The sequence below is a fragment of the Haemaphysalis longicornis genome, unplaced genomic scaffold (assembly GCF_048455015.1).
Source record: "Haemaphysalis longicornis isolate Haplotype H1 unplaced genomic scaffold, Haemaphysalis longicornis Haplotype H1 scaffold_3, whole genome shotgun sequence".
Classification (NCBI taxonomy): domain Eukaryota; kingdom Metazoa; phylum Arthropoda; class Arachnida; order Ixodida; family Ixodidae; genus Haemaphysalis; species Haemaphysalis longicornis.
The window spans coordinates 221,103,224-221,175,312 of record NW_027526335.1 but is presented as its reverse complement, the minus strand read 5'-3'; the positions used below and the strand labels follow the sequence as shown (position 1 = coordinate 221,175,312).

The following is a 72,089-nucleotide window of genomic DNA, read 5'->3' as shown; positions in this document are numbered from 1 at the left end:
TGCGAGGTCAGCATTCCGCGCTGGTACTCGTCGAACGTGGGAAAAATAATCGGCGTGCCGACCCGTTACAGCGAACGCCAGCTCCTGGAGCACTTCTACGGCATCGGGGTCATCTACGTGCGACGGCAGCTGGCGCACCTGTGGGACGCCCAGGACGGCAAGTTCAAGGCGCGGCCGCAAAACACCGTCGTCCTGTACTTCCGGCCCAACGTGACCGTTCCCGAGAAGGTGCGGCTGGGCCTCGTTTCCTTCAAGGTAAACACGTTCACGGCCCCTCCGGTGCAGTGCATCAACTGCCAGCGCTACTTCCACATTGCACGCGACTGCGACTCTCCGACGCGGTGCAAGCTCTGCGCGGGCTTCCACAATTTTCGCGTGTGCACGAGCAGGAACCGACCTCGCTGCTGCAACTGCCTGGGACGCCACGTGGCCACGTTTGCGGGGTGCCCCTCCAGGATCAAGGCGCAGCACCGCAAGATCGGCAACCTGATGAAGTTGGCCAACGACGAGGTGAAGAAACTCACCAGGTCCGACCCGGGCGGAAGCTTCTAGCTGAGGACCGTTTTAGCTGAGTACTGTGCTGTAAGGGGGGATCAAAAACGTTACTTTGGGCTCCAAGTTCAGGGTCCCCTATCGTGTCCGACACAATAAAGCAATCACGCTTCAAGGCACTGGGTGTCAAAAATTCTAAATTGAGTTATGAGGCTTAAGAAGAATGATACAATTGCTGCCTTTGAGGAGGCAAAATAAATGCACGTTCCAGCTTGAACTGCCTTTATGTTTTGTTTATACGTACGGAACCTTCGGGGCTGTTGTTTCCCAGGCTGAAATGATGTAAAATGAGTTATTGTCCTTGTTCGAAAATCACTTGCTTTGCTTGTTTTTGTACCGACCGCGGACTGCTTCAGTGTTATTGTATGTCATTTTATGCACTCGTGATAAAGATAAAGATGTAGCCACCCTTCTAAGATCTTGTATCAAGATCTCAATATCTATAAATGGAAATAATCAATAAATCTTTTTTTTAATGGACCTGCCCTGGATACGCCATAACTCAAGTCGCGAAGCACATGATTCAGATGTAAAATTTAAAGTTTGGCTTAAAATGTTTAATTGCTCAGTGAATAAAGCCTCTTTTGGTTCCATGGGGGGGGGGGGTATAAATTACCAAATCTTTTGACTAAACAAACTTGTAATTTGTTTTCATGGCCGCTTTCAATAGGTTCCGCCGCAACGACCCTGCCGAGGTCACGTGGGCTCCGCTATTGTTCACTGCCATCAAGTGCGTTCGCAGACGTGATAAAATAGGGTGGGACAGAGTGCCATTATTGGTCATGCGTCAGCGGTAAATGTAGTACCTTCTCAGCCGCTTTTATCCCTGCAACCAGCGAGCGTGTCCGAGCGTCGTTGGTGGGCGCGCCGTGACGGCGGTGCGCTGGTTCGTCTGGGTACGGTCGCTGCTGCCTGGGAACGTTGGCCAGGACAGCCAAGTTTGCTGGGCGAGCGCAGCGCCAGCCGCGGCAGACCTGCACAACTCTGGGTCAGTCCCGCCGCGCACACTGCCTTTAGCGCCCGTGAACGCAACTTTGCAAAAATGTGTGTCACGGCGTTATTTGCGTGTATATCTACTACATACTGCAACAAAGTCATGCAGAAATTTTATAGTAGGGGGAAGCCTCCAAATGAAACGGGGCGCCGATAAAATGCTGCCCCCTTGCTGCCGAGCCGTAGGTTGGTAGAACTTGGAAGCGTGTGTTCAAGGCTTGGCATTCTCCCGCGGATTCTTCTTCTCTCTTTTTTTTCGCAGATCCGAAGCGTGGTTACTGAATCTTGAAAAGCCCACACTAAGCGAGCGCATTGCATGCTGCCGTGCTGTAGGAGCAGCTGCAGTAGGCTGCAGCAGGCGGTAAATACACATAAGTGTGCATTAAACCTGGTAATAAAAAGGAGCCCCAAACACAGTTATAGCAGCGTAGTTTATCACCCAGCGGTTCTGCTCTGCGTCATCTAATATTTCACGTGCTTATATCGCCGTATTAAATACATATAAACACATATAAACACTTATAGGTGTTAACGTTCCCAAATGTTTCGCGAGCTATTGGATATCATAAAATCACCGCCTCTTCCTGCAAAAGAAACAATGAAATTGTTGTCTAAGCCACTGAAAAGCAAAGAAAAATAGAGATAGGGCGTGCCGAAATAAAAGTTGGAAATATATGAACCCAAGACGAAATTTTCGTGCTCGGGGAAGAGGAGGAGGAGGACAAACATTATGTATCCCATCCGTTGTGATTGCGGTCCCTCCGGATCATTGAGGGGTGTCCTAAGGGAACTAAAGTTTTCTACCGTGACTTGCTGCAAAGGTGTTGACGGGAAAAAAAGCTCTACTATTTCTTTCTTAAGAGAGGTCTCTCACCGGACCCGTTGGCGTGGAGAGAAAAAAATACCCGAATATGAATATTCTGTAATTTAAAACGATACGCCTATTAGATGTTCTGCTCACCACTCCCCTTCGCTCCCGCCCTTTCTGCCCAATGGAATTTCTTCTGATAGCCTTCTCAGGAAGAGTTTCTTTTTTGGGACGTGTTTTTGTACAGCTGGCGTACTGGGCTACACCGGAAAACACAAAAGTTTCTTGGCGGAGCAGGCACTTATTAGCGGCAGCACTTTCTCTATACGCAAACAAAAGTGAATTAAATACTGTCACATGTATGGAGCACCACATTCGGATCAAAGACCCATAGGTAACACCTATCTGGTCCAGTTAGTAGTTCTGCAGTCGCTGTGCACTCACATGGATGGAATACCTCGCGCGGAAACATCGCGCAACGTCTGATGTATTTGCAGACAAAGCCTCCTATTTTGTGGATTGAACAATATAAATTGCCTTTTCTCTTGAAGGGAAACATGCTGATCTTGACAAAGCTTTGCCCGCAGGCAGGCTGTACAAGCGTTTCTCTTCTGGACATCACGCCTATTCGGCCTTTATATGCCTTCCAATACGCGAATTCGACAGAATAAATCTTCTCCATTCTCCTGCACTATATGGCAGGACTACTGTACAATCTCTTACTTCGTTTTAAACACAAAAGGGGCGGCTAATAAGCTTCATTCGCGCTGCAAAAAGAGGAGCGCCCCCCAGCCAGGAACGTAACGGCTTGCGGGGACCGACCCAGTGTTGCGCATACCTGCCGAAAGGGGCAACGGGTGTCGCAGGCTCCGTGTCGCCCTCTGGCCGCTGTCCGGCGCCTATTCCAGAAGGCACGAGTTCCGCCTACTCCCGAGTTTCCAGCTGCTTGGGTTATGAAAGTAGAGATAGTGGAGCATTCGATACACCTGGAGCGAAACCGCCGGAATCGCGAGCAGCATGCATGGCATATTCGGTGCGCTGAATTGGGGCCGCATACGTTGATAAAGGCGAAGTTGTGACTCCGGATTCCAACCATGAAGCAGATATATTTAGAAGAATAAGAATGGAGCGGAATGCATTCAGCAGACATTCCAAGATAATGGATGGCAGCCTAACATTGTCCCTCAAGAAAAAAAAATGTATGACAGCTGCATCTTACCGGTACTCGCCTACGGGGCAGAAACTTGGAGGCTCACAAAGAGCGTTCAACTTAATTTAAGGACGACTCTTCGAGCAATCGAACGGAAGACGACAGGTGTAACATTAAGGGATAAGAAGACAGCGGAGTGGGTCAGAGAAAGAGAGAGAGACAGAGAGAGAGAGAGAAAGCTGTAATGGACACTGAAGTGTTTAGCCCCACAAACGGCGGGGCTTGCTACTTCAGATGAAGGTGAACATAGTGAGGCGAAAACCGAAAAAAAAAAACAGAAGGGGAAGAAGTACGCAGCAACAATTAATAATAGGGAGAAGAAAATAACATCAGTTCGGAACGTAGAAAAATTTACAGCACTAGGAGAAAAAGTCTGCGGATCCCAGGTTTAAGTACCTCGACTAATTCCGAGTCAGACAAGAAAGTTGGTCCGTGGCAAAATCACGCCGCGTCAGCGTGATTTTGCCACGCACCAAGAAAGTGATGCAGCGCTAAAGAGTTTCTGCGTAGCAGCCGCCCAAGAGTTCTTTTCACTGTTTCGCGATGAGTTGTATGCTGCGGGCAGTAACACAAGACGTGTAGTATGTCTTCCCTCGTAGAGCACAGAGAGCACAATGGCGAGTCCGCCCAGCCTATTTTAAAAAGAAAGCTACCAGTGAAGGCAACGTTCAGTCGTAGTCGGTGAAGAACACACTCTGTTTGCTTTTGTAGGTCTCGCGGAAACTGGAAATTGCACTGAGGGTCAATCGCGTGCAGAGGCAAGGATATCCTAAAAGGGTCCAGCCAAGCTGGCAACTGAAGTTTCCGTCCCAGTGCGTTCCCGGCCGTACTTCTTGTGTGGAATACGGGATTCCAATAGACACAAGCAGACTGTGCGCCTCTTTCGCTACTGTGTCAGAAACGACATTCTCCTGGATGCCGGCAGCCATTGAAGCGAGATGCAGTGCCCGTCTCGTAGTCCAAGTGTGTGCAATGCGTGTAGGTCACGCACAAGTTGGCTTCAGCGGTGGGATGGCTTCATGAGTGCTTGCAGTGCAGGCCGCGAGTCGGTAAATATCACCCGTTGCCGAGCGGGACTACTGGTGACGTTAACGAGTGCTGCCTTAATAGCAGTCAACTCAGTGAAGGTGGACGACGTCTTGTGACTGAGTTTCTGGTCCCACCGACTGAATCCACACTGCAAGAGCTGACGAGTCAGACTTCACGGACCCGTCTGTAGACACCTGAACGTGACCAAGATAACGTGAACTGATATGCTCTAGCGTGAAGTATCTCAAGGCCGGCTCAGGCAGAGATGATTTCTTGGTTATACATGGTATGTTGAGGCATATATCCCATGCTGCAACTTTCCATGGCGGAAAGGCAGGCTTGGGCGTTCGAAGTTGGACGATAGGAGGCTCATTACATGAGGGGAAGACGCCTGTGCTAGAGGATGGTCAGCACACCGGGTTACGTGACGGAGGCTGGTGCGAAAAAAACTCTTGAGCTTGGAGTGTCTGGGCTGACATACACCTTGCTTCACAGAGAGTTCCATTCGTGGAAGGCCCACGCAGATGGGAACAAACGCGTGTAAAGGGCATATTAGTAGAAATTAAGGAGAAGAAATGTACGTGGGCAGGGCATGTTGTGCGAAGGCAATATAACCGTTGGCCATTAGGGTTAACAGAGTGGATCTCTAGAGAAGGCAAACGTGGAAGGGGGCGGCAGAAAGTTAGATGGGCAGATGAGATCAAGACGTCATGCGGGGATAAATTGGTCGCAGTTTGCACAGGACCGGGGTAATTGGAGAATAATGAGAGAGGCCTTTGCCCTGCAGTGGGCGTAAATAGGCTGGCGATGATGATGATGATGATGATGATGATGACGTTGATAAAGTATGGCTTGTGCTATCTTCCGCATGCAGCACCATCTGAAATGGATCTGCAATACTCATTCCCTAGCATAAAATAGATAACACCACTGCTACTTTGAAATTCCCAGACCGGCTGTGTGCCATGCCCGGCGCGGGGCGGTCCGTTTTTCTTGGTGTTCTGTTCTCCCACTGAATTATGTTTGCTACTTGGCTTGAGGGTAGTCCCAGTGCAGCTCTGCGCAAGTACAAACCAAGTAATCAAAGTTGTCCATTGCAGCGAACGGAACGCGCGCAGTCGATGCAGTCCACGAGTAGATAATAAATACACTCAGTCGACGAGTCATGATGACAGATAGTTGTGTCAGATCCTTGGGAAAGCGAGCTTATTCGTTCGCTGCACGTTGCGATAGGTACGCCCATTGGCACACTGGAATCAATGCAAGATACACACAACATTATGCAATGCAAAAACGCAGTACATTTTGCACTAAAACATGAGCGGTAAAGCTTTGAGGTGTGCCAAACAAGCAGCAGCAAATCAACGCTTCAAGTAAAGCACCGCAATTACCGTAGAGGGATGGATGACGCCAGGTCCGCGTAAAAGTGAAGTATCATAAAAAACCGCCGCTGTAACGAGTAATGACAAATACTGATACCTTTGAGACGCCAATGACTCGCGAACGGGCCACGTCTTCCACAACACGCCTTTCGCCCATCCGTTCCATGCGCCATTTTGATACGTGAAACCGTGAAAATCTCTGACGCCTTTTCCAACGAGTACGGACGCTCACAATTTGCGCTGTAGAACATCCTATATACCAATAGCTGTAGCAAGCAAGCCAGTGATGTAACACCAGCAACCAAGACACCATACTGCGGTGCTTCCTGGTGCTTCTATTTCAGCGCGCAGCGATAGCTAAATGCAAAATGCCTACTCTTTGTTGAAACAACGTTACCAACACCAATTCGACACAAAATGCTCCGAGCCCTAAACAGCACTCGTCGCGCGAGTGTGCACAGCATGGCCTCCATGAGCCATGAGACGGAAACGTATCAGTGCATTACAGCATCAGAAGTCCATCCAAACCCTATTCCCAAATCCACATGTCACCGAAACGTCAATTCTATGGTTCCCCATAGCAGGAGTGCAGTGACGGCATTGCTAAATGCAGTCGCCCTATAGCAAGAGGCTGAGCATACGAGTGGATAGTTCCAGCGGCCACCACCACAGCGAGCGGCTCCTGCAAAGAATAGCCAACACGAGTAGAAGCTAAAAGGTAGGCTCTCACAGCGGTAAGCACCAGACAATGCGCGAGTGCACCCGCCACTCGCGAGTGGCGAGCGGGGCTCACTACTTGCGAGTAGTGAGTGCACTCGCGCTCGTGAGTGGTGAATGCACTTGCACTCGTGAGTGGTGAGTGCACTCGCACTCGTGAGTGGTGAGTGGGGCTCACTGCGAGTGGTGAGCGGGGCTCGCCGCGACTCGCACTCGCGAGTGGTGAGTGGGGCTCGCCGCGAGTGGAACTCGCACTCGCGAGTGGCGAGTGAGGCTCACCGCGAGTGGCACTCGCACTTGTGAGTGGTGAGCGGGCATGGAGGAAAGAATATTCCATGTGAGCGGGGCTCGCCGCGAGTGGAACTCGCACTCGCGAGTGCCGAGTGGGGCTCGCCGCAAGTGGCACTCGCACTCGCGAGTGGCGAGTGGGGCTCACCGCGAGTGGCACTCGCACTCGTGAGTGGTGAGCGGGGCTCGCCGCGATTGGCACTCGCACTCACTCGCACTCGCAACGATGGCAAGGCTCACAACGATGGCGAGGCTCACTCACCACTCACTCATGAGTTGTGAGTGGGGGGTGTGTGAGTGCACTCGTGTGCGAGTTTGCCGACCTATGGTTTAGGCCCATTGCATGAATACACCATAAAGGAGCAAACATTATACTGGCGAGTCGAAAGATATTGATTACATACAGTGCACGAGAACCAAAGCATTCCATAAAACTGAACAGAACAAAAAGAAAGGCAGTTGATAATGTTGTATAGGTAATATTTTTTTAGCGTAAATACAAAGTTATTAGCAATCTTACTTCTTTAGATACATTGTTCCAGACGTTTGCTCCGTAATATTACAGTAGCCATTGACCATTGGTATTTTTGTCATACAAGCAAGTTAAAATTCCCATTACTAGCTTTCCTAGTGTTCCTAGTAGGTAACACAAACAAATATATTGAAGAAGGATGGCACTTGAATAATTTTGTTGACAACTTTGCAGACCTTCATTTCACGGACAAACAGGAATGGGAGTGTTCTTAAGGAATGGGCAGGACACACGCATTATAATCAGTCACCATCCAAATGGGCGGGTACGGGCCGAGAGGAAAGTCTATTTACATTACTAACGCACAACTAAAGAGAAACGAGCCTACTTCATTCGGCTGTGGCTGACACGGTGCGGAAGTCAAGCGAAGACGGGCTGGTGGCTTCATTAAGTCGATGACCGGTGACTATCTGCAGGGCTGGTGAGTTCCGCACGCTTGCGAGCTCACTCCGAGGTGACCGTTCCTTGGCAAGGAACGTAGCGGCGTTCGATGGCTGGTGGCGGGAGAAGAAAGCTAAGGCCCCCCTCAAGACAAGGTAGCGCGGCCCCCGCTCTCTGCCACCGACACACCACGCACTCGTCAGCAGACATGGACTTCTCCCGGCAGCGTCGGAGACGATCGTCGGGCCCTCACCGCGACAGATGGCTGTGTTCGTCTTGCCATCCGGGTGGTGGCTCAGACGGCAACGCCCGCGACGGTCCTCGGGACTAGACCGCGAGGGGTACCATTCTCGCAACCGCTTTCGCCAATTTGTTTTCTCTTCCTTTTCTTCTTACTTGGTGCAGGTCTTCGGGCTGGCGATTCCTCATTGCCAGCCACATTCAAACCAATGCGTGTGTGACCTCTATGTAACGAAGGCGTTGCGACGATGAACCTTGATATAACGAATTCGCTACGCTGATGAGCCGTTGTTTTTCGCATTTTTTCTGAAAAAGCGACCGGAGAAATGCACCAACTTAGCGAAACTCGCCCGCATCGCAAGATATATACCGTGGGTTTCCAGTGTGAGTGCGGTGTCGGGTTAGGTCCTACACTTTAAGCTAGGTAACCCTTAATAGAGGTATACATTTTCGAATTTTTGTAACCTTAATTTGTAAGGTACAAAAGTATCCTATATCTCAGTAACCTTTATATAAGTATACACGTAAGGGTTGCTGAGTTATAGGTTACTTTCTAGCTTTCAGCATGCATACCTCTATATAGGTGACATCTACCGCCGTACAAGGCCACACACCTGGAAGGTGTTATGCTGCATATCAGCGCGTTTCCGCCGACGTCGCTGTAGAGAGCCTCCGATGGCGCCTTTCGGGCGCGGTGAACGCATGAACGCGTCAGTGGAAGATGATATGTGCGACAATGCTCTCCATTTCACAGTCTGAACTGGGAAAGGATCGAGTGTTTTTTGTACGTCCCTTCAATGAACTGCCGGCCAGTATTGCGGCTGTGTAAACATTACAATAAGGCATACTAAAATAAAAGTTACTTTTATAATTACTAAAATTGCCGCACCATAAAGCTCGAAAATATTCTCTTCATATACCTATATGCATCCATATGTATATGCATAACGTGACCTGTTCGACAGTCATTACTCAAGTTGTCACTCAAAAATCTTTGAAAATATTGGCGACGCTTGAGGCATATGAACAGGCATGACTAAATTTGATGTCGGCATCAGCTTTGTGCCGTTTAAGAAACGAGCATCACACATGCATGAAAGCTCTTATAGTAAATTGCGGGAATGAAGTTAAGCTTTATTGAAACCATATTTCGTTAAATAAGCCAGATGAGATGCACTTGATAGCTTACTTCAAAAGGACGAAAAAGCTGATACCTTAGCCTTAAGCCAAATATTCTTGTGTTACAACTTGGCTCATGATGATCAAAAAGATCGTGCAATATGTGCAATTATGTTTGCACATATTACAGGAGCACATTTTCAGAAGTTTGGTATGAGAATTTGATAACATACGTAGTACCCATTTTAAGGAATAACACATGAGGACTAGTCCTTAAAAAGCACCAAAGCTGCGAACCACAATAATCTTATTATTGTCCCTTAACGAGTATTAGGCTTTTCCTATATTTGTATACATTTCAAGGTAGAATTCGCTTTAGTCACACATCCTTATTGTACCTGTTTAATAAACGCTGCGTGATCAACTTCACAAACACGGCCAAATATACAGATTTTTTACCCTAATAGTTGCGCGGATGTATGCAAAGTATTCCAAAATGTCGGGTTGTTTGGTTGTTTGCCACTGAAGAAATTGTGGACGCGACGAAATAGTAGAAAGAACATTTATTATAAAATCACTGTTTCATACAAAGCAGTATTTAGGGCTATATTCGCTGCATTCTCCGTATCACCCAGAGTCTAACTTCACACTCGGAGTTCATTCTTTGCGGATCCATCCTACACTTCGTTCTTAGGTTTGTCATTGCAATCACATCTGATTTGTAGGTTCCCACACTAAGTTATCGTTTTTCTGAAGCACTAACAAGCTTTTTGGTGAATTGCAATCTGTCTTTTCGACGAAAGTTCTCGTGGCATGTAAGTTTCCTTCATGAAAACAACCACTTCGGAAAATGGAAACCCATACGTTTGGCATTTTATGTAGTACACTAGCAGGCACGAAATCAGGGCACACTGAAGATTTCCAGAGGTCATCTGAATAACTTGTTCCCTGCTGCCGCAGATGGAGGTATATATTTGAGGGACCGTCACTTGGATTTCCACACCTTGCAATGCCATCTACAGAAAATAGAAGAAAAAGAACAAAATCCAGTGCCACCATGAACCCCAATACCAAACTACAGGCATGTGAAGCACTATAATTACACTGCATGAAAATAGAGATGCAGCATAGAGAATGGAATGAAAGGCCAGGCCACACCAGAGGTACAGTAATTTACGTAATTTCGAGTAATTTCAGAGCAGTTTGTTTGTTCATCATTACAGAATAATTTTGCAGCATAGTTAACAACAAGCGAAGCTACTGTAGTCATACCAGCCAACCCTCCCGAATTTTCATCGTGCCGTGTTCAGTTTATCTCGCCCGATGTTCCTGCATACTCACCCAGAGCAGGCAGAAATTTTGGGCTACGAGATAAAACTTGGGTGCTGCACATACATTTGCAAAACAGAAAAAATAACCACTTCCGCTATTTCATGTGGAATCATTCTTAGTGCAGCAGGCAACACCGCGAACGTCGTACACCCCCCCCCCGGTACTAAATTTTATTTTGAACAAGGCCCCCCTGTAGAAGCCGAAAAGTCTTTCATTTCAGTAAAGTGTTTTTGTCAGTGTTTTGATTCTCTGCTATAAGTAACAAGGAACCGCTGATTTCCAATTTTTTTCCTTCGAGATGTGTTGTGGGAGTGGATACACTTAGAGTTTGCACTGATCTTCGCGTATCATTTCCAGTCCAAAACAAACTCTCTGTATACCTTTAATGGCCGGAAAGGTTATTGAGGTTAAAATGCAGAAAGGTTGACTGCTGGGCCAGTTGGTATAGATTTACAATGGCAGAACACCATTAACGTGATAAGACGAAGAGGAGAACACCATACGAGCACTCACTAACGAGTAGAGATTTATTAAAGAGCTCTTTTTTGTAATATTCTGTGGTAGCCAGAAAAACAACCCACCTAATAGACTAGCTGCAGTTGACGAAAAAGTGCACAGCTCTATGCTTAAGACATCGTTACGTTAATTTATAATCTACATGCAGTAACAAACTGATAGAAAGAGTCGCTAAGCCAGTGGCAAAATAAGGTAGGAAGTATAAAACACAATAACACTAATCAAACAAAGACGTGGCATTTTTAAAGGTGAATCAAATGAAGCTACTTTTGTCTGTGCAGGCCTGGTTGCCATCTTTACATAGAATATTTGAATAGATATGGTCCAGTTTTTGCCTCTTCATACCATTGTTTCCCATGAAATCAGACTTCATTTCCACTTGTGTCATACTAGGTTGTCAGCTCAAGGAACACTGCCTGCAACAAAAAGAGTAATGCTGATAAGTCATAGCATAGCTGTTCACATGAAAGCACACTTTTCGATCAGCCAGGCACCGACGAGGGTACAGCACCCATCTTTGCCCCTGTCTAAGAGTAACTTGGCCAGCCCAGCCTGTAAACAAATTCGTCATAATTTCTATGTCATCTGAAAACAACAATCTAGAAGCCTGCATGCTGTCTCATACATACCACCATCCCCTAAAGGAGCTTCCTTTACACTTTGATCACGGTCACAGCCATTGGCCCTGCGCTCCACGCGAATAACTCAACGAGAGAATAAATCAGAATAATCAACCCCTTACATGGTGAAAATGACCCGCTGTCTCAAAATGACCAGCACCAAATTTACCTGCTCAGGAGAAAAAAAGTTGGCAGAAATAAAGAGGCATATGCCAGAGAAGAATTAGTTTAGAAATTTTGAGCAGAATTTAGTGGACGACTTTTCGGAAATGCACTACTTGTGTTTACTCGAATATGTTCCTACAAGATGAATAAACTAGACACAATTCCGAAGATATCAAGCGAGAAAAATGAGCGTCCCGCGAGGGCTGAAACAAAACGATAATGCACCGAGAATATTGCGATAATATAAGTGCTTAACGGGAAGAAAATTCAATTTGTCAACCAGAGATATCGGACAATTACACGGGCCAATCACTTGTTGAGTGCGCCTGATGGCCCAGCCAAGAGGGTAAACGAAACGCTCAACAAATGGCGAAGGCGCACAAGCTGACACTCTACTAATAGCACCGCTAAAAGCACGACATGAGCTCCCTTATCCGTTGCAATGAACCGGCTTGCCCGATCGTCCGGTCTAACCTCACGCAACGAAGCAAGCCCGTGATTTCATTCAACAAAAAGCAGAAAAAAACATACAGCCAAACAGCAACTCAGGTCACGATGATTCCTCTCGTATGCTCTTTGTTCAAATATTACATTTGAAATGTCCCCAGCGAAATCATACATACAATGAAAACGCGCGAACCGTTGCGGAATACACTCACCGAGTTCGCTCCCAGTGGCGCCGGGGCATTGTCCAAAGATGCGGACTTAATGGTCGTAGAATAACGGGCCGTGTAGCGCTGCCAGACACAAACGGGCTCGCCGCGGCATCCGCGGCCCACTCCGACCAACAATTCTTGTAACAGCAATCCTCGCTTCGTCATAGGTGAACCACAGCGGGGAAAAGGCTCGGGTGGCGCGAAACGCGGCCATCGGGCCGGTGGATGCCGCCATTTCTCTGTATCCCGTCATGCAACGGAGAAATCACAGGGCGTAGGGAGAGATGGCCCGATAAGCATCTCTTATAGGTTACGATGAAATTTATAGGTTACGACGTAAAGGTATCTCTGGTGTCGGTTCATCGGTCATGAGTTCTGCTCTCAAAAAACGAAAAGTTTTGTCGTTTCAAGAGGATCTCGCAAGTTTAAATGCCGTTTCCTCGGGCAAAAAAAAAAGAATGTCGCCGCCCGGTAGAATGTTCCAGCTCGCACCCTCTCAACTATGGTGAGTGCGGCAAAGAGCCTCAAGGGGGCGAAAATGCGCCCTTTCAACATAAGTTTCGTCACTGAAGAGGGTTGAGGCGTTGAAAAGTGTCAAAAGGCAAAAGTGGTGGTTACGCTACTTCGGTGAATACATGTGGGTAAGTGACACTGCGTCTTTGCTGTGCCGTGTAGTGACTGAGCTTGTTGTAAAGCATCAGGTGCAACTCAAGCAGTTCTTGAACGGTGAGTATATCACTGGTGCATACCCTTGGTTTCGTTTCTGATTCATTCACGCGAGCCTTAACTCGAAGCCTGCCTGTAACACATACCTGATGTAACAAAAAATTGCGAATTTTTGTCAACTTCGTTATATCCAGGTTTGACTGTACCAAACAAGCGCAGCAAATGAACATCGGCGATATATCACCTCGGGGTAGCGAAAAGAAGTGACGCGGCCGTGTGCCTACAGAGCACGTGAGAAACTCGTGACCTCACTTCGCATGCGCGGCCCGGCGAGCGGCGACTGGGCGCTCTGGCGTTCACGAACCGATGCACATAGCCAGAGCTACAGGCATGATCGCTGCCTAGAGGGGCACTGCTGGCAAAAATGAAATTTAAAACGCGGGATGGAAATGAATAATACAGCCCACAATCGCCAAAGACGCCGCCATCAGGACTTAATATTGAAGGCGGTCATCACATTTCCGCCGCAATGGTAGGCCTAACGCCTTTGGGCAGCTCAGCCGCTCAGCGTCAGCGCTGGCGCGATCGAAAGAAGCCTCCACCGGCCTCCGCAGTGTTTTGACGTTTCGTACAAAACGGTGAGGTCATATCGCCGCTCTGTCATATGTGCCTTCCGGTATGAAATGGGCGATTTTCAGGCCGTTCAATCTACATAGTTATCGTGCGCTCAAGTATTTAAAATGATGTTTCGGGGTCACCAGTCGATTACGCATCAATGAAATCAATATAAATGGAACAAAGTTTTCTCAACTCCATTATCGACGTGGAATTCACAATCGAGCTGCTGTTTCCTTCCCGTCAGTAGTGTTTCTTGATTTGTCTTTCCTGTACTGATAAGACACGACTTTAAGTGTGACCCAGAAAGATAGAAGTTAAACAGCCCTTTCTTTGTCTTAGTCCACTGCGTTGCTGTTAAGGTTTTTTGTACTCCTCGCTGCAGTCGTCGCTCACAGTGTCGGGTCAAGGAGAAGTAATAATGTGTCGCAGTTCAGACGTCTTGGTATCGTGCGTTCTTGCGTTCTTTCAACCGTAGGCGTGCGCTCGTCAGAATGGCACGTGCAGCGCCAAGCGTTTTCACAATGCGCACTGTGCGGGGTATTCGCTCGATTGTATTCGCCAATTCAAACAGATCACACCTGTCCCGGAAAAGGCAAGCGTGGAACGAAACCTTCCCAAAGCTTCCCTGCAATCGTGGCTGTTCTCGTGCACCTTGCCAAAAAAGGGCAACAATAGCTCCTGATTTTTGTTTTTCTCTCGAAGGTGCCCCTTTGGGCCATGGGCGGTTGTCATAGAAACCACACAAGCTCAAAATCTTGCAATTACAAAACACCGGACCGAGAAAGTCGGTGTATACCGCTGCGGGTTTCCTACCATTGAAAGAGTTGCCGAACAAAAAATTTCGCTTCTAACACAACAAGCGAGCAACTGTATACCATACTTGAAACGCGCCGATTCAGAAATTGTTTATAAAGTAGAACTTGGGCAGCGATCTTCCATCCAGCAGAGTACCTCTCTCATCGACCCCAAAATCCCCACCCCATACGTTGATCCTCACATTACTCACCTATGGGAAGCTTATTGCAGCATCGAAAAACGATGGCGTAAGCACAAACACAAAGAGCACTCAAACTCAAACTAGCACACCTCCGAACACAAATAGAACAGCATGCCCAAATTCTCGCGCGATCGAATTGGAACTCCCTCTGCGACGACCTCAAAGGACAGCTCTCAACCAGAAAGGCATGGCAGATACTTCGTAGCCTCATAGACCCCAATAACACCAAACAACAATCACAACACCGCACAACCCAATTAATCCATTCGCTCCAAACACCCCCGGAAGAAACCATAAAAACACTGAAGGACTTGTACATCCCCCAACCGCTACCCGCAAATCCCACTTCAACTTGCTACATGGGAGCACCAAATGCAGCCCTCGATTCCACTATAACTATAAAGGAAGTGAAATCGGCCATATCAACCCTACGCCGGCACACAGCCCCGGGCCACGATAAAGTAACAAATACGATACTTAGACATCTCAATGACGATCTCATCACGCAGCTTACCGATTACTATAACCTACACTGGACGTCAGGCACCCTTCCAGCAGCCTGGAAACACTCGGACATCACGCTAATACCTAAACCGGGTAAACCATCCTCTACACACAACCTCCGCCCCATATCTTTGACCTCCTGCATTGGAAAATTGCTAGAGCACGTCATCTACAACCGTATTTCCCACTATCTAGAATCTAACAACCTATATCCTCTCAATATGTTAGGCTTCCGCCCCGCCCTCTCCACACAGGATGCCCTTTTACAACTCCACCACGACTTAATAAAACACCCACCTGCCAAAGATAACTCTGCGGTACTCTCACTTGACCTGCAAAAGGCTTTTGACCACTTATCACATGAGGCAATCCTCGCAGCCATCAGCAACCTCGGACTGGGAACCCGATTTTATATCTATATCAACAACTTCCTTTGCCAACGCACAGCCACTATCAAACTCGGCCCCATACAATCCATGCCTTTCCAAATGCCTAATCGCGGGTCTCCCCAAGGGGCAGTTCTCTCACCCCTACTTTTTAATATTACTCTCATTCCACTCGCTCACCAACTCCTCAATATCCCCGCACTTCGCAGCACCATTTACGCAGATGATATCACCCTATGGGTGACACGTGGCAGTGATAACCAGATAGAAGACACCTTACAAGCTGGGCTTGACCACGTCCTCACACACATCACCCCTCTTGGCCTAACATGCTCGCCCACCAAATCTGCCCTACTTATCATGACACCTCCCAAAACCCGCCCTTCCCCCAACCGTCAATACGACTATTAGCGAATGAAAACCCCATCCCCCACACTCACGAGATAAGAATCTTGGGGCTTACTATCACACACAACAGATCTACACTCCCCACACTCAAGTACATTAAGAAATACACAGCCCAAACTATCCACCTCATTAAACGGGTCGCCAACCGCCATCATGGCTTAACAGAACTGGACCGACTACGTTTATTACACAGCTTTATGATCAGCCGCATACTCTACCACCTCCCCTACATGCATATCACAAACACTCAAACAAACGCCCTGGATGCCATGATCCGCAAAGCATATCGCGCGGCGTTGCTCCTTCCTCCCGGGGCTCCTACCAATCGCCTTATGTCACTAGGCATCCATAACACCATCCCTGAAATCCTTGAGGCCCACCGGACAGCCCAACTCGCCAGACTCTCCACCACACCCACGGGCCATTACATACTCCAAATCACAGGTCATACACCCCTCACAACATCCGCTACCCCCAACCTATTCCACGCAACATCCGAGCTCTCATCCGCATCAAACCGCTTCCCCGTCACATGCACCCCATATTCCATTCCAACCGCCGAGCAGCTCGTGCAAGTCATCATGCAAAACTCCACCCCCCTGACAAACACACCCTATACGTAGATGCAGCCAAATACCCACATAAACCGGCCTATGCCCTCGCGGTTACCGGACCTGACATCAATGTCCCGACACACACTGCCACCATCTCCACCTCATGTGCAACTACGGCGGAGGAAGCGGCCATTGCCCTTGCGCTCTCCCAGAGCCCCACCCCAATCACCGTCCTATCAGACTCGCAGCAGGCCATCCGGCACTTCTCCAAAGGCTTTATATCCCCCGTAGCCCTCAAAATTCTTCTCCAAAGCCCCCCGACCGACCCCGTGCAACTGGTGTGGACCCCGGCCCACACCGGCATAGGTGCTAACGAGGCAGCGAATGCACACGCTCGAGCTCTTACTTCCCGGGCCGCTGTTTCTCGTACACCTATACACGGGCCTCCCGAGAACGAGACCTCCGAGTCTCTCCTCAGTTTCAGGGAAACTACCCTTCATTACCGCCTCCTCCGCTGTACTTTCCCACCCCCCCATCCACACCTATCCCCCGAGGCTGCCCACATGTGGCGGATACTCCAAACGCACACGTTCCCTCATCGTACTCAACTAATACATACACATCCACATCAATTCCACACACCCCACTGCCCCAAGTGCGGTCAGCTGGATACTCTGTATCACTCTCTTTGCGAATGTCCTGCTGACCCATATTCCCCACTCCCCTCCTCATTCCACTGGGAGCAGGCCCTGGGCAGCTCCGAGGAGTCCAGCCAAGTGCTGGTCACCTGCCGAGCTCTGGCGGTCGCGGCGGACCTCTGGTCCTCCGCCACGCCCCCTCGCTAACCCGGTTTTCTTTTCTTTTAATAAAGTTTTGTTCTCTCTCTCTCCATCCAGCACGCGCCATCTTGCGTCGATTGCCGGTGCTTCAGAATTTTACAGGGGAAAAAGAAGGAATAAATGGAGAGACAGTGATAGGCCTAGACCGGAAGGGAGCGATAAAATTGTGGGCAGATAAATATCGCTGACATTTCAGGACGGTATAACCATTCATGTGTTTAAACTCGCAGAAAATACACAAACTTCAGTGCCTCCCACAGTTCAATGACACTAGTGCCCATATGCAGGGTGATCAAAGTTAAACCGACATGTTTTTTTTAAATTAGGCATTTAGATTTACGGGAATACCACCTCGACAGTGAGGTTATGTGCCAAGGGGGATGCAGAATACCTTGGTAATTATTCATGTCGGTGGCTAATAATTGAAATTTATTAATTACTTTTCAGTGGCTGCAGTAAGAAGGCATGTTTGTATTGAAAAGGTGGACACAATGGTGTTTCCACGCAGTTTCCTTTATCCAAATTCGTCCAGCCTACCCGTACTCCGAGATGTAGAACTGCATGATTACAGATGAAGAGACAGTGAAGACCGGTGCAAAGCTCCTCCCTTTTGTTACGTGCCTTCAATGTACGGTGTTTAATAGGGCAACGGGGTGGAGGCATAGAAAAATTCCGAGCCCTTCCACCCCGTGAAGAGGGAAGCCCAGAGAAGCTGGCGCTCTGGTGGGATTTGCTATGTGGGGATTGGCCATGTTGAATTTGACTATTATAGGTTTATTATTGTACGAATAAAGAGACACCGCCTCAAAGGTCCCGTTGTCATAATTTATTTCGTGACCATTGTAATAATTGCCTTATGATCACTGTGGTAGACGGCAAGTGGTTGCACTTTCACTGCGTCAACGTTCTTCCCGAAGGTTAGGTCACTGCACGACAGGTCACGAGTGGTGGGTACAGTGGCATCGGTGAAACACTTGAGCCCAAAGCACTCCAGCATGAAGGTAACTATCCACGCCCCCTCGGGTCTGCTGACATCGACATAGAAATCTCCCACGAGGACGATGGAGGTATTGTCGGTAGGCTTAATCTCCCCGAAGGCATCCACCATATACCTTTCGATCTCTTTCTTCACCGTAGAGGGGCAAATGTATGCAGTCGCGATTACCGTGCCGTTGCTCAACCTCACGGCACAGGCATCGGCTCACACGGACACGACTGCTCCACCAATGGCAGGTAACGGGTAAACTTCCACGCCACCGACGAACCCGTTATGGTGGCAAACCGGGTCACCGTACCTTTAAAGAGGGAATTGCGACAAGTTCCGCACAGCGGCTCTTGCTCGACGTCTTCGGAGGAGATGCACTGCCGCAACACACCCGCGGCCACTTCACGCTTTTCCTCGTCACGCACGCCGGCGATCACTGACACGTCTCCGGCAAACCACAAACGGTCACAAACAGCACATGCGGCGCCGAAAAAATTCTCGATGAATTCTCTCCGGAACCTCGAGGTCGCACCTGGGAAGCGTTCCGATGGTTTGGTGGCGCGGTGATATGAGTCACGCTTGCGTTTGGCTTCCCGTGCCCGATCATCCTCGGTGGCAATGGCTCGACGGTTCCCTTTGTTTCGGCAATGTCGCTCGCGTCGGTGCTCGACGCGGGCGATGCCTTCGTCGGGGGGAGCGTCGTCGGTATTGATATTCTTGTTGGGCTGGGAGCGGCGGCAACGGCGCTTTCACGTTGGCGGCGTGCCCATTCTCGCTTCTGGACGCGTCGACGCTCTTGATACTCCCGCTGCTCCTGTTCGGAGGACGCGCTCACGTGCGCTGGCGATCGGACGCACCTCACATCGGCTCCGCGAGGAATGAAAGATTTCGGCGGTTCAAATTGCCCCAGCTCGACCCGAAAGGTGTGTACGGATTCAGTTTGACGAGATATACGTCCTGCTGAAAGAATTTTGCAAATCGTTGCACTTTTGGGCATTTTAGGCCCATAGTTCTAAAATCGAGGTGGCGAGCGCGCTAGGCCTAACGGGCCGGCGTGGTCCGCCGTCGGCTTCGGCCGCATCGGAGCTCGCCTCGGGCCTCACCGGAGAAGAAATGACGTCGTCGGGACCTTCGACGGACATGGAAGTGACTCAAACGGAAGTCCAGGATGGATTTCTGGACCGCGGCTCAGGCCGCACGGCGATTGCAGTGCGTGGCTTAGACGTCGACGACTCGCCGTCGGGAAGCCACGCCGGATGGGTGGTTGTGAATCGTCGCAGCCGACCGACTAAGAGGGACTCGACCGAATCTTCGCAGCAGGTTCGTCAGCCCGGTAAGCGTTCTTCGACTTCACAACCATCGAGAGCGCAATTTGCCCAGAGAGTGAACGCGGCTTTTACGAAAGCAGCAAGGATGCCTAACATGCCCATTGGAGAGCATAAGGTGGTTGTTCGGCCACGTGGCGGACTGCTAGTGGGGAAATTGGACCCGCTCGTGCTCGTGCGAGCCATGGCGGCGGCAGCCAAGATCGAGTTGAATGCCTTTATGTCGGACAATGCATGCCCAAACGCGAACCAGAACATCTTTGTGATCGGAACGGCCAGCGAAGAGCGAGCCGGTCTGTACGACCGCGTGAGAGAGATTTCTGTCGGAGGCCGCAGCTACGCGGTGTTTGCCTACAGAGTTGCGCCGGAGAACACGGCTAAGGGAGTTATAGACAACATCTCCCCGGAACACTCGGCTGAAACCATCAACGAGTGCGTTATCCAAGACCGTAACCCCACGGTGCTTGCCGCGCATAGGATTGGAAGTTCCAGTTCTGTGATCGTGCTGTTTCAGGGCACCAACGTCCCGTCGCACGTTAACTTCGCGGGCGTGTGGGTGAGATGCCGCCTGTATAGGCAGCACAAGGAAGTGTGTAGAACGTGCGGGAAAATTGGACACCGCAAAGATGTCTGCCCGCACCCGGAGCTCAGAATATGTTTCGCCTGCGGTCGTAACAACCCGGGCCCAAACCACGCTAACGAATGTAAGCCGAGATGCGAATTGTGCGGGGGACCGCACGCATCGGGCATGGGCAACTGCAAGAACAAGTTCAAAACGCCATTTATAGTCCGACAGCGTGAGCACGAGCGCAAGATGGCGGCCGAAAAGGCGGCAAAATCTGCCAGCCAGGCAAACAAGGTCCGGTTTCCCGGAAAGGAAGAATTCCCGAACCTCCGAGAAGCGGGCTTACATCACGCGAGCCGCAGCAAGAGCCGCGGCAAGAGCGGAGAGCGGAAGAGGAGCCAATCACGCAACCGCGCGACTTGGGCGACCGTTGCTAGGCGACGCGAGGAAGCCGGCAGCGCCCCTAGCGGCGCTGGCACCGCGCCAAGCGGAGAACGCGAGCGCTCCAAGACCCCGGCGAGGAAACCGAACGACCCGATGACGTCAAAGATGACACAATTGGAGAACACGATCAAGCTGTTGCAAGAGACCATCAAGCAGCAGCAGGAAACCATCAACAAGCTCACGGCAGCGCAGAAGCCGGCGTCCCCGTTCACGTGGACGCTCGGATCGGTCCCCAAACCGGCGAGCTTCACGGCCCTCGGGGTGAAACCGATGGCTGCGGAGCCGTCGACGCCACCGGCCATGTCGTTTACACCGGCGCCGGAACAGAAGAAGATCCGGCCTCCCCCAGCAAAGCTGCGCAGGAGGAAGGCACCGGAATCGGACACCGAAACCGACAGCGCCATGGGCGAAAACAGCTCGGGCGATTCTCAGACCTCATCGGACGCCGGCATCAACTACGCCGTCAGAATTCGCAAGATGAACAAAAGGCTCGATTGCCACGAGCGGGAAATCAAGGTTCTGAACTAGAAGGTGACCCATCTCGACGAGCGAGTGAGTCGCCTGGAAGTCAGAGTGGAGAAGGGTTTCGCCGAAACGAAGCAATCAATCGAAGAGCTCAAGCAACTCATCATGGGCATAGCAAGCAAGATAGGCCACGGTAACCAGGAACAACAGCAGGGTCCGACTCCGAAACGTGGATAGAAGACCCCAAGGCGATCAACTCAGGATTTGGCACTGGAACGCGAACGGGTTTCGGTGCCGAAAGGCAGTATTACAGCAGCACCTGCGATCGCTAGATGCATCGGAACTCCCCGACGTAATAGCGGTGCAGGAGACGCACGCGGAAGATTCCACGAAGATGACCCTGCCTGGATACCGCGCACACGCCTGCCCGCCGAGCGCCCGCACCTGCGGGAAGGGGGCGGCACAAGGCGTGTGCACGTTCGTCCGCAAAGGCATAGCGCACATCAAGCACGACAAATTCCTGGGTTCCCGGGATTCTGCGATAGAGCTCTGTGTAACCGAACTGGCCATAACGGGACGGCGAAGCGGAAGCAGAAGAAAGGGGAAGACGTCGACGACGATCTACGTTGCCAACGTCTACAGTAATCCGCAACACGGGAAACAGAAATTTAAGACGCTGTTTCACAAAGTCAAAGAAGCCACCCTTCAGGCGGGGAGGGACGTGGCGGGAAGAGGAGACGCGGCAGCCATCGTCTGCGGCGACTTTAACGCACAGCACACCGAACTCGGCTACACGCACACGACGGCCAAGGGCAGAAGCCTGCTGGACGACGCGAGCGAAGCCGAGTACACGTTACTCACGAACCCGGCGCACCCGTCACGCATCGGAACGTCGACTGCCCGAGACACAAACCCGGACCTCGCCTTTGCGATCCTGCCCGACGGCGGGACCGCGAGGTGGCGGAACACGGGCCACAACTTGGGCAGCGACCACTTCATCATCGAGATCACGATGCCGCTGAGCCATTCCCGCGAGGGAAGCGGCGGCAAGGTCACCAAGCACAAACTGGTCGACTGGCACAAGTTCCGCGAAACGGAGCTTGGAGAAGTCGAAGACATCGAAGCGTGGACCGCCAACATGGTGGCCGCGACAGAGGGCGCCACCGAAGAAATCGAGGCGCCGGGTGACGTGGAGAGGATGGATCCCCGCCTCGCTCACCTATTGGGGGCCAGAAGATCGCTCCAAATGTGATGGAGGAAACAACGCCATAACCGGACGCTGCGCAAGCGGGTGGCCAATCTCGGTCGCGAGATCGAGAAATACAGCCGCCAGCTCTGCGCGCAACAATGGTTCGCGCTATGCAACCAAGCCGACGGACAGCTGCACCGCGGCGGTACATGGAAGTTACTGCGACAGCTCATGGACGAGACCAAGAGCAGCGAATTTCAGCGCAGCCGAATGGCGCAGATATTACATACCACCGCAAGACAGCTGGGCGAGGACGAAATGCACAGGCGTCTCAACGAGAAGTACCTGCCGTCCACCCAGCACGAGGATCATCCAGACTACGCGGGCCCGCCCAACCCCGAACTCGACCGAGACATCGAGGAATGGGAGGTGCGACAAGCCACGCAAGATTTGAACTGCCGGTCGGCCGCTGGCCCCGACAGGGCAACAAACAAAGCGCTGCGAAACATGAGCGACGCGGCCATCTCGTCGCTCACCAGCTTCTTCAACAAATGCTGGCGCAGCGGACAGTTACCGAAGATATGGAAGACGGCCAAGACCATCTTGCTGCCGAAACCCAACAAGCCGCCGGGGATGAGGGCCTGCGACCCATCTCGCTTACGTCCTGCGTGGGCAAGGTGCTGGAGCACGTCCTCAACACCCGGTGGAATCGATACTTGGAATCCCGTGGGATGTACCCGGATTCGATGCTGGGGTTCCGGGCGAAGCTCGGCACCCAGGATGCAATGTTGCTGCTTCAACGAGAGATTCTGGAGCCCCCCGGCGGGGTTCCGAAGAACGACAGCCGCGCGATCCTGGGCCTGGATCTGCAGAGCGCATTCGACAAGGTGCGTCACTCTGCGGTCCTGGCCCAGGTGTCGCGCCTCGGGTTGGGATCAAGATCCTACGAGTATATACGGTCCTTCCTCTCTCGTCGCACGGCTCGGCTGGAGGTGGGAGGAGTCAAGCTAGAAGAGCGAGAACTGGGCAACGTGGGCACCCCGCAAGGCTCGGTGATCTCCCCGCTCCTCTTCAACCTCGTGATGATCGAGGTTGCGAGGGGCCTGGAGAAGCTCGGACCTAACATCAAGCACTGCATATATGCGGACGACGTCACCATCTGGGCGACGGGCGGCAGCGACGGCGACGTCGAAGCCGGCCTGCAGGCAGCGGTGGACGCCGTCGAGACCGCGCTCTCGGGCACGGGCCTCCGGTGTTCGCCGCAGAAATCGCAGCTCCCGATTCTTCCACCACCCGGCCGGCACAGAAAGAAGGCGACCGAAGAAGCGGCCCGCAACATCGTGGTCCGCACCGGAGACGGCGAACGGATCCCGCACGTCCCGGGCCTCCGGGTCCTGGGCATGTTCGTGGACGCCGTCCAAACCAACAGCACGGCGGTGAAACACATCACGACCAAGATGGGCATCGCCACGCGCCTTGTGAAGCGGGTCTCGTCTCGCTCGCGAGGCATGAAGGAAGAGAGCCTCCTGCGTTTGCTGCAGGCCTTCGTGGTCAGTCACGCAGCTTACGCGGGGGCTTTCCACCGCTGGACGCAGGCGGAACGTCAGAAGATCGACGCCGCCATCCGCAGGGCGTACGCGGGGGCCCTCGGGCTCCTGCAGGGAACCAAGACCACGGCCTTGCTGTCTCTGGGAGTACACAATACGCTCTCGGAGATCAGCGAGGCACAACGAGCGTCACAGCTGGCGCGCCTGGGCAGTACTGCCGTGGGCCGACGCTTGCTGGCGAGAGCCGGCCTATTGCCTTCGGGCGAAGAGCCGACGACAACATCGATGACGGACGAGCTCGTTCCCCTGCGGGACGACCTCGTCAGACGACTAGTGGTCTACCCGCTCCCCAAGAACACGGACCCGGAGCGGGACGGCGGAAGAAGGACGGCACGCGCTCTCGCGCTCGCCCGGCAGTACGAGAACGACGACGGCGCAGTCTTCGTGGACGCCGCGAGGTGCCGGGGAAGACGCGACGTGTACGTGACGGTGGCGATTCCGGCGAGCACCGGGGAGCTGATCACGGCGAGCAGCGTGCGAGCTCGAACGGCCGGCCAGGCGGAGGAGATGGCGATCGCCGCGGCCGTGGGCCTACCGGGCACCCGCACGGTGCTGAGCGATTCCAAGACGGCGGTGCGCAACTTCGCGCGCGGCGTAGTATGGAGCGGTACGGCGCGACTGGCGGAGTCCCTGGAGGCTTCGCGGGCTGCGCGACAGGACCGCGCCAAGACTATCGTCATCAAGTGGTTCCCGGCCCACGCGGGTAGGGAGCTGGCACCCAACATCTGCAACCGCAACGAGGAGGCGGACGCTGCGGCTCGTGGTCTCGCCACGTGCCGGGCCGCGGCCGATCGTCCGCCACACCTCGTCGACGACGGTGAGGAAGACAAAGAAGAAGAAGCGAAGCCCCTCGTCGACTACGGCGGGGTGCTCCGCTGGCACCGCGACCAAAGAAGAACTTTCCCACCTCCGCATAGGGAATTATCCCGGGCCGAGGCAACGAAGTTCCGGCAATTGCAAACGGAGACCGTGCTCACGCCGGCGCTTGCGCGTCACGTGTGCCCGGAACTCTATGAGAGTGCTACGTGTAGCGTCTGTGAACTGGAGACAGCGACGCTCGCCCATATAATGTGGGGATGCAACAGTGCTGTGCGCGATGGGGGGGACAATGTGCTGTGCCCGACGGACACATACCCTCCGGAAGTGCGCGTGTGCGTGGGTTCCGTGGAACTCCAAGAACAGCGACGGGCGATCCAGCGGCTCGAAGACGCCCTGGCGAAGCAAAGGCGAAAGGGGATCTCCAATCCGCCTACCCCTCCCGGCAGCGATGCCAGGGACGGTGGGAAGGACGGAGGAACCCAAGTAGCCGGAGCTAAGCCGGGCCCAAGTCTCCGAGGTCTACGTCCAAGACATTAGGACTCTTACCTAAGTCTACGACAGGGGTGAAACCGAGCCCTGTGTGGCCGGTGTAACCCTGCACGCCGGTTTCGTTCAATAAAGTCTTTTCTCTCTCTCTCCTGTTCGGAACGTACTATTCGGGTATGACCCATGTGAAGTCGGGAGTCCAACTTAAAAGGACAGTGGCGTGATCTTCGCGTCACAGACAAAAGACACACAGGAATCGTGGGTAGACACAATTACGTTTTATTATAGCGCGGGTATGGGAATCACGGCGCATGCTCTAGAGCGCCGTCAAGGTGACCGACAAAGATTATGTATTGACAGCAGACGCGAACGCCTGTGTACGCGCCCTTACTCTTTCACCCTATCCCCCTCTCCGCAACCCCCCCCTTCCCCCCTTGGAACACCGTATTACACACTGCAGCGAAATGTTGCGATTCGGGGGGTTTCAGTGGGCTCCAGAAGGTGGCGGTATACGCTCTTTCGCGATTCTTGTCTACATCGCTCTATGACAGGAGATGATAGCCTGGATCCTAGCCATTTACAGCCTCGCTGTAAAAAGTGATAACAGGCACCCTTTTAGTCTAGGCTGCAGTTATCGCAATCGGCAGTACTAGGAACCGCTATCGAAACACAGAACAAAATGGAGGAAGGCGCCGTTCTTGAGTGTCTAGCATACGTAATCATACGAACGGCATTTAGCCTTTGCAGTTCGATATCTCGGAGTAGGGATGCGCTAGAAAAATTCTGCCCAATGAAACTGTGTGGAAACACGATTGCGTCCAACTTTTCAATACAAAGATGACTGCTTACTGCAGGCAATAAAAGGATAATTATTTAATTTTAGTTAATTACGCCACCGACATCAATATTCCCCACCTAATTCAGTGTCCCCTAGGCGAAAAACCTCCCTGTAGCGGTGGTCTTCACGTGAATCTAAGCTCCTGATTTAAAAAAAGAAACCTGTATACTTAAGTTTGATCAGCCTGTATATTAACATCTGTGTACTGAAATGTACTGAACTGAACATCTGTGAGTGCTGAAATTTTTCAAAGCTTGTATTTTTGTTTGGACTGCCAAAACCCTCCGCTGAGGAGCGTTGAACTTACGGAGGCGTGAATTAGAAAAAAGCTTCCAGGGGCGCCCCTTGTGTGCCGAATAAATTCTTTTCTGGCAGTGTATTTCAGTGCGCACGTAAATTAGTTGCTTCTTCATACCGCGTCTTTGGTTTGGGCAGCGATAGGTGCGAAGGTGGCGAAGAAGCAGAGAATCCGCCTCGCGGCTGCTACCACTGCCGGTTTAGCGGCTGATACCGCTGATACCACTACCGCTGCCTGATACCGTGGCTGATACCGCTACCTCACAATTCCCACCGGATAAAATAAATCCGCGTGTAGATGGAATTGCTGATGTACGTCTTGGGTGCGGCCTGATCCCGGCGACCATTGCGGGTAACGCACTCCCACACCAGAGCAGGAGCTGCCACTCTGGTGTAGTAATGGCCACAACCTCTCATGAACACGTCAATTAACCCTCGGCTCTCAGTGCTCAGCCGCTGCTAAGGAAATGAACACGGCGGTGGTCAGACCTGTGACGCAGCAGAGGGTGCTAAGAATCCCTGGACCCTGACAGGCCGCCATAGGAATCTGAATCTGGCAACGTTTAACACAACTTTATCAACCGCGGGGAGTCTAGAGGTGTGGTTCAAGGAATTAAAGGGCACTAAATGGGATGTAGTAGGGCTTAGTGATGCTAGGAGGACAGGTGAAGCCCTCACAGTGCTGAAATATGTACACGTCAATCCTATGTTACTGTGGTTTACTGAAGGGAACAGAACTGGGAGCGGGAGTTTTATTCAGTAAAAGCATACCAGGAAACATTAACGAATACTACAGCATTACCAAAAAAGTAGCCGGTCTAGTAATTAGGTTCAACGAGTGGTACAAATTTAAGGTGGTACAGGGCTACGCGTTTACATCCAGCCATGACGACCACATAGTTGAATGCTTCTATGAAGATGTGTATCCGACAATGGCTGAAGTAAAAACACCGTATATCGTAGTTATAGGAGACTTCAATGCTAAAGCAGGCTGCAGACAAGGCAGTTGAGAACTATGGTCTGGGCTGTAGGAATATAACTGGGGACTTAATAGTAGAGTTCTCAGATCGGAATAATTTACGCATCATGAATACCTTCTTCCGCAAACGGGAGAGACGGAAGTGAACCTGGAGGAGCCCGAATGGGTAGCATAAAAATGAAATAGACCTCACACTATGCGATAACCCTGGCGTCATGCACGATGTGGAAGGGCTCGGAAGGGTGAGGTGTAGTGGCCACCGTACGGCAAGATCTCGAATTAGGCTATATTTGAGGAGGGACAGCAACAATTTAGTACGAAACAATCCGATAAATGAGCTAACAGTAAGACGGAAAGTTGAAGAATTCAGGATAGCGCTGCAGAACCGATATTCAGCTCTAACCGAGCCAGCAGAGTTCACGACGAAGCAAGCGAGTGACAATCTTACCGGCATTATAACGGAGTGTGCAGTAGAAGTCGGAGGCACGATGGCTAGACAGGGTGGTGGTAAACCTTCCCAGGAGACAGAAGATCTAACTAGGAAACGGAAAAGCATGACAGTCTCCATCCCACCTGACAGAATAGAACTAGCAGAGCTTTCGTTGTTAATCAGTAAGGGTAAGACAGCTGACATACGGAAGTATAATATGGTGAGGGTTGAGCGTGCTGTAAAGAACGGAGGCACCCTGAAAGCCGTAAAGAGGCGCCTAGGCACGCGGACAAATCAGATGCATGGACTTAAAGACAAGCAAGGCAATGCCATCACAAATGGGATAAGAAAGTTATAGTAGCCGAGGAGTTATATAGACGTCTGTACAGCAGCGGCGACATCCAGTATAATACAGCACGAGGAAGTAGTTCAGGGGAGGTAGACATTCCACCAGTAACGACCGAAAAAGTAAGAAAGGCTTTGACAGAAATGTGAGGGCGCAAAGCGCATGGTGAGAATTAGATAAATGCAGAATTAGATAAACAGGGTCTTTTCTCCACAACCATGTTTGGTTTTCGTGCACACCTGTCAACCCAGGATGTTCTCCTCCAGCTTAAACGGGAAGTGATCGACCCCGAACATGGGGACAGGGCCATCCTAACACTAGACTTGAAAGGTGCATTCGATAACGTAAAGCACAGCAAAATTCTTAGTAATCTAAATTCCACGAATTGCGGGCACAAAACCTTTCGTTATACTCATGATTTTCTTCAGGGAAGGAAGGCATACATAAAAATAGATGACACAAATTATGGACCCGTACAGATTGGAACTCGTGGCACACCTCAAGGGGCGGTGCTTTCCCCCCTTCTGTTCAACCTGGCCCTGATAAAACGTCTTGAGGGACTCAAAATGGTGGACGGGGTCCGCCACGCTATATACGCGGACGATATTACATTGTGGGCGGCAAGCGGAAGCGTCGGACAAATCGAGGAAACCCTCCAGGCAGCGGCTACTTTAGTGCACACGTACAGCCGGTAAAAGGCTTGTCTATAACACAGCGTTCGTACTCTCAGCCCTATCCTGCCCCGCCGGAGCGGGATTTGAATAAAACTATTGCGGAATTCTGAAGTCTTAGCCTTTCGCTTTTGCCTCCGACATGTTTGGGACGAGTATGTTTCGGCAGTTTTCGGATGTAGCTGGTTGAAGCTGAAATCGCTGTTATAGACAAGCGTTTTACCGGCTGTACGCTGATGAATACGGGCTCAAGTGCGCGCCGGCGAAATCCGAGCTGCTTCACATCACCCGGGACAAGGTAGAAGTACCTAAAATTCACATTAGTTTGGGTGGCACTCCGATATCCGAAGTGGAGATCATCCGCGTGCTGGGCCTGCAAATTAATAAGGGCAATAACGCCATTGCTCTTAACAAACTTAAATTCACGTGTGAACAAATCAGCCCCATGATCGGTCGAGTATCAGGCAAACACGGGGGTCTCCAGGAATGCGAGACGCTCCGCCTAGTGCAGGCCTTCGCCATCAGCCGCATAACATATGCACTGCCCTATCTCAAGCTACGACAAAAAAATCACAAGAAACTTGACATTATGATCAGGTCAGTTGTTAAGAGAGCCCTTGGACTCCCTTCTAAAACACCCACCGAACTTTTACCACAGCTCGGGATGCACAATACGATCACTGAGCTCATAGAGGCTCAGTACACGAGCCAAACCATGCGACTGTCAATGACAACTACTGCCAGGTAGGTCCTTGAGGATCTCCGCATCGCTCTACCCCGCAACCGATCAAGACAGAGCGGACATCCCTTCCGCTTGGCGCCGCAAGCTAATCGTTAAACCCCTGCCCCGTAATATGCATCCTGACCGAAACTCAGGAAGAAGGCAAGCCCGAGTAACAGCCATAACAAAACAATATGGCACCCGTAAAGGCATGTACTATGTAGACGCAGCGGGGCCCACACCGGAGGGCATCTGTACGGTTGCGGTCCTGCACGAGGGAACACAGGTGGATGGACTCTCGGTGAAAACGAGTAAAACTGAGTTTGCTGAAGAGACGGCTATAGCCCTGGCTGCCACTCACTCTGACGCAACGCACATAATGTATGACTCGCAACAAGCTTGCCGAAATTTCATCAGAGGTCGGATAGCACTCCTAGCTAGAAAAATTCTCACACATGCTAATCCAGAAATATCCGACACCATAAAACAACTTGTATGGGTACCTGGCCACCAGGGAGTAGAGGGAAACGAGGCTGCGCACACAGCCGCCCGAGCGTCTCTCCCCCGGAGTTCTTCTAACTTCCCAGGCTCTGACCGTACACTCGTACCTTACCCGCTAACCACATTCTCTGAGGTCACAACATACCTGCGCCCCGGTAGACGGGCGTTCCCTGTGCCCGCCAAAGGCCTGAATAGAACTGAGGAGCGCCATCTTCGCCGGCTACAGACGGGCTCATTCTACAGCCCCGCAATGCTCAAACACATCAACCCGTCCTTCTCGGGTTCGTGTAACTTCTGCGGTCAGTGGGCAGACACGTATCATATGGTATAGGCCTGCCAGTATAATCCAGGGTTAAAAGTCGAAAGTGAACCCAACGAGGGAGGGCTGGGAGGTGGCCCTGCCTGGCTGCTCGGACCTAGAGTCTCAGCGGGCTCTCGTCCAGCGGGCACGGGCGGCGGCCTCGAACAATGGGATACCGGACTGAGGAATACCACCCACGCAAGAGAGGCCTAACCGCCTCTCCCTCTTTTTAACTCTGTCTTGTACATTAATAAAGTTTTTCCTCCTCCTCCTCCAGGAGGGTATTGTTCCTGTATTGCTTGGGCTCATCTCTCGCCATGCAGTGGACGGGTTAAGTTTGCCTTGGGCTTCTTGTCGTCATTTTCAAGGCAGTTGCTGGCCTTTCACCACCATGCTACCACACGCGTGACGGAGGCGACGGAGGACGGAGGCGACGGGGACGCCTTCCCCAATGTAACACCGTCTACTGCTTCGCTGGAAACACTCGTATTTTTTGTAGCGTAAGCTACACTGGCCGAGGTTGAGCAGTTTCGCGTGGGCCGTGAAGGGCCGTACTGCGCAAGCGCGAAGAGTATGAGATTGGATTGAATTTGCATTGACGTGGCTTGCATTGAATTTGGATTGGATAATATTGGATTAAATGGGATTGATGGGAAATCCAATCCAATTGTAGTACGGGTGTTTAGAGTATTAGGTCTTCACATTCTCCTGTCTGTGCATTCCAGAGGACGAACGTCATAGCCAACGCAAACGGACTGGCGCTGGCGCGTGTCCAGCTGTCGGCTCCGTTGCGCAGTAGCCAAGTCTGTCACTGCTCCGGAGCCGCTTGTAAGCCCTTTCGCGTGTCTCCTGGAGAGCCGTGCTGCTCATGCGTGAGGAGCAGTGACTCGACTGGACTGGATTGGATTGGAAATCGTTTTAGAAGCAGTAAGCATGATAATCAGCTAATCCTAGACAACCAGGAAACCTAAGAATGATCTGCTGAACCTTAGCTCACGCTACGTATATCCTGGCATAGCCGAGCTAAGACATTGCTAATTTTTTGTGAAACGGCTGAAATAGTTGCACTGTTCTACTTCACTAGCTCGTTACAAACGTCCCAGTTTAGAACTCCAGCAATGCCAATATTTTTTCCAGGGCCTGTGATGTTTTATGGTAATAGATTCCTTCAGCTCAATTCTGCGCGTTCTTTTCGTAAATAAAAATGGTTTGGTATCTTTTAGGTCGGTATACAGCTAAAACGCAGCATATCAACACATTTACTTAGCGTTCTACAGCGTACTGCAAGGGAACGGCTTGTGCCCTTTTTGGAACAGAATATCGAGGAAGGCGTTTATTCGCCGAGCGGCGGCCCTACAAACAGGAACCAATAACGATGATTATTATGGCGCGCCAGGAAAAGGGCAGAAATAAAGCGATTATAATGGACGCACACAGTGTAGAAAACAGGACTAAACATGAAGGCGATATTGATAGGTCTAAACACTGAGCGTTACCGCAGTCAGGAAACATGTAAGATTCGCGCTCACAATATCCCAAAATATCATCTTGCACTGTGTGCCATACAAATTAAAACTGATCCTTTTCGCCAATCCCAGGTGGTAGGTACGTGTCGTTTTCTTGTAGGCCGTCATCATCGTCAATTGCGCGTTCACCTTGTGTTGTTTTCTTTGCGGGACTGCATCACCGCTGCTAATCATCATCGCCATCGTCATCATCGGGAGGCCCCGGGAGCGAGCGGCTGCCCACAGGACGGGGTCCTGGCAGGGATGATCCGGAGGCCGAGAACCGCGGGCAGCCCCAGGAAAGAGGGCCGGCAATCACCCAGCCGCCAGGTGGACGCCGTTGACGCCAGGTTCGTACGCGTCCACCAGATGTCTTACGCGTAAACTCTGCCAGCTGTGCCGGCGTTTGGCTTTCATCTCTGCAGCATTATACGTCCGTGTTCAAATATGAACGAAATGTCCTGATGCAGAGAGGGAGTTTTAGTGAACCAAAATAGATTCGAGGAGCGGGGCTGCGACAGTGGCGTTCCTGTCCACGAGTGAGGCGTGACTTCCCAGGTCACACCTACCAGCGCTCCCTGCCACTGCTCGTCAGAGGTGATCCAAGGAAAAGGGCTAAGAATGAGGGTACAGGGAGGCGTGAAGTGATAAACTATCGCCTTTCAATGGAGACCGTGGTTTTGCAGGGGCCAATTCTCTAAAGCGATGGGCGTCGTTTGAAGCGACGACCGTCGCTCTAGAGAATTGAGCCCCAAACACGTTCTTGCGAATGGGGGAGCTCAGGGTGTGCGCGGGATATTTACGGCGGGCGAGGCGGTGATAAATGGCGATAATGTGGGACGTTATCATTCTATCCATGGCGGAACAGGCCCCATCATAGCAGGCGAGTCAGCGGCCCTTTCGGATAGCGAGTCCTCGACTGAAGTCTTGGGCTGCCGGGTTTGCCGTGAGGGTGGCCTGGGCCTGGGTTTATATCAGTTACTCCGGGGAAGTTGGAATATTTTGTGATAAACATCTGAGTCCAAGCAGCGGCGATATGTTCCCGTGGGCAAAATTCTGGGAAGGCCGTTTTGGAATCGGAGATTATAATGAAGGGAGCCGACTTGTTGCACCATGGTAACCCTATTGCCGCCGCCTCTGCACCATCGGGGTGGAAGGCGCGAAACCGTAAGGGAATCGCCTTGGCTGTGACTTTACACCAGCTCCATTCCTGACGCACAGAGCCTGCAAACGGAGAGAAATATTTTCATTGTAGGACTGCCTTATGACCATAAGACTCAAACTGAAGAAAATATTTTTACAAGGGTATGAGGTAGGCTCTGTCGTATGAGGACGGCATCCTTATACGACAGACAGCCGTCAGCTGGAACAACTAAAACTGATTTGGCAGTTTTGCATCGTTGCATCGTCTTGAATAGTTTCGTTAAGATGAGTTGAAATATTTAACGATTCTATTATGAAAGATATTGTCATTTACGAATGGCATTACTTCTCAAGCAATGGCTACAATCTCCCTGTAAAGGGAAAAGAGCAAGTGAGCACCAACGCATAGGCTTCGAGTTACTGTCGATTTCCATCGGCTTTGTGCGCCCGTGTCGGCGGGCACACCAGCCTGGATAGAGCAGGGAGACAGAGGGAATTAAGTCGAAGGAACCTTATTTTGTTTGTCGCTTTCTCGGAGCAGGCTTATGTGGCCCTGTTGCTGGTGGTCGCGGGTCACTTAGACCGGAGTGCCGTTTGGTTGTGCGGCCCGCTTGACACGCTGTATCAGAGCACGTTGTTCGTGCTCGTGCTCGCTGGTCAGCACCTGCTCGCGCCGCGCTGCACTGGGATGTTGTATTTTGGGTGTTAGTGAAGATCTGGTGCATTCCCACGTGCCGTGGTATAAAGTGGGTGGGCTTGAGCACTGTGGACATATGTGTTTATTCATTTTACTAAGGAGATACTGTAGCAGCGTCGCAAAAGACGACGAAGCCCCACTCTGAGGCTCACTACGCGAGCCTCGTGACGCGAGCGGTCAGTGCTCCTACGGAATCCGAAAGCTCGACTAAGCACACCCACTGCTGGCCATTCAGCTGCTGCATTCGGTCTCAAATATATGTGTTGTACTGTGGCTCCGCATTTTCAGTGCTTAGTACTACCACAAAAAAAATTCAAATTAGGGTATACGATCTTTTGGATTCGCCTTCATGCTACTGACTTTGTCAAGTTGTTCCTGCTGTTTTGTATATAGTTTCCTAGTTGTTGTGTAACTCCCGTACACACATATCGTACGGACGGCTAAAGAAAATCCTTTCTATGGTTGTCTTTAGCTATTTGACCCAATTAGCTATAGACGTTCCTACGGCTGTCTTTAGCTATTCGTATCCACATTACAATGGATGTCTTTAGCTTCTTCTATAGCTGGCTCTATGACTGTCTTTAGCTATTCGTATCGACATTTCTACGGGTGTCTTTATTATTCTATAGCCGGTTCTATGGCCGTCTTTAGGTATTCGTATTGACATTCTTATGGGTGGCTGTAGCTTCGGCTATTTAGAGTTGTATGGCTGCGTTTAGCTCTTCTTTTCGACATATCTATGGCTTTAGAAGATGCCAAAGACACCCATAGGAATGTCGATACAAATCTATAAAGACAGCTATAGCGTCTATAGATAATTGGGCCAAATAGCTAAAGACAATCATAAAAAGGATTTTCAATAGCCGACCATTCGATGCGTTTGCATGGGCTCCAGTCAGAAAAGAATCCCGCAACCGGTACTTGAAACACAGCGACACAAGCAGCCACTGAGAAATTACCAGCACGCTGCCATGCCGGCATATAGCCTGGCATATCTGTAGAACGTCTCCTGTCGTACTTCTTAAGTTGTGTTCCTAGTTGATTTCTGTAATAAGTGCTCCGTAAACACTTCAGCGATGAAGGGAGAGTTCAAGGTGGCGATTGCAAACACTTCGCCAGTTTTCATTTACAAAAGTCTTAAACACAGGCATTGAAGGAAAGTAAAACAAAGGGGTTTATTCATTCGATTTATTGCATAAAGGGCTACTATCTACGTCACTTCGCCGCCAGTAAGCGGTTGTTCACATAGGCCGATCGAAACACACAGCACACGTATTCCAACACTCTGGCTCGCGCTTACGTTACTCGCTCGACAGCCACATTACGCGGTACATTCTCGGCGGACGCCCGCTACGTAGTCCACAGAAAAACGTGTACTAAGAGGTCGTTCATTACACTCAATACTTAACGCACAAATGTGGAAGTACGGCGTCTAAAATGGAAATGCACTCTTAATAATACAATGGAGACCTTCCGCACACAATGCAATAACAGAAAACGGTTTCCAAGTCTGCTCAGTTAGTTCGTTGTAAGTTTTCTCAGTTCGCAAAAAAATAATTATCTTTGTCACATCACCGCGGCGAAATGTTCCCTTTTGTGTTGCAATGCCTATGTGGTGCAGGGTAGTTTGGAAACACATTCTTTATCCCCAAAAGAAGTCCGGCATTTTTCGCATGCGTACGATGAATTTCCTGTCGTGGTATTGCAGGTATCCATTTTCGCATGTCTTGAAGTTCAATTAATCGTAACACGGTCACCGTAAACACCGAAATTTACGAAAGAGAAAAGTGGCACAATTACATGGCATCACAAAATCTACACCAACACATTGCGGTCGAATTGGAAATTCCCAGCACGAGGCAACACCTGCCATGTACTCACATACGAGCAAGGAGACGAAATGTGGCTGACTGAGTACATGCTGGTACGGGCAGGTACATCGCACTAGGAAATAGTGCGGAGATAAGTGCCCATCGTTCGAGGGTTTCCTAACTTGTTCACTGGTAATTACTTTTATTTGGTAAATACAACATCGCTTAAAGTTTTGTTTTCTTCCTCACTATATATTTTTTCAGTACTCCGGGAAAATTGTCTGTCACTATCATCCCTGCGCGCACGAACACAAACAGCGCGGAACGCCTTACCCTTCCTTTCTGCGAAAGCTTTCTTTCGGTACCAATCGCCAAAACCAATCTGCCCCCCCAAAAAAATTACGCCCACCTCCCCTCGCGGGAACCCTGGTGTGATGCGACGCTGAGGAGGGTTCAAGCGCAAGCGGAGAGCAACCGTCGACCGAAAGGCCGCCGGAGAGCGGCACACCGGTTATATGCGCAGCGCGCCCGAAGGAGAGGAGACCGCGGAGAGAGAGAGTACTGCACATGCAGAGCACCGTGCGCAGCGCCGCCCACCGGCGGAGTGAGAACGCGTTGGGCCGCACACCCGCAGATGTTGAGAGAGAGTGTTCGCTCTCACCTGGGCACGCGCCGGCGCCAGTGCGTCTGCCGCGGCTATGACGCAACACAATCCAACACAATCCACTTTAATGTAATCCAATCGAAATCCAATCCTATCCAATGCAAGCCATACCAAGCCAAGCCAAGTCAATCGAATGCAATCCAATGCCCCTCGCGAGAGAGGGTTCGCTGTCGGAGAGGAGAGGGGGTGAGCGGAGGAGAGTGCGGACGCTGACGACGGTGACGGACGCACGCAGGAAGGACAGGGACGCCGACAAGAGATGCTCTCAGCGTCGCATCTAATAAAACAGCAAGCAGGGGTGTCCCTCGGCCTTTTTATCGCTTCTCGGAATTTTCTTTCTGCGCCTCCTTCGGTCTGGCATAGGTCACTCTTCCCATTGTTCCCAGCCGTTCTCACTGACTAATCTCAAAATGGGCTCCGCGGGAGAAGGTTGTTCTCAGCCACAACCACATTTCCGGCCGTGTCCGCACGTACCTTGGGCCGCCAAATTTATTTCTTATCTGCTATGACAATGAAAGGGCAATTTTCAGAGAAGCCCGCTTTTGTACCTGACGCTGGCACCGAGGGGCCGCAGAGGAATTATCCGAACTTATACTTCCTTCGCTCAACGATCATTTGGAAGCTTTGCCGGTACGCAGTATCCAAAGATCCAACCTAAATTTGAGCGTTAATCAGTAGCTGCCCTTAATTTTACGCTTCCCGTGGTATGACCATTAACGAACGTTATTTAACGGGTTGCAGACAATTCATCGAACGCCGTTACATCGAACGCCACTTCATAGAAGCCGTTTGATCGAACACTATTTCATCGAAAGCCGTTTGGTAGAAGGACGTTTCATCGAGGACATTTCATCGAATTTGGTCGTACACAATAGAGCAGAGCCTTTAGGGCACATGGACAGCAATAAATGAGATTGTTACTTTTTGAGTGCGTCTATCTTCATGCTGATCTTTTCGGTATGACCATTTTAATACGTAAGAAACCACTTATTTCTTTCGTTGCAGCATGGGACCACGCACTTCGACATGTAGCTAAGCTTTCATGAGTTCGCTAGATACTGGCATCTACATCAACGTCTCAGCCTCAGCAAGCAGCGCCAAGTTTTCGGCCTCCGTCCGAAAATTCGGCGGTTGGACCTTCCTACCATACCATTAATTCGACTGAACGTCAATAGACTACAGTTACTTCGCGTATTGACAAAATCGTGCTGGCTGGCAGGCATTTAACGAGCTGAAAGAGTTTCCACCAGCCGTCTGGAGCTGGCATGCTGGTTCGAAAATAATTACGTCGTGGGAAAGCCATGCCAGCTGCCCGAGTTGCCCGGTGAACTGGCGATCCGCGTGCAACCTCGGTTTCTGCCTGCCTTTTGGTCCTATCAACACTTAGGAGAACAAGGGTTACCAAGAAAAAAAAATATGTAGAAAGTTGGCACTGCAGGTCTTCAAATGTTGGTATCTGACACCCCGGCATTGTGCGGTTCCTCAGCCGCCTGCAACAGGAAGAAGAAGGTACGGACAGCCGGGTGACAGCACTTTTGCGTAGCCACCAGGCGCCGAAGCAGAGGATACGGTTGGTGAAAGAGTATAAATATTTAGGAGTATGGCTGAACAACAGCGAAGATTACACGCAGGTGCATGAGGCTCACCTTAAGACAAAAGGAAGACGGAACCCGGCTATAATGAAGCATAGAGCCCTCTGGGGATACAGCAAATACGAGGTGGTAAGGGGAGTCTGGAAAGGGGTCGTGGTACCAGGATTAACTTTCGCTAAATCGGTTCTGTGCATGAAGCCAGAGACCCAAGCGGGCCTGGAAGTAAATCAGAGGACGGTAGGCAGATTGGCCCTTGGGGCCCACATCAAAACTACAAATGAAGCGCTACAAGGGGATATGGGCCGGTTATATTTCGAGGCGAGGGAGACGCAGAGCAAGATAAAGTTTGAGGAGTGACTTCGTGACATGGAGGACGGAAAATGGGCCGCGAGGATGTTTAAGTACCTGTATATGAGGAGTGTGGACACGCGGTGGAGACGGAGGACCAGACAGCTGACCAAGCGGTACGGAAAGTCGGTAGGGGAAAGGGGGGTTTACACAACAGTTAAAACGACGAAGTGGGCACAGAGAATGGAAGCGAAAAAAACCCTGGAGACTTATAGGGCAGAGAAACGGGAAATTAAGAAGGCGGGATTCTACGGCAATACGAGAGGCAGTGCGTTGCTCTGCGAGGCACAGGCAGGGTGCCTGAGAACCCGGGCATACACGGGTAGCTACATGCAGCAGGATGAAACGTGTGCATGCTGCGGCAGTGATCGGGAAACTAGAGACCATATTGTCAGGAGCTGCACAGAGATACGGCCACCACGGGGTGAGGGGGAAACGACGCTGGCGGAGGCTTTGGCATTTAGGGCGTAGAGGTGACGAAGGCCATAGACGCCATAGAGGCCAACTTCAAGGCCAACTTCAAGGCCAGAGAGGTCAACTTCAACTAGAGGCCAACTAGAGGCCAACCTCAAGGCCATAGAGGTGACGAAGAAACGACTTGAGTGGTGGTGGAGGAAAAGTAGGGAAGGGAGGGGTACGCAGGCGGAGTAATCATACGGATCAGAATTTAGAACAGCGAGAGGAGAAAAAAGCGGGGTGGGGGCGATGAGTTTAAAACAGAAAAGAGGGAGAGGTGGGAGGGAGGAAGCAAATCTATAGGTTAGCTGGGAGTAGGGCAAGTAAACGCAATAAAACAGGCAAGTCGGTTGCTGACAACCGACGCCCCGATTCAAAGGGAAAGCCATTAATCATCATCATCATCATGTGCTACCCAAGAAGAGGCCCTCGAGCGCATCTCGAACCACCGGAAAAACATGCCAGTAGAGGTCTTTTCGAGGGCAAATGCTCATTAATAAAAGCAGTTACTGCGTTTTCGTACATTTTTATGTCATTGCGAGGGCTCACGATCCGGGAAGGGCTTAACCTCTATCCCTATCACGGGGCGGGGTCTGCGAGGGATCGCCTGGTCACATTTCATGACATCACAACACACTACCGCCTCTCTCGCCGGATCTACCCACCGGCGGACCAGCAATTGGATAACCACAAAGAGCACATTTGGCGTTTACTACAAATACCTTCCCCAACCCAGCTCGTCTGACACAGATTCACCAAATTCTCTATCCAACCGTGGCCTGTTGCCTGTGCGGAGATCACGCCACCCTTTCTCACATCATATGGGCATTCCCACAAAATACATTCCCACTTATCACCTCTGAGGAGCACTGGCAGGCCGCGCTCAGCAGCTCCGATTTGGACCTTCAGGTCCAGTTAATCGATAGGGCTGTGGCAGTCGCCGGTGAGTGGTGGGTGCCACCGGCTACGAGCGCCACCTGAATGGCATGGATCCAATGAAGTTTTATCTCTCTTTCTGTCTCTCTCCGTACATTACAGTCACATTTACAGCTCATCTCGTACTCTGAAAATAGACCTGTTTCATTTCTGCCAGTCGGCCAATAAATTTTAGTGCATCCTGAAAATGTCTCTTCTGGTGATTTGTGCGATCAAATACTTTGTATAAACACAGTTACAGAAAACTGAAAGAAAGGAAATAACCAACTTCAGTAATCACAACACAAAAGGCACCATCACCCGCAGCAACTTCAACTCACTGCATGTCGCCTATAATCGTCACGGGAAGTGGCAGTGACAAAGACTCGTGCTTGAAAAGTGCGCGGTTTTTTACGCTACCGCAGCTTCCGAACAGCATTCGATAAAACGGGTGACGTGAATTCGATGAAACGGCGTTCGATGGAACGGTTTCGATGAAACGGACAGGGCTTCGATAAAACGGCGTTCGATGAATTGTCACGTACCCTTATTGAACAAATACTTTCATATAACCGGCCGATCAACCTCAGCATAGTTATTCAATCGGTGTTGTAGATGTAGCTGGATAAATTCTGAGTATATAAATTTAACGTCATAAGTCGTATTGACCAAGCGGAACAGCATTTCTTCAGTAAAATATGCTGTTGGGCTAGTTGGTTCATTGCTTAAGGAAAATCGAGCGCTACAAACGAGGACAGAAAAAGCGCAGCTGTCTGGTCGTTCTTCGTTTTTTCTGTCCACGTGTGTAGCTCTCGATTTTCCTTAAGGAATAGGATTTAATGGTTGCTCTAATTATAGCTTTATGAGCTAATACGTTTCTATTAGTAGCTGGAGGCTTGGAGCCTTATGACATTATGTAGTTAGCTAAGGGAGCTTTAATGAATGCAGGCCTGTAGATTATGCGCCAAACACTTTCCTAAAGACGACTAAATTTTGCCTAATTGTCACGCGTTTAAAGGTTTATAGATATATATTGCTCTGTAGACCGCCGTAGAAGCTTTTATGACTGCGTCTCTTTTGCTTTAGGGCAAATTCGCTCCAATAGCTCACAAAAGACAGCTGAATAGTTCCAAGTATGTAGACTTATAGCTACACAACTGCCTATAGCCAGCCAAAGGAGCTTTTATGGCTGTCTCTTCTTAAATTTAGGACAAATTCTTTGAACAGCTGGCAAAAGACAGTGATTGGTTTAAGTCTGTAGGCTTAAAGATAAACAACGGCCTATAGCCAGCCTAAGGAGCTTTTATGGCTTTCTCTCTTTAGCTTTCCCTCTCCGAAAAGGCAGCGCATTTCAGCGCCATTTTCGTGCTGAAATCCGCTGAAAGCGATGGTTTGCACTGCTGGCGCCGCTGAAAGCCGCTTGCGCTGCTTAGCAGTGCTTAAGCCCCGCTGTCAAGCAGCATCACGCGCGCCGGAGTGGCGTAAATGTGCTGAAATGTTCTGCAGGCGCTGGACCTCACTTGTGAACAGCGCTTTCATGCTGCAATTGACGTATCGCTGGAGGGCGGCACGCTGGACCCAAGCGGTTCTAGCACTGGAGTGTGCACGCGCATGCTGTGCGGTGAAGCAAAGAAAAGCTTTGCGTGCAGAAGCTTCGAAAAAATGCGTTATTAACTTATTACAAAATCAAGTCGCCTAACTGACCAAAATTTTCAACTCTGCCCTTTTTGCTGTCGCAGAAACAGCAACCGCTTAGCATATTAGCGCGTGCGTAGGTGCGTGATTACGATCGAAGCAGTGGGGTTTGAGGCACATTGTACGGTTGCACCCCTATCTGGTATTGCTAGAAGTATTGCCCATTTGGTATTGCTAGAACTAAAATTATTCCCTTCAATCAAGTGAGGTCGCCTCCGATCATCAATTTAGGCAATGAGTATACCCTAGTTACACGGGCACAGTTAACCACGGTTAAGCAAAACCGCGGTTAGACAAAACCGCAGTTTACTGCGTTACACGACAGATGAAACTGCGGTTACCCCGGTAACCATGGTTAGCGCAAACTGAGCTTTGCCACCTCAGTTCGGTTATGCTAACCGCAGTTTCCGCAGCCGCAGTGTTCAAAATCGCACATGTCAGTTCGGCCGCAAGTGGCGGCACGCACCAACGTAGGCGAAAAAAATCACCTTGGGTTCGGAGCCTAGGAGACGAAGGTCCCCAAATAACCGGCGCCCTAAGAGGCGCTTGCGTTCTTTGCGTCACTCTCGCAATCAGCGCGACTGCCCGTCAGCAGCGGCTCGTTTCCCGATCCATCATCCACCCGATCAACTACGACAAAAGCCGTGCTAAATTTTAAATTCCGCGCGTCGTCCGCCAAAACAATGGATAAAGCAGGCCAATGGATAAAACTCGATAAAGCAGGATAAAGTGTTTTCAGCACTCGGAAACGATCGGCGCGCACGTCGGCCGTGCCTGGAAACACATCGGCGCGCCTGCCCGCACGGCATTGCAAGCGGTTCGAACCGGCCCAGACCACGGCAGCGACAGCTTATCGCCGCTCTTCAAAATAAATCTGACCGCGGAAAAGAACTTCCACATGCGTGAAAGTGGATATAAGTGTGGTGAAAAATTGTGATATGGATTGTAATTCATAGTTGCGGAGATAGCGGCGATCAAATATCCACCGCGATGCTAAGCCTGAAGTTCCCAACACCGATCAGACCCAAGCAAACCAAGCCAACTGTTTGGGAGGCCCCTCTCATTGCCGCGTGCGAGTGTGTCGCGTTTGGCTGTGGAGCAACTGTCTTAACGATATTTCCTAAATATCCTGCTGTAGCATAATCCAGCGGCAGCGCACTCACAAAGCAGCGCCAGCGCACGCGAAAAACAGCGTCAGCACAAGCGTTTTCCAGCAGGCAGCGCACGCGTTTTACAGCGGACAGCGCCTCTGGAAAACGCGCGCGCTGGTCCGGAAATCAGGCGCGCGGCGATCGCTGCCCGCCAGCGCGCTGCCTTTTAGGATAGGGTTTAGGAGGAATTCTTTTCAATAGCTGGCCAAAGACAGCTGAATGGTCTCGAGTCTAGACTTTGAGCTAAACAATGGCCCATAGCCCGCCAAAAGAGCTTTTGTGGCTGTCTCTCTTAAGCTTTAGGAGAATTATTTTCCAATAGCTGGCAAAACACAGCTGAATGGTTTCGAGTCTGTAGCCTTAAAGCCAAATAATGCTCAATAGCCAGTGAAAAGAGCTTTGTCGCGGCTGGTCTATAGAACTAAAGCTATACATATTTCTTTAGCTGGCTAAAGTATCCTGAATATATGTGACTCTATAGACTAAACATACTAGGTTGTTCTATAATGGTCTAAAGAGAATTGTATTCTTTACAGTCTTAAGTGCCGAATGCATACACATTTAAATAGCCGACTATAGCCTAATTTATTCCCTTTTATGAGTGACCTTAGAACTCATAGGCGGCCATTCCTCACCCTAAATTTTTCCATAGACGCCCATAAGCCATTTTTGTATGGGGTATTTCAGTATATGCCAGTGTATGTAAACTGCTCTGGGCTGAACTTGCAGTCATTCTCTTTATCGGAGGTCGCGCGGTTCTATGCGTATTCCCTCGCCACTCTGTCGGCCTTGCAGTTTCTTTCTATTCCGGCCTGTCTCCTTATCCACACGAACACTCGCATGTTTGTGCACGTCCTTGTCGAGATGGTGTCGAGGGGTTTACCGGCTGCCTATTCTATTCTACAACTAAGGCTGTTTATTCGGGCTAGCTTTGAGTATGCTATAATTGTTAGGGAAGTTTGCGGGGCAGTGCTGTGTGCTATTGCCAGGGCAATGGCCGCTTCTTTCGCTCCTGTGGCTTCTTTCGTGTGGAGTGTCTCGCAGTAGGCAATCGGTCACTATGGCCGCCGCATTGACGTTGGTGCGGTGAACCATTGCATTCGACTATACTGAGCCGGCGGAGGTTCTTTAATAATTATGCATGACTTGCACTCCAGCGATTCTTCTACCTTTGTACAGATCCGTGTTCATGTGCTTCGGGATAAGTTCGACGTTCACTAGTTTCCTGTATTGGTCGCTCGTCCGTGTGCCCGCTGTAGTGTGTTTTTGCTGACGCCGAGTTTTTTTAACAGGTTGCTTTGTTTGTCCGGAAGTGGGGGTTTTGGCCGGAAAGAAATGAGCTGGCGTGATTGGCCACTGCGGCCTAAGTCCTGGACCGTCCGCGCACTGCCCCGGGAACCTGATCCGGCGCTCGCTTTTCACGTGTATGCTCACTGTGTACGCGCACTGCCTTCGAACCCTCGGTTCGAAGGCAGTGCGCGTACTTTTCGGGGACTGTCCCAGACTGGTACGTCGAGCAAGCCCAGTGTTGCGCCGTTTGGCCGTAACGCTGTCGCTGCTGACTTTGCAGTGTATAACTCCGGATAGCGCAATAGTTCCCGTGTTTCGGGTATAGTGACATCGTAAAACGTAAATAAAAGATAGCAGAACAACAAAAATATTCTCTTGATTCTGTGTATCCTTTCTAAGCCTCACCGCTTATTATTGCGAGAGGAATTTCTACAGGAAGAAAACTTTTTCAATTGCAACCGGTTTCCAAGTAGAGATCGCGTATACTGCAACTTCAAAACCCTTTATGAGAAAAAATGCAGCGCTTAAGAATGAAAAAACAGGTGATATATATTTGCACAAATGTTTGAGGCAAATTCAACTTCGTGGCTTCCACAAAAGCCTGTGGCATTGTTTCTGACGGAGCGCTCTAATCTGTGCGAGTAGGTACAGAACTGGTGGCAGCAGCTCAAACACTCAAGACACCAGCGATATGTTTTCCATCAGTCTTTTCAGATAGCTGATTTCGAAAATATCGTGTTTGAAGACGAGGAAAGCATCTATTAACTTTAAGTTCGGGCCTGCTTGTATGCGCTGCCAAACCATCAATTTCTTTTTCTGTTCACAAGGAATGCAGTGTTTGTGGACAATGAGGAGTTCGGTGACGAAGGGGGATTTAAAAAATGCGAAGACAATCAGAAACGTTTTCATTGTGTCGAGAAAACGATATAGCTTGATAAGTGTGCAAAACGTTGCTGCCTCCTTACTCTACGAGATAGTTTTAATTTATAGACAAAAATTTAGATATTGTGATGCTCACCCGGAGAAATAAGAAAAACTACAAGCACAGCAGCAGAACAGTAAAAAAAATCGCACCTTTCCACTCTGTGAAGAAGGATCACCAGCGAAGCTGAGCGCAGTCCAAGGAGTGCATAAAACAAAACTTGTTTGTAATTTGCGATTGAGCATAATTCCTAGCCAGTTAGCTGAATGAAACTTGGAGGGCCTCGAGCTTTAGTCTGGTGAGAAAAAATCATGGGGCTGTCCGCTTCTCCTCCCTACTACTCTGTGTAACACACCAACACAAACCACACACACCATGGGGACAGTGGCCAGGTCGCATTGGGCCGTGAGACGTCCACGTTTATATGTCATCGGGGAGAATATGAAGCCTATATCTTCGCTTTCACACACCCCTTCCCTTCACCCCATCCCCACACCCATGCACGCATAAACCGGTAACAAGTGACGTGCGGGTGCTCAGACCTGAAAGACACTGGCGAAAATGACGCTCCGAAAGCCTGTCTACCTGAATAGTACTTATAGGCTCACGTGGGATTTCTAAGCGGGCAAGTTGCTTTTCACCCTGGAGGGATTCAGAGCTACTCGTCAAGTTTGAAATTGAGGCGGCAATGGCGTTGGCTCGACGTTCTGCGCACCGGCTTCCATTATTTAGCCACATACAGCTTAGGTGTAAAGATGAACATTGTATGGGTCTTAAGGAGCTGCGGTTGAAGTAGAGGATATGTTGGAGATTCTCAAATTGGCAGAAGAATGAGAATGGGATTTTTGCCGTGCGTTTCCTAGCAATATAATATCGAAATCGGGATTTGGAGCCGAAGAGGCTCCAGGTATGAAAGAAAATCGGCCACCTTCACAGCTGAGATGCGAAGACTGAGGAAACAGTAGCTGGTGGTCTTATCTAGCTTTAAGTTTGCTTTTCTTAGGTGTGTCCATTTCTTCAGAAAACGTTAATTAAAAAGGGAAGCTTTCTTCACGAAAATGCAGTTAAATCAAAGTCAAGAGACCCTCCTAAAGTCCAACACCCAAACTGCCAAAGTTCAAAGTCAAAGTCCACTTGAACTCCCTCAAACCCAAAAGCAACGCCCGCACTACCCCCGCTACTACTAAACCCATCAAACCTCGGGTCTTTGGGGTGGTCCAATGGTTCCGTCGCCAGTTTTACGACATAAAAGCGGCGGTTTCAATTCCCGAGACCTCCCTAACCACATTTTTACTTGAGCCGAGTCAAAAATGACAACAAATTTTTTTTGCAGTTCTGTCGTGTTTTGGCGTGTCGTACTGTCGTCTTGTCGTATTCTTGTCATATGGGAATCCTGTTGTTCTGTTGTGCGTCGTATTCCCGGCGTCATTTTGATGTTCCATCGTGCCTCATTCCTGTCTTCCCCTGATCCTGATGATCCATCAGCAGTTTCACATGGTTTTTATGTTATTCTTCATTTTGTAGAGTAGTTGAAGTTGAAGTAGGCAGTTCTGTTTTGACTACAGGAATGTGTATCGTGGAGAAAATTGACTTTGTCGTTGCGACAGAAATGTGCGCCGTAACAACAGATGGCTTTGTCGTAACAGGACTTCTGTTGTGCCAACAAAGCTTTTTGTCGTACGACAGGAATTCTTAGGTTTTTTCGGTATTCCTGTTGTGTTTTTAGACTGGGAAGCGTGCCACAGCGAATGAGGCATGGGCTCCTTGCCTCCTGGCCACTTTCCCTCAAACTTCTTGACCCGTACAAATAATCTTCACTGGTAATCTGTACTACTGTACAAATATTTGTAAGGGTAGATTTAGATTACGTCACAGAAGACCACACTGTTGGCATGGCTTCTTCGGACTGTGCAGGAAAATATTTCTGAGAGCTGACAAAGGTAAAATATAAACACATTAAATTGTTTTTGAAATAGTTACCGAAAATTGATCATCAGCTCAGCTTAACGCGTCGTAACTACACCTGGGCTAAACTAAGGCGTGCGTGTTGAGGGGTGTGAATAGATTTGTAGTGCGAGACTTCCTCAACACATGCTTTAGCGGGTTGCGTTCGCATTTTTTGACGCCGTAAAGGAGCCGTTTTCGAGATGTGCTTGGAGAGCGGCAAATGCGCGCAGGCATGACGAGTCTGCGGAGGTGTCGCTGGTGGGGAAAGTGCAGAACTCGGACTCGGCCGTCGTCGTCGTGCTCGGAGGCACCAACCTCCAGGAACCAGGCGACACTGCCGCCGGTAAGTGTTACTGAAACGTATTATTTATCGTAACAAATGGGACAGCCAACCACTTTTTGAAGGGCATCCCTTAAACAGCTCGAACCAATTGGTTTCCCTGACAGGTTCCTCGAACGTTCAAAACCCGAATTTTAATATCTGCAGATATTTAATGTGCCACCAAAAGGAACGCTGGCAGCTATAACAGCGAGCGGCGCGGCTGCATAATTTTAACTACGTGAGATGAAAAGGTGCGTTTGAAAACTTGTCTTCTACTAAAACAATAATCAAGTGTAGTCTTTGATTATCGTTTTTACGGTTTTTAAATCACGCACTGAAACCGATGCGGAGGTTTTGCTTTACGAGGAGTAGTGTCCCGTTTTTTCAGATTTCGGAACTTTTCACTCCACAAAAAACGCTTGGCTGTCTTATAAGTAGAACAGGAAAGAAATGAGTTACCATCGTCCCCGCAGCTGCGGCATTTACCTTCATCTACTTCACAGGAGGTCTTACAGGGAAAGGGGCGGTAGTGCTGCCTCATAGCTTTCTAACAGCCATCTATTAGTAGACGTTTGTGCTGGCCATCTAAATAGCTCATACAACAAAACACTGCTGCTTTACAAGCGTGTCAGATATAGTTACCGCTTGTGGACACTGCCTAAAGGCGTTGGAGCGCCATAATCATCCAGTGAAAATTGCAGAATCTCCCCGGTTGGAAATGTAGAATAAATGTTCAAGACGCTCCCCTTTTCAGTCGGCTTCACTAGTATGCGCAAATGCATTGCTGGGAAGACATTTTCCTAGGCGTCATGTAAGCCGACTGATACCGTGTGTCATGAGTCAAGGCCAATCCCCGGAATGACACCCAATGAAGAAGATGGAAAAAAAGAGGAAGAGGAGAGATCCAGGTGGGAGGAGGGGGAAGGAGAGAGATCGAAGCAGGGGCGGAGGAAGACACTGGGCTCCCGAAGAGCGAAGCCTGGGGTGACCTAGACCCAAGACACCGACGTCGCCATACAAGCCTGGGCGGGAGCGAGCCGACGACGCTTCGGCTCCGGTCTCCCGACGGTCCGCCAACCCACGTCTTGGCGGCTCCAGCGGCGACGGGCGCGTGTCTGCGGTCAGCATCGTATCGTCGTCCTGTGCTACGACGGTCCCGATAACGGCAAGGTCCTCTGGAGTACCAGCCTCTCCACGCTAGCCACCCAACATCGCGACGACGGCACGCGGGTACCAGCTCTTCGTGGCTGCCTACCAGATCCACAAGTCAACACCCCCGAAATATGTAAGCCTCACCTGGTGCAGCGTTCCGGGACATAGTTGTGGCTGTTAGGGAGAAGTGTCTTAGGACATTGTGTATATTTCATCGTCGACAGTTCGATAGCTTTATCTCGTGTATGGTTTTATTAACTGGTTTTGTTTGCTATTGCTTCGAGCTTTGCAGTGTCATAAATGTCTTTTGTTAACCTGGCTTTGTTTCCCATTTCCTTCTTCTTTGCCGGTCGAGACGCGTGACATTAATAATTGGCGAGCCTGCCAGGATTGGCCCAGTCACGCGTCTTAGCCGCTTAGAGGAATGGATTGGGGAAAATTTCTAACATTAGTTCAAACGCACGGTTTGAACAAGGAGCAGGCGTTTAAGATAGTCGAGAAAGAGAGTCGCAGAGAGCAGCAGGCGTTTGAGGCAGAAAGGAGAATATTGCAAGAACATGTACAACGGTTAGAGTCGAAGCTGCGCCTCGTCCAGGAAAGTTACGAACCAGCAGAAAGAATCCAACTCGCCGTACGTGAAAGGCAAGACACGTGCATCGCATGTGGTGATGAGTGCGCACGAAACATAGAAGAAAACGAAAAGGGCTTTCAGCGGCTAACCGAGGAGGAAGCCGAGTTTGAAGCGCCAGGCATTGAATGGTGTGGTGCTGGTACGGTGGGAGTCCAGCCGCAGGGACATGAACGCAGTGAGTGTGTCACGGCAGCAAACCAGCCGCATGGACGTCACCATGATGAGAATACATCGGGAGAGCGAAGACTTATGGCCCCCGGTACACCTGACTTCTGTGGTTTAGAAGCATCCAAAATACTTGTTACTGGGACTGAGGTGCCTGCCACTCCGCATGCCTGTGTGAACAGTACCATGTCTGGAGGGTGTAGTAAGGTGCTTTCAGAAGTGCCTATGGCTGCGGATTGGAACTTTGTCCTTCAGGACAGAGCGACGTCTTTGGACAATCAAGTGGACTGCTCAGGGGCAGAGGTTGTTACAGAGGCCAAAACAGAACCGCAGAGTACCATTTTTTATGACCTAGTAGGGCAGCGCCCTGGAACCGAGTTGTCTAGAGTCGTGCAAGAGCACCGACTTCACGCGTTTGACCGGTATCTAATGCATGGGCCATTGATGCAATGCAAAGAAGGTTTGCAAGCACTGAGTAAGCAAGTTCGAAAGCATGGCATTGAACGAAAGGGCCAGCTTTTTCAAACGAGCGACAAGCTGGAGGAGGCAAAGTGGCTCAGGTCTCTTCCGGGTAGAGCACAGAAGCATAGCATTCGAAAAGTACCTGTTAGCAAGTGTTCGGGCTGTACGCATGTCGATGCAAAAACGGGGACGCATTGTGAAAATCTAAGTGACAGTGTAGCCAAAGGTTCTGAATGGACGCGGCGGAAAAAAGTTAAAATGAAACGGGATTCCCATAACAGTAGGCTTGAAACATGGCGACAACTTTTCTGAGAAGACAACTATTGTGTTGTAGTGCACAACTGGTTGTAGTACAGTAAGTTAGAGAAGCACTGGTGGATGTATAGAGGGGTAAATTAGTCGGTACAGTGGTGTTTACAGAGAAGATATTTTCTAAACAGGACACCCGTGTGTCATTGTGAATTGTGATATATTTAGAGAAGTGTTCATGGGGGTGATCTATTGTCATCGGACCGTATGAGTAACGTGGTGTGAGAGAGATGGTGGTAGGTTGGTCGGGACATTACTGAACATTGTGTGAACAGAACGGGAATAGTGTGCGACATCAGTGAAGTGCACGGGGATAAAAAAGTGATGGTGAACAATGGTGACGCCGATGGTGAACAGTGAGTGCGTGTTGGTGAACAATGTGAGGCATAACAATGTGATGGTGTACAACGACTGCGTGATAAATGAACAGCGGTTGTGGACTTAGTGACTGCTAGCCTTCCTGAGAGAGGTTGGGGAGAAGTTTTTTTGGAAAAAAACTCTTGAAGAGGGGGGTAGTGTCATGAGTCAAGGCCAATCCCCGGAATGACACCCAATGAAGAAGATGGAAAAAAAGAGGAAGAGGAGAGATCCAGGTGGGAGGAGGGGGAAGGAGAGAGATCGAAGCAGGGGCGGAGGAAGACACTGGGCTCCCGAAGAGCGAAGCCTGGGGTGACCTAGACCCAAGACACCGACGTCGCCATACAAGCCTGGGCGGGAGCGAGCCGACGACGCTTCGGCTCCGGTCTCCCGACGGTCCGCCAACCCACGTCTTGGCGGCTCCAGCGGCGACGGGCGCGTGTCTGCGGTCAGCATCGTATCGTCGTCCTGTGCTACGACGGTCCCGATAACGGCAAGGTCCTCTGGAGTACCAGCCTCTCCACGCTAGCCACCCAACATCGCGACGACGGCACGCGGGTACCAGCTCTTCGTGGCTGCCTACCAGATCCACAAGTCAACACCCCCGAAATATGTAAGCCTCACCTGGTGCAGCGTTCCGGGACATAGTTGTGGCTGTTAGGGAGAAGTGTCTTAGGACATTGTGTATATTTCATCGTCGACAGTTCGATAGCTTTATCTCGTGTATGGTTTTATTAACTGGTTTTGTTTGCTATTGCTTCGAGCTTTGCAGTGTCATAAATGTCTTTTGTTAACCTGGCTTTGTTTCCCATTTCCTTCTTCTTTGCCGGTCGAGACGCGTGACACCGTGGTAAGAAAGCCCTATAGGGTCATTTATTAGATACCGCCATGAGACGACGAGGGTATCGCTATGAAACGTCATACACCAAGTCGGATTCACTGCTATGTGCCTGGAGCTTCACAATCGCAGCGCCGCCTGCCGCATCTTCCCCGCAGCGTTTACGGGATGAGCATTGCGTGGCTGATAGGGGCTCATGCAGTGTTTTGCTTTCTTTTGATTTTCTTTACCTTTCCGCACCCTAAATAAGCTTGCTGTAGTGGCGTCCGTAAGCAAGTAGTACGTTAATTAAGGCACTTCAAAAAACAGGTGGGTCATGGTATAGTGCTCGAACAAGCCGGGGAGCTACCCGGGTAGGCGGCTCTGTGCGCTTCTTGGCCGGTGTTACTGGTGTCGGCGACGTCATCAGCATATTTACACTGTCACCTCCGAACACGTCAGGCTGCCTCGTTTAAACACTGTCACCTCCGAACACGTCTATTGCCGCCTCGCTTAGACCTGATATTGGCACAATGAGAGGTTGGCTTTATTTTGCAAAGCGGACAACAAAGGCGAGTTTTAGAATACGTACAGTCACGTACAAAAGAAATGCGAACACGAACATATGAACAAGAACACGCAAATTCAACAAAAAGAGTTTTTGGAGGTCCCGTAATGACGCACAATATATTGGTATATTTGGAAAGCCCGTTTTCCCAACTTTGTTTCTGTAATTAGGCCACCCGCCAATTTCACTTGCATGGGGAGAAATCGCTCTATCTGTGCGTTCCGGTTGGTATTTTCGTCATCGCGTTTCATTTGTCTATGACTGTAAGTCCTAGAACATGTTTCGGGGATGTGATTACCCAATACCTGACGATAACTTGTGTCTTTTATGGGAATATGAACCACGCGAAAGTGTTAAGTATGTTCGAAGGCTGTGCGTCGTTATATATGCGGCCACTCACACCGTATGACAAGAACGAAGTAAGTTATTGAAACCGCGGAAACAAAATCTGCAAGTCCGGAAGTAACAGTACAGCTCGTAGGGGAATGAAAAAAAAAAAAAACAGTGTACCTCCGGAAATGCTAAAGACTGAATGCGAAGACTGGATGCGAACTGAACCAACTGGATGCGAAGTGCACTGCTATTTCGCAATACATGGGGGTTGGGGGGGGGACGCTTAACGAATTCGGAGCGAAATCAAGGAATGAGCGTTTCAGTAATCAGACACAAGCTGCTTGTCCCCTTTCCATTTGTTTTCGGCTTCAACAAACGGCTGATCATTCGGTAGATGCATTTTTTGAAAGACACGGTTGGCAGTTCACAAGCGATCAAAGGTGTTGCTTAAATAGTGACAACCATCGCCGACGAACGAACATCGATGCGAACCTAAATGCAAGATGTGCGGCAAAGAACATATGATGGGGGACAAGAGGTGCATAGCCCTTTTCCTTTTCCGAACCCCCTACATCGTCAAGAAAATACAGTGGGAGCGCAAGCTCGAAGCAAAAGCGTGAAAGCAAGAAGAAGAGGAGAAAAAGAAGAAACTCGGCATGGCAAGCCACGAACGAGCAGGAAGGACGAAAGCCGGGGCCAATTCCAGGAGCAAGTCAAAGACACACAGTAGGTCGAGGAACCGCTGGGAATCAGTCCCTCTCCTGCCGGCATTCCGAACTGAAACATCAAAGACCAATGACTCACGTGATAGTAGCAGTCTTTGTGTAACCTCGTGAAATCCGACAACAATCGCACCAAAGGTAGGTTGGGTGAATAGGGCCGCCCAGGATGCTAAGGCGGAAATCTTAAATGGCCTTAAGGAGCAGATAGGATACTGATGGAACAAAATGAAAAACCAAAGAAGCAGTTAGACGAAGTTAAAGGGGCCCTGAAAGGCGTTTTCTGCACAATAAATGAACTAGCGCAATCGTTAGGCTGGGTCATCAACGTCAGCTGTGCCAAGTTCATGCTCTTTTACGTGCAGCGGAAAGCTCTCACTTTTCTTGCAAAGTTTGTCGCCCTTTTCTCACCCTTCCCTTAGTGTTTTCGGACGCCGCCATCTTCTCATGTTTACGTCATCAATTCCCAGATGTTCGTCATGAGGTAGACATCCTGCTATTGGGCGGCTTTTTCACGCATTACCGGCGAAGAGATGTGTCATCTGCTCAGCGTCGGCTCGCCGGCTGATCTGCCAGCGGAGTGCCGGAGTGCTTGGACTTTTCACGACAAACGAAACAAGTGTAAACAAACGCTTAACCGTTGCTATTGAATGCAACACGGCCATAACACGACATGGATATTATCTTACTGGAGTATGTACCATAAATAAAGCGTCGAAGCCCCATGGCACTTCTTTGGTGCAATCGCAGAGAACGCCCTGAGCCGAATGCCCGGGATTGACGCATACGTTTTATTCTACTTCAAAACAATCCAGCGATGCGTTTCGAACGAACACAACGTCACAACGTGCGTTGCAAGTCTGCACCGCGATTGACAGACGATCGGTTACCTCCTCCTGCCCGTCGTAAATTCGGCACTCACCTCGCGCCCGGTTTGCGGGGACGAACAGCAAGTGACTGAACTCTGGCGCGCAAGCCGAGAAGGCACACTGCACATACCACATGCGAGGTTGAGTCATACGTCGCTCGAGAAAAATCATCCAGACCATGCGAAGCACTATCCACCCGCAGAAGTACAACGTCGTATTTCATCGCGAAACGAACGCGTCCACAACACACAGGAGGCGATGCAGACACACACACAGCTTCGGTCTCTGCCTTGGCTTAGCTTCAAGCTTCGTTCGGACAGTCAGCGATGTTACGACGATACAGAGCTGCGTGAGGGCGACGTGCTAACAACTTGACGTATTTAAAACCACAGGGTTCATCGGAAGGGTTCATCTTTCCTCCATCTCGCGCTTGTTGCCGCCATGTTGCGGCTTCACGTACGCACGCTGTTTTGCTGCTAATAGAGAGTTTAGTACAACGTTTGTTGCCTTTGAATACGCTAAACGCTAAATGTTTCAGTCCCGCTGCGTAACCACCGCGAGGGGAGTTTTACTAGAGCGGCTGATCAGTTTTGCGTAGCGACACGCTAATGCGTACGGCGCCATCTGTCGAATGTTTTGCGAAATGACTCGCCGGCTCATCTGCTAGCGCAGTGCCGGAGTGCTTTTAAACCTTTTACGACTATCCAAACAAGTGCAAACAAACGCTTTCCTGTCAGTGTTTAATGCAACCCATGGAAGGAGCTTGTCAGAACACAGGTGCTCGCTGATCGGCGGCGCTGGTTTGCTCTGCGCCTTCCCGTTCATCGCCACTGATAAAGCGATCCCATCCGGCGCGTTTTTTGCACGGGTTCTGTGTCGGTTTAAAATGTCTTTTTCGCATGCCGCCGGTAGGAATTACCACCGCCGCAAAATAAGACCCGGCACTAGCGGGGCCACGTCTGACACAGCTTTTTGGATAAACAGTGCGCGATGCATCACAGGGAACGAGCGCACGATCCTCCCCGTGCGGCTGCGAGTTCACTGCCGATAAAAAGTCACGTGCCGCCGATAGCAACTGCAGCAACGTACACCGCGAAAGGGCAAGGCCAGGCCGCACGCAAGCGGCCAGGTCTTTCGTTCGCGTTTTAAGCCTTTAGTGGAGAGCGGAATCCATGGTGTCAACAAAGATTAAAAAACCAAAAGAGCTTGCGCGTAGCACGGCCGGACTCGATTCTCCTCCCGCGCTCCCCTTACGGCCTTCGCAAAACCGGATCGGCGCATGGGATTTTTTCTGACGCGCAGTTGGAGGGTCTGACCGCACGAGGGCAGCACCACCTCACTGCAAGCTCTGCGTCGCCCCGTCTCCGCGCAAGACAAGAGCAAGGCAGCTTGAGCGTTGACAACATAACCAGTGGGCTTTCACGGTGGCATTTCCGCGTGTAACAGGGCAGTTAGTGTAACCGATATGGCTAAGATTTTTTTGTTCTGGTATATGAACGATATTGTTCAGACGAGCGAGACCAGTCACGGCACGGAACAAAGAACGTTTAATGAAGAAGTAGAAGTAGCACGCCCTCGCGCGATGGAGCAGTCTTCTTGCTTTTCGTCTTCGAGCGCCTTCATGATGATATTTTACAAGCTCCCGCCCGGCCAGCTTTAATCGCACTGCGCTTTGGCGGGTCATTTGAAGCAGTCCTCGAAGGGATCGAAGTGATTCGCCGATCTTCTGAGAAGTTCTTTGTTTCCCGTCCGAAGGAGGCAAGCCCGTGTCACTCCGTCGCGTCCAGGGTAGGTTTTCTCAATTCGGCACATTTTCCAAAACGTCCTTGGGCCCCGGTCTTCAGTTAGCACCACATCTCCTATGGAGAGTGGTTTAGCGTGGCGTGCCTTGGCCTTGACAGTTGCGCCTATTTCTTTTATGTACTCTTGATGCCATCTCTTCCACCAAGCTGCTCTTACGAGTCGGCATCGACTCCTACATTCCTCTTCAACATCTACCCTGTGTGTCTTCGCTTGTTCGTCGTGTAGCTATTGCCGTCCGCCTGTGATGACTGCCGGCGTTAGTGGCATGGGCTCATTGGGCTCGCCATACACGTAAGCCAAAGGGCGATTGTTGAGAGCTCCTTCCACTTCGGCGACAATTGTTCGCAGCTCCTCCACTGAAGCTGTCTTTCTTGATATTTTTCTCATCGACGTCTTCAGGCTTCGAATTAGGCGCTCACAAAAACCTCCCCACCATGGGGCGCACTCGGCTATCGTATTCCACTGTATGTTTTGAACACTACAGTAATCCTTCACCTGTTGCTGCCTGATAGTTTCGAGCATTCTGTTGATCTGCTTCTCAGCTCTTTGCAAGGTTCTTGCGTTGTCCGAGTAGATTACGGCAGGAATACCCCTTCTGGCTGTGAACCGCCTGAAAGCCTGCAAAAAACTGCTCGTAGACATGTCATTGGTCACCTCCAAGTTCACTCCTCTCGTTACCGCGCAGGGGAAAACTACCACGTATTGCCTTATAATCTCGTCTTTGTACTTCGCATAAACCGTACCCGAGAAGTCAAGCTCTGTCACTTGAAACGGTAACGATTCGTTGACCCTGTCCGCCGGTTGTGGAGGCATTGGTTGACTGGCAGGCCTGGTGTTGTGCTTCTTGCAGACCATGCATTTGTTTAGAACTCGCTTCACGGCCTGGCGACCTTGCCAAATCCAGAACTTGGTGCGCAGCTGCGTGAGTGTCGCTTGAACACCGCCGTGTAACACAAGTTGGTGAACGTGACGTATCAGCAATTCCGTGGAAATTGCGTCCTTTGGCAGTACAATGACATGCCGGCTTGACACTTGGCTGTATTGCAAGCTTCCTGTTAGTCTGATGAGTCCTTCATCGTCCAAGTAGACTTCCTGTCCACTTATTTCAAAGGTCTTCGCGCTTGTCGCACTACCGCCACTTTGCCCCCAGATTAGTCCTTGGGTTTTTCGTATCCAGCATGTCCCCGCAGTTGTCACCTCTTTGCCAGTCAACGGCCCCTTACCATAGTCTTTTTTGGCGTTTTTTACGAATCTGAATACCCATGCAGTAACTCGTAGAAGCCGCCCATATGAATTTTAGACGTCCATGATTGGTTTTCTTTCAGTCATACCTGTGCATTTATGGCACTGTACTTCGGGCGGGTAATCCATCGTCATTTTTGTACTGATCATGTTTGCTGTTTCCTGCTGATCTGAGGCCAGCCATTACGTCCGTGCTACGAGATGTTCGATTACATCAATAATTTTGCGCTTATTCCACGTGTTAGTAGATCCGCCGGATTGTCTTCACCTTGAACAAAAGACCAGCTTGCTTGAGATGTCTTGTCTCTTATTTCTGCGACTCTGTTGGTGACGAATGAATCTCTTTTGCTTGTCCACTTAATGCAATGAAGAACAATCATCGAGTCGGTCCAGCAGGCTATATCTTGAAGTGCTTCGCTGAAGTGACTCGTTATGTATTCTCTAAGCTTTGATGCTAACATTGCTGCCATCAGTTCAAGTCTTGCCATACTCAACTCTTTAATTGGTGCTATGCGGCTTTTCGCTGTGAGTAGCTTAGATTCTTTCGTGTCATCGTTCTACAAAATTACTATGTATGCTTCCGCTCCGTATGCTGCTGGGCTCGCATCGGCAAATACCTGAAGCTTCTACGATTCCACTAATTTGTCCTTGCTTGCGTAACATCGTGGAATTTCTAACAGTTGCAGTTCCTCCGCATCCGACATCAGTCTCCTCCACTCGTCGCATTCTTGTTTAGGGAGTGGATAATCCCACGTGACGTCTGTTTTCCATAGTCTTTGAAAGCCTATCTTGGCGCGGATCGTGCACGGGGATAACAAACCAAGCGGATTGAATATCTTGGCTGCTGCTTGTAATACTGGCCTTTTGGTCAAGCATGTGTCGTCTGGTAAGGAAGCCAATTTCTCTACAGGAAAGGATATCACGTCCTTTGCGTGCTTCCACATCATACCAAGAAGCATCGTATGTCCTTTCGAGCAGATCCTCACATGATCATTGTTGTAAAAGAAGCAGATCTGCCTCTCTCATGCCCCATAATCATCATCAGGAGTTCACAGGATCAAAGGAATCATAAGGAGTAATCTCGGCGGCTCGTCCCTTTGTCTACATTTCTTTGGTGCCGTTACACCCGGGACAAGGGACCTTGCCCCGGGACCCGCAGATGCTCTCGCAGACAAGGGACCCGCAGATGCTCTCGCAAGCACACGTTCAAGCATCGCCATGTCTTCCCTAAGTATTTGTGACCGCATGGTAGGTCTACAATGCAATGCAAACTATCCCAAAAGTCCGCCCTAATCTGCACAATATAGTCCACCAGGAAACAAGGCATGAAACACCAGTCATTAAAAATAAACAGTGTAGAAAAAATACAAATGCAGACTAGTTGTGCAGTCTGCTGGAATTATAATGATCCCATCTGTCGTTTACAGATTCAAAAAAATATATTCCTTGTGAGCTGTGTTCCTACCCCGCCGTGCGAGTTTTTTCCTTTGATTTCTCGTAAAAACTGGCAAGGCCTGGATATTTATATAGAGGTTCGCAATCCTCCTACACAAATCGTAAATCCGATTGGTGAGTCAATAGCAGCTCAACGATGAGGCTTCAACTGACCAAATAATGCTAGCTTGTTGGAAGGCAACATCACTGCGATAAGGCTCTCACTATGTGAATGTGGCAATTTTAGGTCCTTGAATTCAACCTGCAGAACACGAAGCCATTTCTCCGCAATCATCCTTCAGGACATCTTTTCATGACGCCACCATTAGTTTTCGCCGCTATGAGTGCTGGCCCACGTTACCAGGTTAGATGCGGGCAGTGCATATTCATCGGAGGATGTGCAACCATGCACTTTCCGCGTCACAAGTTGTCACACATGCGGCTGTAACTGGCGCTGCGTGCACACACTGCGCCCGTTAACGCGCTTGGAGCACTTGGAGGCGGCGAAGCAACAGTGGTCTAGCAGCGCCACCCCCAGCTCGCGGCGGCATAGAGATATGCGGCGGCAGGGCGGCAGGCAGCAAGACGCCCCAATGCGAAGGCCGTAAGGGGAGAGCGGAAGGAGGAGAGTCGAGTCCGGCCGTGTCTGTAGAGTGAACTAGAATACCAAGTATTCTAGTTCACTCTAGTGTCTGTAGCAGACGGCAGTCTGAGTCAACGTTTATACGCGGTTTCACAGGCGCCCCGCCACCAGGGTGCGCTAGCGCGCCAGTGACCGGAAGCGCCCCTAGCAAACATCCGGTCTCTCCCCGAACTGCGCATTTTGCTGCTGTGTAGGGACGCGGTCTTCGCGGTTTCTACATGCTTTCTTGTCGCGAATCTTCAACTTCGAAGTCCACGCAACGTGGCTCGTGCTGCTGTGTGCCAGGTTGTAGCCTACGATCGGGTACAAACCTTTTGTCTCAGATAAGAACGTTCAGGTTCCCCACTGAACCTGTAAGACGGAGCGCCTGGATAGCCGCGATGCGACGAGACAACTGGGCACCGACGAAAAGCTCGCAGATTTGTTCTGCCCACTTCATTCAAGGTAAATATCCTCCGTTTGTTTCATTAGACGAACAGGCATAGTCTGTGAGTAGTCTTTTCATGTGCTCAGCATCCAAAGAAAGTGTTCACACGCGTGTTGCGAGCGTCCACTCTCCGAGATAACAGTTTTGGCTGCTGCGTAGTTCGTATCTAATGAGCATAGCTCGTGCTTCGCGTAACCTAGTTCTAGACATCTCATAACGGCCTTATAACGTCCCGGTGCACACTTTTTCATGGTCTGCTGAGCGCTGATGATAGCGGTGTGGAGCATAACGAGAGCACTGTTGTTCGGAGCCAGCCGGCGGTCGTAATGGGCTCACTGCTCTGTGGAGAACCAGCCAGCAGCCTAAATGTTACGGGTGTGAAGCTGCAGCGCTGACAAACGCAGTGATGTTGGCCGCAGGCTCACGCTACAGTTGTAAAAAACATGATACGGCGATGCTGACGCTGCAGGTCAGAATAACGCGAAATGGAGCGCAGCGTCACGCTTTTGTAGCGAGACCCGCCGCGGTGGCGCAGTGCCCAAGGCGTTGTGCTGCTCAGCCCGAGGGAGCGGCCTCGATTCCCGGCCGCGGCTTTTCTGATGGAGATGAAAACCAAAAAGCCCGTGTGTTCGAGATTTCGGCGCGCGCTAAAGATCCCCAGGTGGTCTAAATTATTCCGGAGCGCCCCACTACGGCACGCTTACTAACCTGTGTAGTTTCGGGGTGTTAAATACCGCAATCAATCCGTCTTTTGTAACGAGTCTTCGTGTGCGCAGTCACTCAGCTGGATCTTCAGAAAAAAACGGATTCTTGACTTTTCACTGCTAATTTTAGTCCCTAGCGTTGCCGCATGTGCCTAAAGACGAAAAATGCCGCAATGGCATTCACACTCATGCCCGTATTTAATTTTTTTCTGCCTGTTGATTTTCATAAGTCAAATTGTGGTTGTCAACATATTCAGTGCTGATAGACTTAACAAGTTTGATGCGTATCTATTTTCAGGCCAGCCATCCTCGGACCCTACACACCCAGATCACATTCCAAGTGTGTTCCCGTACAGGGTGCATGGCAACTTGGAACAAAAGCTGACGAGATTCAACCGTGCACTAAAAAAGCAGCGGCGCGAACCTGCTCTGGGTGACCCCGGATCACCTCCCGATGACAGTGCTGACCAGGAAACCACAAAGAGAACGTCGGATGCTGCCACAGAAACGACTCTTTCCGCGCAAGATATCCAGGATAAGCTTGCAGAAAACGAAATGCTTCAGAAGCGCATCGTTAAATTGGAGCAGGAGCTAGCAGCGGCCAACCACAAAATTGCCATACTTGAAACCAGACAGGAAGAGCCGCTGATCTTCCGAAGGTAACTCAGGACATCGTGATGAAGTCTGACAAGACTGTCAAGTTCCACACGGGGCTGGTTTCCAAAGTAATGTTCACTGCATTGCTTCAGTTAGTGCTGTCTATCTGGACACCCACTGCGAAGACACGCCTGAACCCACAGCAGCAATTTATAATGGTGCTGATGCGGCTGCGTCTGGGCCTGCTTACGAAGGATTTGGCAGGGCGATTTGGCATTTCGACAGGCAGCGTAAGTCAAGTTTTTCATGCGTGGTTTGATGTCCTGGCGGTAAACATAAAAAAATTTGTCATTTGGCCATCTCGGAAGGCACTTCGGTCTCACCAGCCAAAAGCGTTTCAAGACCCGTTGTTTGAGAAGGTCAGAGGAATTATTGACTGCACTGAGATATTTATTCAAAGGCCCACTTACATGACGGCCAGAAGCCGAACATACTCCAACTACAAGCATCATAACACAGTGAAGCTGCTGGTTGCTGTTTCGCCATCAGGAGCAATTTCGTTTGTGTCAAAGGCTTGGGGCGGCAGAGTGTCAGACAAGAAGCTGACCTTGCATAGTGGGCTGCTCGACAAGGTAGAAGAAGATGTGTTTTTGGTTGACCGAGGCTTCAGATGTGAAGAGATGTTTGGAGCTCGTGGTGCAGTACTTGTAATGCCGTCCATGACGAAAAAGCGCAAACAGCTGCCAGGTGGGGAAGTAACTGCTTCAAGGAAACTGTCGAGTGTGAGAATACATGTTGAGAGAGCCATACAGAGGCTCAAAGTATTCAGAATCTTCCAGACTGTGTTGCCCATCAGCTTCATTAAGAGAGCCGGTGATGGAAACTGTGCAACTATTGACAAGCTGGTGGTGGTGTGCAGTGGATTGGTGAACTTGCAAACACCCATCATAAATGATGAGCAGTGAACTCAGCAGAGTTGGCTGTGCGTGGTGCTCCAAAGAGTGAAAACATTTTTGCCGTTGCATGAATAGTGTTTGCATTTTTTTGTGGCACAAGGTTAAATGTTGCGCTAGTTGGCACGCCAAGGTTATTTATTTTTTGCTAAGTCGTGTGTGCTTAATAGTCTTTTTTTCTGTATCGCCTGTAGTGTTTTACAGTTCGTGCGTTTACGCCACCTACCAGTTTTCACTTGTTTAGTGTAGCTAGAAATAATTGGTTTGCAATCTTCTGCCTTAGTATTCATTTCTTATTGACTGCTTGATGGGTGTTTTAGTTTATTTAGGCAAGTCCTGTTTGCATTGCTACTGAGTGCCCATGTTTGTCACAAGCATCTCTAAAGGCTGATGCAATGTTTTGCACAACGAGAAATGTTTTGCTATTTCGCACCTAAAGCTTCTCTTTTTATTGTTAAATGTCTGCTTAACAGGCTAGTTTTTTTAGGTATTGCCTGTAAAGCTTTAGAGGATGTGCATTTATACCACATGTGAGCTTTCGACTTTTTTAGCGTAGCTACGAAGAACTCTGTAGCTGTTTCTGTCTTAATTTTTTTTGGTGTGGATGGGCGTTTTATTTCAGTTTGGAAATTCCTGTGTGCATTGCTATGGTTGTGCATTTTTATCACATGCATGCACTTAAAGGTTGATGCAATGGTTTTTTCTTGTACGTTCAGTGCTGAGCAGTTTGTGTAAGTATGTAGCATTTTTCGTAATTTCTGCATTTATTTCAATTTTTTTCACTTGCTTATTTTTCGATTAAACTGTGTGTGGCGTGTTGTATATAATATTCGTTTTTTTTCATTCGCCTTCACAATTATGAGAAGGGCAGTGATCAATTTCCCCCCAAGATAAACGTATTCATCTGAAACTGCTTTGTTGGGCAAGAAAACGTTTTATTGCTCATTCAGTCCACCGTCAAACCAGCGAAATCATTAGCGTACTGTACCTAGTTGTGCAGGCTGAGTGGTGCGTTCTTTTTATTTGCCTCTCAATATTTGGCAAAACTTCAATCCATGTTAGCCTGGCTGGCATCCTGGCATGCAGTGCAACGTTTGAGCTTGATGCATAATAAATGAAATGTGGCAAGACACGACGAGCACTCAACAACTCTGCCCGTCCGAGCACCATGGCAGTGGCAGGTTGTTCGTGCGCATTCCATTTGCTTTGCAATTCGTGAAGACTGCAGTTCGGGGAATATGTAGCTGAAGAAGAAACGTTCTGCTTTCACTTCAACTGCTGCCCAAAAAACTTCGTCGAAGGCTATGAGCTCAACTGTGAGAGACTCCGGTAAACACGACGAAGTATGATCGACGGAGGCCAGTTACGGCCATTTGTGCCTGCACCTGGGTGTAGTACGAGTGTTCGCGCTTAAGCTGTCCTTAAGGTAGGCTGGGTGCTTTTTAGTGTTAGTGAGGGAAACACCTTTTACCGATGCAGGACATTTGACTTCCAGCACTGCCTTTGCACAGCATTCACAAGAAACAATGGCATCTGGAGATGCAGCAAGAAAAGGTAGCCTTTCCGTAACAAACAACGCGCAGTCATCTGCAAATCTGTGTGTCTTTTAGATTCGCTGGCAATGAATGCGGCCTTAGCATTTGGCTCCATTTCAGAGCCGTACCGAAGGTCCATGATACGAGGTGTCTTTATGTAGCCCATAATTTCTGCTACGAGCCCATCAGCACCAGTTCGGCATGCAGCTACACGGTGGAGCACTGAAGCTGTTATTCTTCCTTGGCGTTCTTGCAGCCATCTCAGTGAGCTAGACTGCCCCCTGGTGTTTAACTCAATTTCGTCACATTGCTCAGAAGTCAGTTGGACTTCCTTTGCTGCTTCCAAGCTAACGTTTGCGTAAAAACCAAATAAAGAAGGACGTCGTCCTTCTTTACCGTCGTTGTCCAAGTCGCGCTCTATTTGTTGAATCCCGGCGCTCCCATGCGGTTTCATTTATGCTTTCTTTCCGAGCGTGGGTGGGCGCACACATCTGGTAATTCTGTACCTCCTTGGAAGCAAACTGCTACAATAAACAGAAGGCCATACAATTTTTTTGTCCCTTGTAGTGCTTCTTCTGAGTCCACTCCTCCAGAAAAGCTGCATACGCGTGCTCCAGTAGGCTGAGTAATTGCGTGTCTCTACAAGTTTCTTCCTTTCGTTTGCGTTTGTTTTTTACCCCTGTGCGCGAACCTTGCCCTTACAGTGCGTTCAGTTTGTGACGCTATTGAACAGTACCGATTTCATCGAGGATTTCGTTGACTCCGCCAATACGCTGTGTTTTCTTTGATGGCTTACCGAAATTCCAACGTGCTCCGCACCTGGCTGTACGAACAGATACAGAAGCAACACTCAGAAGCGTCACTTTTTAACGCCGCCATCGGATCCATATTTCCCCCCGCGGTCAAAGAGTTAAGGAAAACGCGCAAGGTATGTGGACTTCATTTTCTCGAAAAGGACGTTGCGAAGAAGTATAGGTATCATTAACGTAAAGTCGCCGAGATCGACCGGGCTTACACTGAAGGAAGGTGCAGTTTCCGTTAACTTTCCCAACTTTCCCAGCAACTTAATTTGTTGCGAAAGTAGACTCGGCGGCGATCTCCGAAAAAGAGAAAGGCAGCGTCTGCGCACAAGCTAGGTGGTTACAAAAGGAGAGCACTTGCCCATGGAGCGACAAGAGGAGTTGTCCAACCATGAGGCGCCTGTTCCCCTGCAGTGCACCGATTTTGCTCAGATAGTCGAGAATAGTGCGGCGATACGGCTCCCAGCCAACTTTATAACGGCAGCACTCGAAAAAGAAGCGAGGCAGCGTCGGCAAATTGTTTGTTTACGCGGCCGGAATGAAAGTGGGGGCGTTGTTGTGAGGCACAATACCGCCTATGTTGTTCACGAAACGGAAAGCTGCTCCAACAGTCGTGTGAGAAAATATCGTTCTTGATGCAATAAATTTCCGCAATTGGCATGGCAAGATAATTTGTGTGCACGCTTGACAGCCACTGCTACGTGAACGTTCATTTAAAACTCTGTCGTTCTTGATATTTAAGCCACCGCTTCAAATCCCCGGTCGTACGTACACGACTCCTTGCATAGCACCGCCCGTTTCAAATAGATCTCGAACTGCAACAGCCGCAGCAAAATGATGAAACATCCGCGAACAGTTATTTCTTTTGCAGTATGCAGCCACAAGTGGTGAGGACCGGAGATGCCGAGCGGAACGCTCCCCGCTAGTAGACGACGCTGGCTTTCGTAGCGCAACTCGCAACCGCAGCGCCGCGGTGTCGAGACTCGCGGCCGGCCGCCTTCTCTCCATGGCCGCGGCGGGGAGATACGGAACTGAAAAAGTATCTATAAACGTTGGTCTGAGTAGCGCTATAGCGGAAGTACGTCACCGCTGAGGAGCCCGGCATCATAGGAGGGAAGGCTACGCGCCGTCAACCGCGGAGAAAAAGTTGAAAGGAGGAGGAAACGCGGCGCGACTATAACGCGCGGTTTTTGATTTACGATTTCTCAGCTAATACTCATCGCTTTAACAAAATTCTTGCGGGAGGAGAAGTTTAATACATTGCTTTATTTGGTTACATGTACATCCATGCATCGGCGGAAGGTATTTCAGGACCCCTTTAAGACAGCTCTGACTAAAAAAACAGAGAAGGAAGCTACACCAGCTCTGGCAGTCAGTCCTCCTCCTTTCAAGAAAATTAAATCCAAGGAGAACCAAGAGGGGGCCAAATCCGAGAATAGGATAACGACCGCGATAGGATAATAGGATAGGAAATAGGATAACCGCGGAGAAAAAGTTGAAAGGAGGAGGAAACGCGGCGCGACTATAACGCGCGGTTTTTGATTTACGATTTCTCAGCTAATACTCATCGCTTTAACAAAATTCTTGCGGGAGGAGAAGTTTAATACATTGCTTTATTTGGTTACATGTACATCCATGCATCGGCGGAAGGTATTTCAGGACCCCTTTAAGACAGCTCTGACTAAAAAAACAGAGAAGGAAGCTACACCAGCTCTGGCAGTCAGTCCTCCTCCTTTCAAGAAAATTAAATCCAAGGAGAACCAAGAGGGGGCCAAATCCGAGAATAGGATAACGAACCTAGAAGCGATTGCAACTCGATAAAGGGCATGTCAGAGTCTATACTTGAGCAAGTAAAATAGCTGGGCAGCGCTATGGAGCAGACGAAAAGTGAAATTCAACTCAGGGACAAATAAATTTAATTTATATACGGGGAAGCTCAGAAAAAACAGACGAAACGACCTCAGGATGAGACCAAAATGCAGCCATAACACGATCTGGCAACATAATTGTAGAGGCTTCATCAACAAACGTGCGGTCTTTACTGCCGTTTCTCGATGAATGGGATCGCTCGGAGGTCATTCCGGTAAAGTAATGTGGGGAAAATTCAAAATTCGCAGGATATAAATCCTATCCGGAGTTCGAAAACGATACCCAGGTAGGCACCTTTGTCAAGACAAATGCAGCATGAGACCGAGAACACCGAAATCGACCACTCGCTGGTGGAGCTAACACCGCGCAAACGTGCGGAAAGGAAACTATACTTACTAAATATTTACAGTTCACCCAAGCAAAGGAAATGTGATTTCGGTAACCTGTTTCGCAAAGTAAAAAGTCTAGCCCAGGGCGACCCTCTGCTGTTAGTGGGGGACTTCAATACTCCACACCCAGCCTGGGGTTACAAACACACTCTAGCTAAAGGTAGGGCCCTTTGGGAGAACGTTCAGTATCGCAACCTAGTGCTAAGCACAGACCCCATGAGACCGACGAGGCAAGAAAACCATGTGTCGGCAGACACGACGCCAGATCTGTCCCTCACACACGGCGGTATCGAGGCTACGCGGTGTAATACCGGGGAAGGCCTAGGCAGTGATCACAAGATCACAGAGATTGTGGTTAGCAATGGACCTTCAGTTCCGAAGAAGCGCAAGCACAGAGTAACTAACTAGGAGGCCTTGAAGAATATAGGTACAGATAACGAACCGATAGAAGATATTGTGGCATGGAGTAAGAAGATAATCGATAACTAAAGTTTGGGTTTGGGCTAGTTGGTTCATATTTAAACTGGGAAACAGCGCTTTAAACGAGGACAGCGAAGAAGGAGACACAGACACTAGCGCTGACTATCAACTGAGCAATATTTTATTGCTTGCGGAAATATAAAGGAAGAATACAATGACGTCACATGCGTGAAAAAGAAAAAGAAAAAGAAAAAGAAAAAGAAAACACAAACAAACTACAGGCGCATCTGCTACGCCAAGATAACTCGAAATTACGTGTTCAAGTACACAAGTTCCTTCTGATACAGAGCTACGGAAGGGGTGCTTACGCAATCGTCGCCACGCTGGGCGATCTGCCACGCCTCGTAGATTTCGCGTGCGCGTGTGTCGCGGAACCTCTTGAGTATCTTAGTTTCTTCCAAACGCGGGGAGCACTTACAGGCTTTGCAGGCCTTGCAGTGCGTTGCCAAGTTGCTTCCTGTGCCGGTTTTAAGGGAGTACGCATGCTCCTTTAGGCGCTCGTTTAGGCAACGCCCGGTCTGCCCCACATACACACGACCACATGCTAGGGGCACCTCGTACACGACGCTGTCGCGGCAAGCCACGAAGCGCTTCGCGTGCTTTGTCATGCATCGCACATTCTTGCGCCCTGGCGAGTTCACCTTAGCACACAAACTTCCAAGTTTTCTCGGGGCCGAGAACACTGTCCGCACACCTGCTTTTTCAGCGACCTTTTTGATCCGGTGGGATACCTTGTGGATGTACGGTATGACGCTTAGGGGCTCTTTTCGCTTGTCTTCTTGGGTCTCGTGGGTCGAGCGGACTTTCTTCAGGAGCGCTTCCGCAATTCCAAGGACCAAGGCCTGTGGGTAGCCTGCCGACCTCAACCGCTCCACCTGCGTGTCCAGGCTGCACTCCATTCCGTGATGACACGACCGAACCAAAGCGTTCAACAGTGCGGAGTGGGCTATTCCACGCTTCGTAAGCTTGGAATGGGCCGAGGAATATGGCAGCACCCCTTTTTTGCTTCTAGGGGCGTACCTCCAGCATATGTGACGAAATTGGCAAGACAGTATCAGGTCAAGAAAACGCATAGAGCCTTCTTCGGGAACCTCCTTGGTGAGCTCCAGGGGTTTGAGGGCGGACACAAACACACTAAACAGATCATCCACGCGCTCGGACGTAGTATTTGGCGCAGCCTCAAAAAGGACAAGGAAATCGTCCACGTAGCGGAAGACTTGCACCACACCCAAGTCACGTAGAGATGCCTGAAGTGTCCTGTCAAACGCGGCGAGGAGCAGATCACTGAGGACCGGTGCCAAGGAGGAGCCAATGCAAACGCCGGTCTTTTGCAGGTACAGTTGATCATTGTAGTCCACGAACGTGGAGTCCAGGTAAAACACCAAGGCGTCCAGGAACTTGTCCACGCTGATGCCGCACTCAGTCTGGAACTTCACATTGCCGAAATTGTCTATGGCATCAGTGACAGCGTCGAGCAGTAGATCACGAGGCATGCTGTAGTAGAGGTCCTTGATGTCTACTGAAAAGGCACTCAGGTATTCTGAAGGCTGCGCCTCCAGGAACGTGGAAACAACTTCGGAGCTACGCACGAGAAACGGGTCATCGATGGCGAGCTTGGAAAGGGAAACCTGCAAGAACCGACCCAGGTCACGTTGCCACGTTCCCTTCTCGGAAACGATTGCCCGAAACGGGCACCCCTCCTTGTGGGTTTTGGCGGAGAAGAAGACCTGAAGGCTTACCTCCGTCCGTTTCCGGATGGAAGAGGCCAACGCTGTCAACCCCCAGTCATCAAACGTTTCCGCTGCCTCATTCCTTCTCTTCCGTGGGTTGCACCTTTCCATTCCGTGGAAAGGTTGCACCTTTCCGTGGGTTGAACGCTGCATTCTGGACGGAACTAGCGTTCTACCTTCAACGACTACTGGGCGAGACAGGCGCACCGTTGAAGTGGTACCGGTCCTACAGGACTTGAATGCCAGGTTATTACTGTCCGATAAAGAGGGTGGCTTTGTGGTGGCAGCAGCCAAGGACTACGAAGCGAGAGCGGAAGCAGCGATGGCTGGCAATTTCCGCCCTGTGGAAAGGTGCAACCCACGGAAGAGAAGGAATGAGGCAGCGGAAACGTTTGATGACTGGGGGTTGACAGCGTTGGCCTCTTCCATCCGGAAACGGACGGAGGTAAGCCTTCAGGTCTTCTTCTCCGCCAAAACCCACAAGGAGGGGTGCCCGTTTCGGGCAATCGTTTCCGAGAAGGGAACGTGGCAACGTGACCTGGGTCGGTTCTTGCAGGTTTCCCTTTCCAAGCTCGCCATCGATGACCCGTTTCTCGTGCGTAGCTCCGAAGTTGTTTCCACGTTCCTGGAGGCGCAGCCTTCAGAATACCTGAGTGCCTTTTCAGTAGACATCAAGGACCTCTACTACAGCATGCCTCGTGATCTACTGCTCGACGCTGTCACTGATGCCATAGACAATTTCGGCAATGTGAAGTTCCAGACTGAGTGCGGCATCAGCGTGGACAAGTTCCTGGACGCCTTGGTGTTTTACCTGGACTCCACGTTCGTGGACTACAATGATCAACTGTACCTGCAAAAGACCGGCGTTTGCATTGGCTCCTCCTTGGCACCGGTCCTCAGTGATCTGCTCCTCGCCGCGTTTGACAGGACACTTCAGGCATCTCTACGTGACTTGGGTGTGGTGCAAGTCTTCCGCTACGTGGACGATTTCCTTGTCCTTTTTGAGGCTGCGCCAAATACTACGTCCGAGCGCGTGGATGATCTGTTTAGTGTGTTTGTGTCCGCCCTCAAACCCCTGGAGCTCACCAAGGAGGTTCCCGAAGAAGGCTCTATGCGTTTTCTTGACCTGATACTGTCTTGCCAATTTCGTCACATATGCTGGAGGTACGCCCCTAGAAGCAAAAAAAGGGGTGCTGCCATATTCCTCGGCCCATTCCAAGCTTACGAAGCGTGGAATAGCCCACTCCGCACTGTTGAACGCTTTGGTTCGGTCGTGTCATCACGGAATGGAGTGCAGCCTGGACACGCAGGTGGAGCGGTTGAGGTCGGCAGGCTACCCACAGGCCTTGGTCCTTGGAATTGCGGAAGCGCTCCTGAAGAAAGTCCGCTCGACCCACGAGACCCAAGAAGACAAGCGAAAAGAGCCCCTAAGCGTCATACCGTACATCCACAAGGTATCCCACCGGATCAAAAAGGTCGCTGAAAAAGCAGGTGTGCGGACAGTGTTCTCGGCCCCGAGAAAACTTGGAAGTTTGTGTGCTAAGGTGAACTCGCCAGGGCGCAAGAATGTGCGATGCATGACAAAGCACGCGAAGCGCGTCGTGGCTTGCCGCGACAGCGTCGTGTACGAGGTGCCCCTAGCATGTGGTCGTGTGTATGTGGGGCAGACCGGGCGTTGCCTAAACGAGCGCCTAAAGGAGCATGCGTACTCCCTTAAAACCGGCACAGGAAGCAACTTGGCAACGCACTGCAAGGCCTGCAAAGCCTGTAAGTGCTCCCCGCGTTTGGAAGAAACTAAGATACTCAAGAGGTTCCGCGACACACGCGCACGCGAAATCTACGAGGCGTGGCAGATCGCCCAGCGTGGCGACGATTGCGTAAGCACCCCTTCCGTAGCTCTGTATCAGAAGGAACTTGTGTACTTGAACACGTAATTTCGAGTTATCTTGGCGTAGCAGATGCGCCTGTAGTTTGTTTGTGTTTTCTTTTTCTTTTTCTTTTTCTTTTTCACGCATGTGACGTCATTGTATTCTTCCTTTATATTTCCGCAAGCAATAAAATATTGCTCAGTTGATAGTCAGCGCTAGTGTCTGTGTCTCCTTCTTCGCTGTCCTCGTTTAAAGCGCTGTTTCCCAGTTTAAAAAAGATAATCGATGCCACCCAAACGGCCACGCACAAGCTGGAGGTGGACGCGGTGCTTGAGGTAGTCGGGGTAGTCGGCGTTTGGAGGAAAAAGAGTTACCTAGAGAAGAAAATTCGAAACAAGGGGTGGGATAGGAACGTATACTTAAATGGATCGCCATCCTAAACCAAGAGATAGAGGAATACTCGCTAGAGTTGACCCCAAAAAATTGGGGGAACATATGTGACCTATTGAACAGAGAACTCAGCAGCGCGAAAACATGAAAATTACTGCGGCACCTGCTTGACGCGGATAAGACTAGATCAGAAGTGCAGCAGCAACTTCAGAGGCGCATGTACAAATTCGACCGCTCCTCAAAAGTGCTACTAGACGAGGTCCGCAATCGCTACCTATGTCCACCTACTCACGAAACTCTGCCCGACAACACAGGTTCCGCAAATGAGGCCCTGGATGTTCTCATACGGGAGCGGAGGTTAGAGGCGAAATTAACCGTCTCGAACCAAAACGGCCTCGGGCCCGGACTGAGTCAGCAACAAAATGCTAAGAAACCTAAATGATGAGTGCATCCGGAACTTAACTAAGTATATGCAGAGATGCTGGGATAGAGGAGAGTTACCCCCGCAATGGAAAGAGGCTAATGTAGCCCTCATCCGAAAACCAAGAAGTTCTGACTCCAAAACCTCAGGCCAATATCCATCACGTCGTGTGTAGGAAAACTGATGGAACACGTCGTCCAAGCTAGACTCAGCAGGTATCTTGAGGGCAAAGAGCTGAATCCGGACAACATGATCGGTTTCAGGGCCAAACTGGCCGTATGCGACGTGATTCTTCATATTAAAGAGGAAGTCATAGAGAATGCTACAAGCGTTATCGTTGGCCTAGACGTTGCTAATGCCTTTAACAATGTTAGGCATACCGCCATCCTGAACAACCTGAGCTCACTAAACGTGGGTATTAAAGGGACACTGAAGTGAATTTGCCAAGCTCCCGTTTTCACATGCACTGCGTAGACTGGCTGAAATTAACACACTTTTCATTGTTTATCCGGTTGACAAGTCGGTAGTTATTTTATAAAGCTCGAGAGAAGAAAAACTACCGTGCGCGGTCTGCGGCGGCCGCACCAACTAAACGCTGTGACGACTGGAGGAGGTGTACCGTGATTGGACGATGCCCACGATTAGTATTCAAACAAGTTTCGTATTCGGTTCTGTAAAACATCTTTGACATCCGACGTTACCTGATGGGCATTCTCGATATCTCAGTAATCGTCATACCGCGCTTCTGCCTTGTTGTCGGCTGTAGAATGAAGCTTCCCAGGAGGGCTTGGAATCGCAGCAATCACTAGCCGAGGCCTACGCAGTGCATGAACGCCCTCCGCGTCACCGCAGACGGTCAATTCTCATGCGCTTTTCCCCTATATTTGGAGCTTCCCTCACTCATGCCTGTATCATAAAAAGCGTGTTCGCACGAGGCCTAGGGTCTGCTGATTCTGGCCTGCGCCAGAATCAGCAGATCGTTCACAGTAACGTTCACTGTTCGTGGAGCAGTGAACGTTACGGCCCAAAAATTGTGAACTTAGTATAGAAAACATCGGCCGAAAACGAAAACATGAACTTACAAAAAAGATCATACCCTGGGAGATTCGAACTTCCAACTTGGAAAATAAAATTCCTAATGCTCGAGACCACTTGGCCACGGGCCTTTTTTGTATTTATTGCCTGTCTTTGACAATTTACGACAGAGTACATCTCAACATTGTAAATATGTACACATACGAAAGGTGAACTTGCCAGCCACTACTGGGCTGACTTTGTCAATTTAAAATGCCTTAATATCCATTAGTTGCTCTATTTATGACAGCCAATCAGATAGTTCCTCGTGGAATTTCATAACTTCAACAAATCGAGCAATGCCCCCTTTGAAATACTCCCTTGCACATCGCGCATCAACATCATTGTACAACCTTGCTGTACGTGAGCGCCATATATTATGGAGACCCAGGGCCATGACTAAATCGTA

The 72,089-nt window shown here is 50.0% G+C and overlaps 1 pseudogene; it reads left to right on the top strand.

The window, feature by feature from the left end:
* Positions 1-22,716: 22,716 nt before the first annotated feature.
* Positions 22,717-61,136, top strand: LOC144175722 (uncharacterized; annotated as a pseudogene).
* The last annotated feature ends 10,953 nt before the right edge of the window (positions 61,137-72,089 follow it).